Here is a 72,089-nt window from a genome sequence, read left to right as displayed (position 1 = left end):
GTTCTGCGTGGACAATAGGACTCACATCCCTCTCCTCCCTCTGTGTCTTCTCAAAGTCTGGAGGGGGGGACCTTCTGGTTCTGGAGCAGATATTTATGGGGCTGGGGGGTGCAAAAAGTTGCAGGGAGAAGAGTAGAATGTGAAGTTCCATGGTGGTCATTCACTTGTGCAACTTTGAATTCAGCCTTGTATTTCTGTGGGAAGAAGTCATGGGCAACACCAAAATGCCTGCATGTGGCACATCCCTGACATGTCACACTATTTAGGAGAACAAGACAGATAGAAGTGAACAGAGCATTTGTGTTGAATTGTGAAAGCATCAGAAAACCTTGGTTTAGTCTAAATAGGATCTCTGCATGTATTTAGGTGTACTTTTTAATCCTGAAACAGGTGCCTTTTGGTTATTGTAAACCTCTGTTTGTTTGTTTTGCAATTTCTTAAGAAGCGAAGATTTTCGTTTCACAAAGGAGGGAGCTGTTATCACTCATGTGGTTCATTCAGGTGGGGCCAGGGAGATGATGGCAGTGTATTTCTAATGAAGCAATTCCTGCCCTTGATAGACAAGAAGAGCCCTACTGAATCAGACAAAAGGCCTATCTAGTCCAGCATTCTGTTTTCCTGTATTGGATAAATAGTAAATTATATCTCTGTGCATGATGATGATGATGATAATAATAAAAATAATAAATGTATTATTTATACCCCGCCCAGCTGACTAGGTTTCCCCAGCCACTCTGGGCAGCTCCCAACAGAATATTAAAAACACGATCAAACATTAAAAACTCCCCTAAACAGGGCTGCCTTTAGATGTCTTCTAAAAGTCAGATAGTTATTTATTTCCTTGACATCTGATGGGAGGGTGTTCCACAGGGTGGGCACCACCACGGAGAAGGCCCTTTGCCTGGTAAAGCCCTTCACACTGGTCACTGAAGGTAGAAAGGACTACCGGTACTTCATCTTATACTGCATTCCTTTCTTAGTTGTGCTAATATTAGACATTGACTCTTTCAGTTGTTTTTTTACCATTGTATTGTTCCATGTTTCTAAAGTGTCAAGACTCTAATAATAAAGTATACACACTATACTTAAATATTTCTATGTGAGCTTGCTTTTAAAAGGCAAGTGTTGCCTTGCAATGGATAGATGTGTCTACAGAGACACTCCTTTTTCTTTATTCTCCTTCCTTAATACGTTCCCTCTTCCATTTCTCTTTCTGGTACTATCATTTTCTTCTTCTCCTCTGGCATATTTCTGCTTTCATGCCAGGCTCCTCCTCTTCTGCCTTAGGTGTTATTGGCCATTTATAATAAGATAGAATGCTTCACATAGCCTTGACAGAGTCATGTCAATCCTTACTCCTCATCAAACCTTTTATTGGCATCACATACAAGCATCCAAAACAAATCAATACAAAATAACCACTTCCCCAGTGGCACAAAACATTTGCTAAAAGAAAGGAGGCAGAGATCCAGTAATTAATCTGGCGGGTGTGCGACTCACTAAGCTGACCACCACCAGGGCCCTGATTTGGCTCAACGGGCGAACCGATTGGGAAGGCTCTGGGAATCCTTACTGATGCTTGGCTCCTGGGGCCAAAGGGAATCTGTTTGACTGGTCCTTCTACACTGTTTCCCCCTTGCAACAAAAGAAAGTAGGGCACAGGGACTGAGGACCACCACTGTTCCCAGGAGAACACAAGAAGGACCCTGCAGGATGAGGCCAAAGTCCCATCGAGTCCTGTGTGGCTGATCAGATGCCCACAGGAAGCCCGCAAGCCAGAACCTGAGCACAACACACTCTTGAAACTTGTGATAACCCGCAACTGGTACTCAGATGCATACCGACAGGGGAGGCAGTATGAACCTTGGAGCAGCACCTCCTTGCTCTATGGGAAGCAGTGAGAATGAGAATGAAAAGGGGGGAGAGGGAGATGGAGGAGGAGGAGGGAATCAATAGGGGGCCATCTCTTCTGTAACTAATTTTAGTTCTGTGCTAAGATCCTTAAACGCTATCTAAGCTTTATTTTCTGCTTTACAGCTGCAACCGTTGTTAATGAGCATTTATCAAAGCTACTTTGCTTTCTGGGTTGCTGCATTAGCTGTCTTGGAGCTCATTAATGTAGATGAGTAATCTCCATGGTTCTTCCTAAATTTCCTTACTTTGCTTTTTTGGCGATGCCTCATTTCATCAGCCTGATTTATCAGCTGCAGGAACCCATGGAAGATGGCTTCAAGGGCATAAAATCTCTCAGATTGACTTGTTTCCTTGTGGAGTGTTGCGCTAAGCTTTTAAGTCCTGGAACTCTGTATGCACATGGTGCATTTGTATGTGTATATATTCCACCCCCTCTCTCATTGCCATGACAGGAGGCAATCATCTTGATGGTTTCAGGGTGTGTGTATACACCCACAAGTGTGTGCATGCAGGAGCAAGGCACTTTGTGGGTGCCATTAAATGTAGCAGAATAGAATGGGGAGAGACATGATCTATTGAGCACAACCCACCAGGAGGTTCTCTGTGCAATGCTCCTTGTAATGGGCAGGAGCAGCAGAAGAGCTCAGTTTACACTGAGCTAAGGCCATAAACTCATTAAGCATTCCTGTTTATTTCAATGTGGCTTGAGCAGGGGCACTTTCCACTGGAACGTTCCACTGCCACACTGCTTGGTGAGGAGACTGCCATTTTAGATGTGCCACCTCAAGCGCCATTATGTCTCTGGCCCATCCTGTGTGGGGTGGTGGTGGTGGTAGAAAAGCATCTTGGGATATAATCTGAAGTTCAGGAGCCAGTGCTGAAGGTGTGCTTCCACAGGTATGAGCTGTGCCATCTGACAGCCTGTTGTTGTTTATAAATGGTTGCTGATGTATATAAGATTTTGCTGTAAATCTGCAAAGGATTTTGCCACAATGTGGCAGGTTTGTCATCCGGGTCTTTCATGTTATAGATTTAGTACAGTATTATTATTATTTTTAAAAGAGAGAAATTTGTCTTCTAATTTGTAGAAGCCATCAGAGGACTCCGTGGATGACCTATGAGGTGCACTTTGTTGCCAGATTTATTTGAGGTATAAGGAGTAAGGGAACACGTAAAACAATTTGCTGAATCATCAATTTCTACTAGAAACCTGTTGTTATGATCACTTCACCCACCACCATTAGTTGCAAATGCAATTTTCCAACAGCTTTCCTGGCCTGTCAGTTCTCTGACTAAACATTTGCCTGGAGCTCTCAAATTTAAATTGATGTCATGCAGAGACTCACTATGGTGAGAATTGAAGATGCTACTGGTGGTTTAATGATACCTTTTGCTTGAGGCAGGTAGAGAATGTGGATTCTGCCTTTTGTTTATTATTTTTTTAAAGATACAGTTTGATGCTGTGTCTATTGCCTTCCAAAATCCCTCTGGCAAAAGACAAAATTATGTACCTCTACACTGAGTAACTGACCCAGAAATAGTACCTCGGGTTAAGAACTTTGCTTCAGGATGAGAACAGAAATCGCGCGGCGGGAGGCCCCATTAGCTAAAGTGGTACCTCAGGTTAAGAACAGTTTCAGGTTAAGAACGGACCTCCAGAACGAATTAAGTTCTTAACTCGAGGTACCACTGTACAATGGCGCCTCTTTCCCCTGCCTGCAATATAGAACACTTTAGGGAAATTTTCCCTTAGGATTGTAAGTACAGTTTCCATAAAAGTCTCTTCAAGTGGATCTTTTTCTTTTTCTTGTTAAATGATAAATATCTCATAAGCACAGATAGAGATGGGAAGACCTGGGGGAAAAACCGGAATTTTTTTCCTGGGTCCCCCCCCCCCCAAGGCCTTCCCATCTCTAAGCACAGAATAGCCATCATTGATGGCCCATCTTTTTTTAAAAAAAAATAAAATCATTCAAGGATTGGGCAGTCCTCCCACACTTGTTGCAAAGGGATCCAGGCATTTGAAGTCTCTCTGGCTGGTGTACCCATTTCTTATGTTTATGTTCATGCTAATAAAAGCATCAGCTGCTGATTTCTGAATATCAGATCGTTGTTAAGGAGCCAGAAAGGGTGAGGGATCCACTCCCTTTTCCTGGTCAGGTCATATTTTGATTATGTATTCTGTGTTTTGATATCGTGATTCTATTTTGTGAACCACCCTGAGACCTGCGGGTATAGGGTGGTATACAAATTTAAGAAATAAATGAAGTGCTGATCTAGCCCTTAGGGGATCAAAGGACTATATTGATGCCATTGCCAGATCATGGATCTGTTCTGTTGTTAACAGTTTCTTAAGGATGTTAAAAGCTTCATAAGGATGTACAGTGGTACCTCAGGTTACATACACTTCAGATTACAGACTCCGCTAACCCAGAAATAGTACCTCGGGTTAAGAACTTTGCTTCAGGATGAAAACAGAAATTGTGCTCTGGCGGTGCAGCGGCAGCAGGAGGCCCCATTAGCTACAGTGGTGCTTCAGGTTAAGAAAAGTTTCAGGTTAAGAATGGACCTCCAGAACGAATTAAGTTCTTAACCCGAGGTACCACTGCACCCTTCACTGCAGTGACTGCAAGTATCAGGGGTTGCGTGAAGGGACTGGAGCAACATTTGACCTCAAGCTCAAAGGGGGAGTCAAATTCAGACACTTGTTATGAGGAGGGCATTTGAAGTGGTTGTGTGAGCCAGGAACTTGGCTCCTTCTCCTGCTGTTGTGGAGGGGAAGCAGCCTCCAGCCCATGGCAGCAGCAGGAGGAGGCGAAGGAACCCCGGCCATGGAAGCTGAGCTGCCTGGCCGTCTCGCCAGGCACTGTGCCCAATGTCGCAATTTTGCAATCCATGATGTTGTGCGCGACGTAAGCCCCCACAATATATTTCCGGAGTCTGAGACCCGTTAGCTAGTCGTTCATCTCTTATTAAAGAATACTATGTTAGCACTTCAGTTGGTAGCACACACTATTTCTGAAAGCTGACAAGCTTAAATAAGAGCAGGGAGCATGAGAGGGAAAGTGGTGGGGCAGGGAGGAGGAAAAAAAATCATTAAATGTGAATGATTAACAAAAATGATCTCCCTCCCCCTTGCCCCAGTTTCCCGGCATCACTCAGGTGTACAGGACAGAATGTTGGGTTTGATCCCACGAAGTGCATTGATTGGGTATGCCAGCAATCCTACGTTTTGTCTGCTTTGTGAAGTTGGCATGATAAATGTGGTAAATGCTAAAAATGGGTGTATGTTGACTAATGCTTTCAGTGCAGTGAATAAATGTTTGTATGCACCCACTGAGCAGACAACTGGAAAACGACATCATGCCCCAGAGTTGTTTGTTATGAGACATGAGGTGATGATTAGATGCTGAGAGTCAGTTGGAAAGTGGCTATACTTAAAAGTGAAAGGGCCCTGGCAAGAAACTGAACGTGGAGCACATGCTTTCGTCTGAAGAACGGAAAGAAATGAATGGCTATCACATTTTCTTTTTTTTAATGCTAGCAGTTAGTTTTAGAATTAACAGATTACCTCCTGAGGCTGACTAGAGTGTACACTTTTTTCAAAACTGTGCAGAATTTATTACGAACTGCCTATCAAAATTAAGAGCCCAGCTATTTTTAAAACACTAAGCCTGCAGAGGGTTTTCAAAAATCCCTCTGTGACAGGTACGCTTGGATAGCGAGAGAATACCAAATAGCCTGTACTGCACCGAACAGTCTTAATATATGTGCACACATTTTTCAGATTTCTCTTTCCTCTAAAGTGGAAACGGTTGTGAGGCTTCAGCTTATTAATGTCCTTTAAACTACACTGAAGACGTCTGATTGTGGCATTGTGCTACACGTATAAGCCTACATTTGTAAACTATGCAAACGTAAAATGAGGGCTTGTAATAATTGCAAGCTGTCTCTGAATGGATGTTAGCACAGCATTATGTTTCTTTTATGTGTCTACAGCTGGTCCACAGCACCTCACTTTTAGCATAAAATCTATGAGCCCCCGAGAGTCCAGGTGGCGTAAAGGTTAGAGTTTTGGACTAGGGCCTGGGAAGGCAGAATTCAAATTCCCACTTAGCCATGAAGCTCACTGGGTGATCTTGTGTCTGTCTCTCAGTGTCACCTACATCACCGGAATGTTGTCAGGGAGAGAACCCTTGTATGCCAGCTTGAGCTCCATGGAGGAAAGGCTATATATAGCCTAACATCAGTCCTGGAATCACCTTGTGTTCAGCTGCTTCAATGCTGATTTTAGCCATCCATCAACAGACTGCAAAAGGTGGAGGTGAAGGCTGGCATTTGTAAGAGAAGAGAACTGCTGCTGATAGGAATGAGGAGTCGTGGGTAGAAAGCCGAGAGGTTTGGGGTGGGGGCTTGGTTCAGATGCTGTTTTTCTGCTAAAGCTTGTTGTCTTTGCATTTCTGTATTGATGCAGGTTGGAGATGGCTGGACCCAGATTTATTTCCAACAGAACATCCCACCACTCTTTACTATCAAATTCTGATTATACTTGGGAATATGAATATTATGAATACGGGCCAGTTTCCTTTGAAGGCCTCAAGGCTCATAAGTGTAAGTCTTAATCTGGAAGCTCTATGTTTTGGATGTTTCAATTACCAAAACTCTTCATTCTCAACTCAAATGTCAAGAAAATGCATTTTTGAAATTGCGTGTGTGTGTGTGCGTGCACACACACACACACACACACACACACACACACACACTCTTAATCAATTTGATAGCACCATTGACTTACCCCCTTGAAATTTTCTTAAATATTTGCACCCATAGTTTGAGAGCATGGGCTTTACTTCTGAGCCAGGATTTTCTTTTCTTTTATGAGCACCAGTCATTTCAGGATCACTCCATGCCTCAGGGGTACATGGGGAGCTTCTTTTTAGATTGTCTCTGCTCATCCTATGTTACATGGCCTTGGTAATAATCACATAGCCTTAATTTGTTCCTGTGATCTGAGCTGCTCTTTGCCAAGACTGTTGTGATGAGCACTACATAGTCCTTTATGAAAGGAGGCTTATTTTTCCAAATGGAATTTGCCAGAGTTGTATGCAGAACGTCAAATGTGAGCAGAGCATAAAGAAGCTGCAATCAGCCTTAATTATAAGCTGCTTTACTCTGCCACACTGTAATCGTTCCTTTTATTGTTTGAAAATTATATAGCTAAGAAAAAAATAGCTTTTAGTATCTTACTTTTGTGTTCTTGCTGTCATTTGAGTTCGCCTTCTTTGCTGGATTTAAATTCAACCGCCTGGACTATTGGGAAGGAAATGCCACAATGTGTGTGTTTGTGTGTATGCGCACAGACCTAGCTGGTTGTTTCCCATGCTATACATGTGCTAGAGGAATCTTTGCAAAGCAGCAGCAGTGGAGAAAGCTGTTCGGGCGCTTGGGGCGGAACGTGTGCCCTATGCCCAGGGCCGTGCCCTGCACTCATGGATGGGGCCAGCCACCTGCAGGGCGGGGCCATCGGGGGCAGGACGCTCCATGGGGCCTCTGTGGAGTCTGCCTGTCTCCTCCCACTCAGCTGCCCTACTGCTGAGGGGAGGCAACAGGCGGACTGTTTGGGGCAGCGCAGAACCTGTGGGCACTCAAGCCACTGCGTCACTCCCAGGAGAGACATGTGGCTTGGGTGCTCTGCAGGCCTCGCAGTGAGTGCTGCCTGGCATTTTGTCACCTCTCTCAGTTGTGACACCTGGGGCGGCCCACCCCCACTGCACCCCCTTCCTCCACCCCTGCAAAGCAGCACAGTTTTTCTTTGCCTGATTTCACTGACAGTGTATATTAACAATACAAGACTCTGGCCCCAATCCAGAGTTCTTTACATAACTGGCAGTGCAAGTTCTAACATCACTGATCACCTGCTGCAAGTTAGAGAGGAAGGTAGGGAGGGGCATTTAGGTACCCCAGCCTGCTCACAAGTGACCCACACTGTGAACAGCTGACACAGACAGTGATATATGTGGATTGTACATATAGCTGGGGGCAGAAGCACGCACAAATACATTTCTGTGCAGAGGTGAACCTCACCAAATCAGGGCTTGACAAAATGTACACGAAACATTATCAGCCAAGGACTGGGCAACAGCTGGTTCATTTTTCATTTTTGTATTAATGGAAATCTAATGCACCCACGCCAATTAATCTCCCTCCTTCTCTGCTTCTCTTACAGATTCGATTGTGATTGGGTTTTGGGTTGGCCTTGTTGTCTTCGTCATTTTTATGTTCTTTGTACTGACCTTGTTGACCAAGGCGGGAGCACCACACCAAGAGTAAGTACCACCAAACAGACGTCTAAGGCCCAGGACCCAGGTGGCGGCAGCACCTCTGTTGCCATAGCTCTTTGGAATTCGCTCAGAAATAGAGTAGACCCAACACAGCTTATGTTTTAGCCACTGTACAATTCTGTGTAACTTGTCCGTTCTGAAAAGACGATGTCCCCTTGATCTTGTCAATGAAGGCATGCTAGTTACTTCAATGAAGAAAAGGACACAAGATGCTGGTTTATGGCAAGGCTTGGAAGCTGGGGGAAAAGATGGAAAGGGCAAAGCCCCATCAGCCTTCTTTCTCCCGCACCCCCAAACCAGGATGTCTGGAAATAAATCAGATAGCCTAATGAATATTTGAGATGAGGAATAGAGAACTGGCCCTGTGGATGGAGCTGGACTCCAATTCCCATCAGCCTCAGCTGGCATTGCCAATGGTTGGGAGTAATGTGAAGTGTAAACCATCGACATCTGGTGAGCCACAGGTTCCCCATCCCAGTTCCATAACCATTGGGAATACAGAATGTCTAGCTGTAGAGTTTAGCTGGTTTGCAGGAGGCAGAGCCCATCTATCACAAACCTTTTCTGGCAGATGGATTCCAACACAATTTTATCCATTCTCTGAGTGGAAGGGTGCTCCCCTGAAAAGAAGTTTAGTGATTTTATTTAAATTGGTATGGCTTAGGTTTTGTTTATAACTGGGTTTTTTAAATGAAAATTACAATTATGTGGAAAACATTCAAAATTCCTGGGGATTCTTTTTAACCGTTGAAAACACAAAATTGCATGCCAAGCTTCTCCTTTTAAGAAGAATATCTGGAGAGGACAAGTATTTCCATTCAGTTGCTATGTTAAGTTTGTGTTTTCACAGGTGTTTTGCTTTATTGTTATCAGAAATGTATGGTTTGTCGTGGGGCAGGGAGGACAGTCCTTCCAATGAACTCTACAGAATTTGCAGCTCTTAGGGTTGGTTCAAATAGGCATGTAATCAGTTGATTAGTGTAGGATAAGGGCAAGCCATTGACTTAAGAATGGGGAGGACATATTTTTTGCCATCCTGTCTCAGCCCAGTCTGTTTCCAGAGAGTTTTTTGGCACCTGATCTTTTATGCCGTGTTCCTAAATGAAATTGTGCCCAATTTTTCATCCACTGCTCTTTTCTCCTTGCTTCCTAGCACTGCGGACTCTTCTGAGAAAAGGCTCTGCATGAATAACTTTGTGGCAGACTTTGGAAGGCCTCTTGATTCTGATAGGATCATTTCTCAGCAGGCTGCTGAGGAATCCAGGCTGCTTTTTCACTGCTACATCAATGAGTATGAGAACATGGACAGGGCAAAGCAATGCCAGAGAGTGCCAGTTATGGACAGTAACATCCATTTTCAGGAAGTAATTCAAAGCAGCGAGGGACTGGAGGAGGAGCTGAATAGCCATGCAAAATTCAACATCCCCAACTTTGTGAACACTGACCAGAATTCTTCCCTGGGTGAAGACGACCTGCTGATTTCAGAGCCGCCTATCATTTTAGAGAGCAAACACTGAGTCCAGCCTCCCACCAGATTATTGATTGAAGAATATTGAGCAAGGTATTTCTTACATTAAAACAGAACACATTTCTCCTTTACTTTCTATCCTATCTTTCATTGGCGAGTACAGGACTACAGTTGAATACGCTCTGGTAAGCAGCATGGGATAGTTCTATGTGGTCTTTTTAAGTGTTTGATGAAGCCAGAGCTTTTTACACTGCTTATTGTTTTATTTCATTTTACTTCTAGAAGTACAGCACAACTGTTTAATAAGAAAGTTATCCATGCTGGAATATGATGGGATGTGAGAGTTGTTGGATTGTGTACATGTGAAGCCCCTGAGTGTGTTTGAAAGTCACAGAACTCTTAAGCCTTGCATTTAAGCAAGCTAAGAACACAACCCTCCAAAAACTCAATTCAGAGGAAGTCAGTTGTACCTAAGTGTTGAAATAAATGGGATTGCCACAATTTATCTAAGTCCTGTTGAGATCAAAGGACTTAAGCACTAGTAGCCAACTCTGCACTGAGGTCAATGGCTTTACAGTGAGACATAGTTCTATGTCATTTAGAAGTAGTTGGAGATTCTGTGGCGAAAGCCTTATGCAATATGCTGTGTTGCAGGAATGAGTGGGTATACATCTATGCTGTATGTGTGCTTTATAATCCTCATAATGTGCAAGAACTATTCTTGTGTGTTCAATCATATGTATACCATATATACTTACTGGGACCAATTGTCTAGCATGCGTCTTGCATGTGTACAAAAAGCCCTGTAGGTATAAATCATGCTCAGACAAGTACCTTCTGTTCCCTTATGTTCCCATAGTTGTGTTTTTCCTATAGAAAAAGTAAACGGAGATGCTCTTAATTGGTTTCAGTGTGAATAGCATGTTTTGTTTTGCTTTTCTTCATGCTTGATCCAGGAGTGTAACTTCTTGATATACATTATTTCTCCAGTACTATTGCTTGAAATAAACTGGGTTGTTAATTTTTATATTAAAAAATAAAGCTTGCCACCTTCTGTGAACTGCCATACCTTTATTGTGCCATGCAATATCTAGTCTTAAGTGAGCTTCTGAATTGCATTGCACATAGCACTATGGAAACAAACTTACAAACAAAGCCATGGATGGAAGCCAGTGTTAGTTTTCTGTTGCAGCAGTGCTTCCCCTTTTGAATGTAGGCAGATGGATGGGCCACTGGTGGGATCCTTGTTGACATCAATCAGCAGAAAGCCCCCAAATGGCCCCATTGCTGTCATTGGACCAAATTGATATGCCTGCCCCACCTTCTGCCACTGCAGGGCTGCATGTGGCAGTGGCCCCACCTCTCTGGGGTGTGGGGGAGGGGACTTTGGCTTGCTCATGAAGAGACTGATCTACTAAAGAAGATACCACACCAAGACATTATGAAAAAGGAATGTGCCTCCATCAGAAGGAAGATGGTGACATCTAGCTGACAGCATCATAAGGACTCTAACCATTACAAGTCCTTACTGTTGAAACCAAATGCCCTGACCACTTTGCAAATACCATCACATCGGCATACAGCGTGCCTGGGAAACGTTTCCAGCTGTGGCAATGTAAGTCCCTTTTTGCTTTTTATTTTCTTTATTTTACAAGGGTTCTCTGATGGTGGGAAGGAATATTGTTGACCTTTCCTGTGGTTTTTTGTTTGCTTGTTTGTTACTGCATTTTCTGAGGATTTATATAACATAATTGTTCCAGCAAAGCAAATTAACATAGTATCTCCTTAAATGCTCCTATTGGTTTGTTTAAATAATTTGAAATTCAAATTTGCCCATTTTTGTTTTGAACATCCTTCACTCAATGAGCAGCTTTCTACATCTCAAAAGCTTGCTTCTAGTGTTAAGTCTGAATGAGTCCAAGGAGGATACATATATATCTGCTACTAAAGGAGTTGTAGTAGAGAGTAGTAGTTGCATAAGGGAGCAGGTGGCGCTGTGGTCTAAACCACTGAGCCTCTTGGGCTTGCCATTTGGAAGGTCAGTGGTTCGAATCCCCACAATAGGGTGAGCTCCCGTTGTCCTGTCCCAGCTCCTGCCAACCTAGCAGTTCGAAAGCATGCGAGTGCAAGTAGATAAATAAGTACCGCTGTGGCGGGAAGGTAAATGGCGTTTCCGGGTGGTCTGGTTTCCTTCATGGTGTTCCGTTGTGCCAGACGCGGTTTAGTCATGCTGGCTGCATGACCCAGAAAGCTGTCTGTGGACAAACACCGGCTTTCTCGGCCTGAAAGTGAGATAAGTGCCACAACCCCAGAGTCACCTTTGACTGGACTTAACTGTTCAGGGGTCCTTTACCCTTTAACCTTTGTATTAAAAGAACAAGAAGCTTGAACACAACACCATGTTTGTAATGGCAGGTTTATAGCCAGAAATGATTTTATTACTTTGCTAGGTGTTATTTCCTTTTTAAAAAATGGAAGGTGGGAGAACAGGTATCTAAACTGTGTAGGGACACAGTTTTTTTTTAAAACATGGACCTCATCTGGAGGTTAAAGTAGTTGCACCTTTGTGAGATGCCTTGCTCTGCCCCCTTCCCTCACTTTCTATGACCTCATTTAATCTCTAGGGAAGTTGGAGATCATGTGATGTAATGTGGCACCATACTGATATCACAAAGGCCTTTTTAAACGGTGCATGCTATTTGATCCCTTGCAAAGTTAGGGCTCCACCAGTCTATGGATAGTGAAAAGCTTAGGCATTGCTAATTGTGATGGATCAGGCCTCAGGAGTATCATTAAATGGTCTGGTGCTGGTGCATATAAATTAGTAATTTACATGACTAAATATTGTAGCATTTTGGTGTCACTGTATCAATACTAGAGTGGATAGTATTTCCATGGCCAAATAGAGTGGCACATCATTTATGGGAAAGGATACCATTAGTGTTCTCACTTTGGGGAATTTCAAAGCAGAGTAGAAGCAAATCAGCCCCTTTGTTTCAGAGGAAACAGACTCTAGGGCAGATGGTGCGACTTTCACACTGACTTGAGGCCCAGTGCTTTTCATGTAGCTGACTAATTTTTAGCTGGCTTTGATGTCTGAAAGTGGCCTTAATGGCCAACGGTCCTGTTTTTGCTCAAGATCACCAATTATGATTGGCGGCCTTGCCAATGAAATCTTTCCATCCTAGGATATCTAAACTAGCATTTTTCCAGCATTAACTGACATGGAAAAGGATGAGAATGGATGCCATTTGCAAATGTTCATTCTGTCCCTTCCAAGGAATTAAAAAGCTGTTAACCTGATAACGGTTTAACAGTTGCCTCTAATGCCTAAAAACCACCTGTATGCCTTTATTTTGTCATGTTGCAACAGCTGTAAGAGACTGAAATCTGCTGCCATTTTATTGATGCACCTATGTCACCTTGTCAATGCTACAGTCACAATTTATGTGGTATTAGAGCATTCATTTTATAAATACTTTATAAAATTATATATAGACTGCACTAGCAGGGCAGGTGCAGCAATAAAACATAAAATATCATTTGGAATGATGTGCATTTCCCTAATTTGATTCTTAGAAAAGTACCTGTAAATTTGTATTACCTGGGGTTTTTTTTAGCAGAGATATATAATTATATTTACACCTTACCTTTCAAGAGCCTTTATTCATACCTTTTCAAGAGATAGAAATCTATACTTTAAAGCTTTGCTGAAGTAGTTTCTTCCAGAGTGGAAAGAAGCTCCTTTCTTTATACAGGTTTAGGAGGAGAAATGAAAATGGAAGTTTGCTGGCACCCCAAAGGAAAGCTGACATCATACACTGCTTATGGATATTGCTGCTTGGTCATCAATTGCTTTTGGTCTGGTCTTATAACCCAAGGAGTAGGAAGAGGAGCATAGTTTACTTTGGTAGACAAATCTTCTAACGCATCCAATAAAGTGAGGAGATTTTTTTTTTGTGAAGGGGAAAAAAAGTTCAGCACGTCAAATTTGCAAGTAGTATTATTTAATATGCAGAATAAAAACAAGTCAGCAAGGATCAGGATAAATGTATACACAACTATAAAGTTAAAAACTAATCACCTTTTTTGGCAAGGTTTCATCTTCTCTCTCTATTGAAGCTGTTTCACTGATTAAATGAGGAGCTTTCTAGTCTTCCAGTCATTTTCCGGCATGCTTGGGCCACCTGGTGGAATGATAACACCCTGTTTCTGCAGCTGCTGTAGAACGTCCAAAATCGAATCCAGTTCAATACGAAATTTCTCAAGCTCTTGGTTCTTCAACAGTGCCAGCTTCCGCCATTTCTCAGTTTCCTGGATTTGTTCAACTTCTGCAATATGCTGTGTTTGCTGTATTACCTGGGTAGTAAGCAAGTTCACTGATGAGAGATGGCAGCATAATTTCTAAACCTGACTGTTTCATTATCAGAGCATTTAGAAAACCTTTCATTTATACTTGTTTTAAAAATTCTTTGGAAGGGGCTCTACAAATCAACATCTAAATACTGACTAAATCAGGTTGCAGGTCTATCAGACTTTAGATGTGGCTTGAGATTCCATAATTTAAGTACTTGTTACATTAAGTATTTTGAAGGGCATTTGCACTCAAACATTTGAAACATTGACATTTTAAAGAGAAGAATTCCCTGTTTTATTTACCTGCTGAAGTTCTTGTTCTCTTTGTTCATATCTGGCCTCCAAGTGTTTGATCTTCCTTTCTAGACACACAAATCGTTTCATCTCTGGGGTTTGGCTCTCTCTAGCCTCTCCAAGTTCTTCTAACAGTTTTGCCATCTAAAATTTGAGAACATGAAATTACCTGTTTTGTTTTTCTGTGTATGCTCAACCGCATTAGCAGCAACAGATGCTCCTACACCCACTCAAAACATTTCTGGGGATAGGAGTTTCCCCAAAAGGAATTCAGTAAGCACACTGGAATCTAATCAGTGTACTTGTTTATATAATAAATATTAGGGATATTTTGCTAGAGAGAGCTCCTGCAGCCAATCGGAAGCTGCAGAAGCCCTGCTGGATGTTCGGCTTCCAAAAGAACGTTCAAAAACTGGAACAGCCACTTACGGGTTTCTATTCGGGAGCCAAAACGTTTGAGAACTAGGCTGTTCGAAAACCAAGTATATCTATCTATCTATCTATCTATCTATCTATCTATCTATCTATCTATGTGTGTGCGCACACACTCGCACGTGTGCACACACATTCAGTCACATGTAAAAATTAGCTTTAATTTTTGGTTTTATATCTCAGTCTGCAGTACATGACTACACCCCCGTTTCCCATTTAAAATGCAATGGAAAACTCTGGCTTAAAGTCTCAATGAACGAAGCAGCAAAGCCAATACATAAATTGCAGAAAGGGGGAAGAGGGTAGAGTCTGGGCACCACATTGTTGTTCCTGCTCAAACTGTCATTTTAAAGAATCAGATTTCTAATACTCTGAATTACCTCTTTTTGAAGAATTTCCTCTCGCTTTTGTGAAACCGCAAGTGCTTCTTGATCTCTTTGCAACTCACGAACTTTTTGCTGAAGATGTTTAATAAAGACCTATGGAAAGATTCTCAATTATTAGAAATTTTCAACAAAGTATCTCTTGAATCCTATTATTACAAGTAGGTAAGTGGAGCTTTGGTTTAACAACTTGAACTTTTGTTGAGTAAAGCTGTATTAAGATCACTTGAATTTAACTCTGACTAAGCATGTAAGATCAGCTATGACTAGGAACAAAAAGACACTGGAATGGAGGAGAATTGTGAACTTCATCTTAAATGAATACGAAACTATAACCATAGTATATTTCAGAGGCAAGATTACAGTACAAAACACTGAGAAACAGGAAACGCTGGCAGTTTTTTGAAGCAGTGAGACAGACGACTGGTCTTCCTCACCTCCTGTGCTGAAATTTTGCTATTTAACTCGGCTGCCTTGGAAGTTGAATGCTCCATAGCATACTGACAAAGAATCTTCTCCAGCTCCTTTTGATGTGATGCTTTAAGTGCTGTAATGTATTCTTCCAAATCTTCCTTTGCCCTGTTAATGTTGCAAAATAAAATAGTATGTAGAAGTTTGTTGAAAACATCAGAAAATAACATAGCATTTTCATGAAAAACAACACATTTTAGATTTGTATGTGCATTTATGCCTGTGATGTTCCTGTAGCAGTATCCTTTTCTGCCTAGAATCCTTCCTGTACAATATATCTTGGCTCATGTACAAAAAGAGGGCAAGGGATAAGAATGCTAAAGAAATGTTGGGTTTGCCCCCAAATGAACCTGGCATTAACCTTGGTCTGCATGCCCTTTAAAAACACAAATATTTGGCATGTGGTCTTCCCAACTGGATAGGTACTGTGACATGGGAAAGGGACTTGAAGCCTTTGTCCCCCAACCATGGTCCCAACTGGAAATGCCATCCCCACCACCCAGTGCTAACCATGGGAGAAAATGGTGCCAACTGAAGATTTTATCCAATTGCAAATAACAGGCATAAGTGGAAAGAGAATCAGGTATGCAGTTGGAGAAAGGAGTTTAAAGCTCCTCTTGTCATGGCCCCAATCCAACGCATATCCTCCTGCGCCTACTACATTTTGAAAATACAAGCACAAGGTTAAAGATGTGAAGAAGGTCATGCCTAGCTTGGCCCTTAGTCCCTGATGGGGACAGCTGCCTTAGAACCAAACTGCACATTAAATGTAGGGTGTGTGCTTGTGTGTGTGGTTTTTTCCCTAGAAAATAGCTATGCGGGGGCTTGATTTTTAAAGCTCCTCTTGTATACTGGAGTATCAGTGAAATTATTTGGGGTGACATTTACACGTCCAGATTTACAGCTAGGCTGAGCTCCCATGAAGACGGAATACATAAATAAAAATGTACATGTCACAAAGATGTTAAAACACATTCTTTCTCCTCCTGCTGCTCCAAGCCACCACTGCCCCAAGTGGAATGGCAGCCTTTTGCAGCTGCATTACAATTAAAATAGGAATGGTGGGGAGAGGAAGTCACTGTTTTCCAGCATGATCAGGTTTCCATTGTTCAGTGAACAAGGCCATGCATAACTCATTGACTCTTCCCATGTTGGAAGCACAATACACTACAAAAAATCTCTATGTTGGCTTAATTTACACAATTTACAGAAATGGCAGGGTGTGGCTTTCCTGTGCCCAGAGTTGGTGGTGGGGTTATTAGAACAGCGTACCTACAAGCAGGAGTAGGAAACCTGTAGCCATGCAGATGCTGGTGGATTCCAACTCCATCAGCCCCATTAATGGCTGTGGAAGACATGAGTTGTAGTCAAAAACATCTGGATGCTGCCAGGTTCCCCACTCCTGCCCCAAGCCCAAGGACCGACCTTGAACATCACATTTTAAAAACTGCTCAGTGATAAGTGAATTACCTTCTTACAAGACTTTCAGAATTTGCCATGGCTGCTTGAGCTTTTATCCTTTCCTGGCTTAGTTCTAGAGTCAACTTTTCTACATCATCTTTCAGACGGCTGTTTTCCTGCAGGACTTCTGAAATGTGACAATCGGCAAAAGCGTGGGGCTGATATATTTTCTCATCGAGAGTGCCGGGGAAGAACTCTTCATTTCTGGGGTTCAGCTGACTAGGTTTGACAATATCCTTTTTCAGGATTCCTGAAGGCTTTTCTTTAGCATCTGCTTTGCCAGATGAGAGCATAATCCTCCTCTCTTTCTGAAGCCTTTCTACAGTTTTTGTGAGGTCCTGTATCTCTCTGTTTTTGGCAATCATTTCCTGATTTAGTCTTACCAGCTTCGCTTTAGAGTGAGCCTGCTCCACCTGGTATTCTAGCGACTGGAGGTCCGCATCATCTTTTGCTTTCTTCTGCAGCTCTAGCTGAGCTAACTGGTTTCTGAGAGAGTTTATTTCAGTCTGAAGGTTTTGCACTGTGATCTGGTGGGCTTCATTTACACTACAAAGTTCTCTTTCATGAGCTGCAAGGGTGGCGGCTTTGTCTGGAAGCTTCTGCGGCTCGTTCAGCAGCTTATATTCCAGCAGCTGCTCAAGCTCCCCAATCCTCTTCTCATACTGAATCTGCAAAGACAAGACTCCATGAAGTGATGCTTCTTAGGTAAATTTGATTTGCATCATACATACAGCTGGGATAGCCCAGTTGGTTAGAGCATAGTGTTGATAACGCTAAGGTTGCAGGTTCGATCCCAAGATGGAACAGCTGTATATTCCTGCATTGCAGGGGTTTGGACCAGATAATCTGCAGGGTCCTTTTGCAATGGGCTGTATTGAGACTAACTGTGAATGCAGCTCTGCTCATGGGATGCTTCCATGGGTGTAAAGGGAAGAGGCAGGTTTTGTGACTCGCTCACACTTAAACCCCTGTGCAGCTTAAGGAGAGGATAAAAGGGCTCAGATAAAGGAGCACCCTAATTCAGCAAGTTCTGCATATGGAAGCAGCCTTCCACACACATTGCTAATATGGAAGCATCTTTTGTTATGACTATGCAGCTGAATGCACAGGAATGAGCATACTTATTGTCCATGAATATGCCTGCATTGGAGCACTTCTATAATATTAAAGGTTTTGAAATTTCTGGTGCTAGAATACGAAGAGTTTTTAAAGAATATATAAAAGGTAACTATGATCTAATTCAGTGTTTCCCAACCTTGGGCCTCCAGCTGTTTTTGAACTACAATTCCCATCATCCCTGACCACTGGTCTTGCTAGCTAGGGATGATGGGAGTTGTAGGCCAAAAACATCTGGAGGCCCAAGGTTGGGAAACACTGATCTAATTCCCACTTCTTGGTTCATTACTGTAGGATTCAGTCAACACTTGGGAGTGCCTAGGAGCAGCTCAAGCTACTCGTCGGGAGAAACAAAAACTACGCAACCACACCAAAACAATACTGCTGCTTAAAAACACAGTGGAGTCTAAATCACCTTTATCTTTTGAAACTGCTGCTCCATGGCACGGAGACTTTTCTTCGCTTCATCATCTTTACCCTCAAGTTCGGCTTCCAGCTTCTTAACTCTTCTCTCAAGAAAATCCACTGTATTCGTTTTTGCTGATGGATTGCCTTCCCCTTCAGAAGCAGTGGCCGTGGCAGCGGCATATATCAAAGCCGGCAAAGAATTTGGGTGCCTTCGTTTCAATATCCCTTCCATTTCTTTAACCTTTCAAAAATTAGCACAACAACTATTAGTTACTGTGTTTTAACTAGGCTGAAATCACATGAGCTGCATTTTCCCAATGACAGAGAATATACTGCCAGTAATTAAGATCATGGATGTAACTTTGCACTGCAAATGTTTAGAAATAGTGCTTCCAAATTTAAAATTCTATCATTAATGAGACATGGCTGGGATTTTAAAAAAAGTCACAAAGCAAGTTCTGCCTAAGAGTTTGGGCACACAGATGATAACAGCATCAATCCCAGGCATTACCACTTAAAATAAATTACCGTATTTTTCGCCCTATAGGACGCACTTTTCCCGCTCCCAAAATGAAGTGGAAATCTGGGTGCGTCCTATGGGGCGAATGCAGGCTTTCGCTAAAGCTTGAAGAGCGAGAGGGTCGGTGCGCACCGACCCCTCTCACTCTCCAGGCTTCAGGAACACATCCGCAGCCTAGGCAGCCCTGCGGGAGGTCCCGCAGGGCTGTCTATGCTGCAGATAGCAGCCTGCTTCCCGGAGCGTCGGGCGCCCTGAAAGCCGCGTGCCAGGCAGACATCTGCAGCCTGGGGAGCCCTGCGGGAGTTCCCGCAGGGCTCCCCAAGCTGCCGATAGCAGCCTGCCGCCTGGCGCGAGGGGCGCCCTGAAGCAGAGCGCTCTGCCCACGGGACAGACATTGGCCAGCCCCACAAGCTCCCCACAGCGCCGCCATCCCGCTGTTCCTTGACCTGGTTCGGTTTCCCCGACCTGGTTTTTTGGGGGAAATAAAGGGAAAAAAATTTCCTTTATCCCCCCCCCCAAAAAAAACTAGGTGCGTCCTATGGGACGGAGTGTCCTATGGGACAAAAAATACGGTAGGTAGCAGGTGAGGAAATAGACCCTTGGCAGAGACCCTGGAGAATCACTGCCTGTTACTGTGTATGATCCTAGGATGATAACACCCAAAGTTCCCTTGAGGATCTGAAACTAGTTGTATGATTCTTTCCCATATGCCATAAACATATACATACAGGAAATGAGAGTATAAGGAAGTAATAGCTTTAAAAGCCATCACCAAATTACATGAATCAACTATTAAAACCACAAAATTATTTCTGACATCAATAGCTATGAATAGACCATATAATTTAAAAAAATCTTTTTTTCATAAACACATGTAGCAAAAACTTCATTACATATTACTTATCCCATATCTGAAGCCTGGATTGCAGTTTCTTCTCTGACACTTAATGTTCCTCAACTACCTGGATTTTGGTGCCCTACCCTTTGGCTACAATGCTATTTGAAACATTGCAATATATAGTTAAGATATATGGGAAGCAACGTTTCGTTGTGCTGACGATTTGCCATTATTCTTCTCTCTTAAAGCATAAATGGGGAAAGCGGTAGCCCTCCAGATGTTGCTGGGACAACGACTCCATTCTTGACCACTAGTCATGCTGGCCAAGGCCAAGCAAAGGCAGCCGGAGTCCACTCTGAAAGGCCACAGTGTCCCCATCTGTGTCCTACAGCACTCCCATTTACCTAATTTGAGCAGCCGAATCAACTCTGGTGATCGGTGGGGTGACAGATGTCACACCGAAATCACCCTTTTCTAGTTGTGCACCATTATAACTGGTACAATCTAAACAAATTAAGATCAGCACTACAAGTGCCTAAACACGTCTCCGATGCTACCATACACCTCGAAACTGGATTCGTAAGAATAGAGGCCAGAGTATGGCTCGCCACACCAAATTTCCAGCGGAGACTATCCTTCCTCCCTTGCTCCCTTGACTGTTAAGGGGAATTGTTGTACTACGTGCCTGTCGCTCAAGGTCTTGTATTCGTTTGGCATCTGCCGCTCTGTCCTTCAACCGTTTCTTTTGTTGTGCAGACCGATTCCCAGCTTCACTTCTAAGCTGATCCACCTACACAGTACACAGAAAGGCACACAGAAGAGTGATGTAAGCAATCCATTCATTTTATCATTAGCACGACCTCTTCTTTAAAACCGTTAAATACTTGCATGTGTACGAACAAGAACGATAAACACAGAAATTGGTAACCACGGTGCATAGAAAACGATCCCCTCAATCTTATTTACAAAACTTGTAATTTAAGCAGCAGGGGAAAATCAGTACCAGCATGGTAAATGAATGGGTCGTTTTATCCCAGTTTAGTTAGTGCCAAACCTCATGCACAGAATGTTTTAACTACATATTCTGGAGTGGAAACTGAATTACAGCCTAGATTCAGACAAACCCTGACCTACCGTGAAACCAAAGAGAGGGAGACCGTAGGCTGAGATGGGGAAGCTTGTTTGGCAGCCTGTGACTGAAAGTCATGCCTTTGGGAACTTTATGACAGATAAATTCATAATCATAAATGTGGAAGCAGAACTGCTTGAGCCCCTGACAGCTGGAAACCTGAAGGACATTAGATGGGATTCAGCCCAAGTGTGACTACTCAGCTCTGGCCAAAAGGGAATTGCAGCAACAATTCCCAAAGTAAAATTCCTGAAGTTCAGGCTGCATGGTACCCTAGCCTTTTCTCTTATCTCTATGTGAAAATGTAAGATTTTGCTGGCTGGTCTCAGACGGCCTTTGCCTTGCTACTGCCTTGAATGGTACTGGAGGGAAGTCTGACAATGCAATCACCTCATGCTGCAGTTTATCAATTTCTTCTTTAGCTCCTCGAAGGCGAGCTGCATCTCTATCCAAGAGTTCCTGATTTTCTGCATACCACTGGAGTCTTTTCTGCAGGCGACCAATTTCGTCTTTGTATGATTCTTCTACAATCTTCATCTCATATGATTTTTCAGCTAGAAAATGTTCCAATTAAAAATGTGTGACAAAGCATATCTGACTCAGGACTAAGCTTATCTTGGGCATGGGGGGGGGGGAGAATAGAGGCAAATTAATTTTAAATATATTAAGGCTTTCTACAAAAGCCGTAAGTTATTTAGATTTCCTCTTTGTGGTGAAAACGACATTTGTAAAGAACAGCTATAAATCATTGTTTTAAAGTCTGACGATTTGTGGTGAGAGCTTTTTTGAGAGCTGCTATTCCTTCCTTTCCATCCTAATAACACACATAGGAAGACCAGACTACTACTGATATGCAAAGAACCAGTGGCCTGGTACCAACACCCCCCCCCCATAATTCCATCCCACGTTGCCATCAAAAGGAATTTAGGAAAATTTCTCCCACTGCCCCCAGTCTTTGATGCATACTTTCTCTCTCGGAACTGCTCTTGATGCCTGTCCCCAATTCATATGAGAGCAGTTTCCTTTGCATGCAAAGGATCCTAGGTTCAATATCTAGCATCTCCAGAAAGGAGCAAGATCAGGGTGATGGAGAAGACCTGACACTTTGAAGAGGACCTTGCATTAGGCAGCTTCCTATGCTTGTATAATGATAAATTGTTTCGTTTGTGAGATTTCCATCACAGGCCCACCCCCTGGTAGACAACTCACAGAAGCAAGTGTTGTGCAGTACCCTGCTCACGTGTTTCTGGAGGGGTAGCTGCCAGTGTACATATAATCCAGCTACTGTCCCTCCATCTCTCTTGATTACCTCACTCTTCCCTGGTGTGTTAATGCAAGACACAGTATCACAAAAGCTTAATACAGTATTAATGGAAACACAGATTTTATATTCAGTGAAGTAAAAGATCTTACTATTAAACGGAGGATTAACCTGTTCAAAAGCAGTGCTTTACCTGAAGTGGAAGTGATTTGGGCTCTTGCTAAGTCTCGTTCCTTCTTCACTTGCACCAAATCTACTTCAAGGGCTTGCTTGTCTTGCTTTAGACGCTTTCTCTCTTCGAGCAAATTGCTTTCGACAGTCTTCATTCCCCACCACCCCAGGAAAACAAGAGAGAGATACAGAAAACATGCCATGAGGATAACACCTCTTGTAACCATTGAAGTGAACTGAACTGATCATCATCACAGATGCCTGGATAAAGTGAGAGATTTCCAGGCATAGATCTGCTGTACTGGGGCCACAGCATGGGAAAACAGAGACAGCAGAGGGGAGCAGATTTGCTATTTCCCCTTGTGCCAGCAGAGTCAATGTAATGCAAATTATAGTGTCTTGTTTAGAGGTCTCCATGCAGCTTGGCCACAGCAATTTATCGTAAATGGCCCATTTGTTTCATTATTTGAAATAAAAATAAATAATAGTAATAGCAACTTGTTGGCAAAATGTATAATGTTTTAAGTGATGACTATTTCAGCAAACTAGTCTAAAGAAAAAGCATAAGTACTTGCCTTGGCAGCCCGAAGTTCTAAAATCAGGTCAGTGAAACTCTGATTCCCAGCTGATTCAGCATTCTGCACTCCACATGATAAAAGGTTATTTTTATCCTGTTGTTCTCTAGTTTAATTTTGAAAAAAGAGAGGATTATTAATTTTATACAGCTCATGGTTTGTTGAAGTAATTCTATCTAAACACTATTCCTGCAATTAAATCAGAGTAATTTTTAAAATATCCAGTCCTTGTTAACTCATGCTGGCCTGATTCACATGTCATGTCAAGGTATAGTTTGGTGCTGATTGTTGGAATACTGTTTTACTCTCTCTGGTGAGAAATATTGGTGAATGTTTATTTTAACTAGTACTGTCAGAGTGAGAGGCTGCAAATCTAGTGGGAGTCAGCACCTATAGGTAAGACGTAAGGGTGGGTGAATGTTAAAGTACCCCAGGTGAGCTTTGGGATAGGCCGCTTGAGACTTTCTCTCTCCCTTTCTCTTGCGATTTATTGTGTCTTCTGCCTCCCCTTCCCCCTTCCTTCCCTGCTGCATGGGTATTCTCTCTTTATGTGATAGTGAGTTGCTTGGATGGGCATTGTATTGTTGACTGCGATGATGCATTGGGGGTTGATGTGAAAAGGTAATCTGCACGCAGCATGTATCTGCAGGGAGTTGCACAGAGCCAGGGCACAGGGGGCCATGCAACTTGGTGACAGAAGGAAAAAATAGGCACAGCTAGTAGTGGCAATGGAGACCTGCTTAAAGTCATCTACATTTTTCATTAGATCCTCAAATAAACTCACCGTAAAGACACCAACTCAGCCATCAAACGCTGGTTCTCTTTAAACATGTTTTCTTCGTTTTTCTTGTTATTTAGCTGCAGCTCTTTCACTTGCTTATACAATCTTTCATTTTCCTTCATTGAAATATCAAGGATTAATTCACTTAGTTATTATGTATTCATGTGAAAGACACTTCTTAGAAATTACTCTTTACAAATTCCAGAAGGGTAGCCTTTTCTTCCGTCTCCATATAAATAAGTACCTCATTGAACTAATCAATGCACATTGTCCCTTGCTTATGAATGGACTAACATTTTCATGCATGTCCCAGCAATTATCAGTCTTTTATCTACCAATTTCAGATACCAATGTCTTTTCATATACGATATCTTTATTGTCATTGTCCCATACAGAACAATGAAATTGGAAATCTACATAAAATATTCAAAAACCCCTAAAAACTCTGAAACCCCATTTTAAAATACAATATACTAAAGAGACTCCTTATGCTACGTTTAGAACCAGAATTGCATTTGCGTAGAAACTGTTTCTCAGGCGGCTAGTCCTGGTCTTTATAATCCTATACCTTCTTCCAGAAGGCAGAAGCTGAAAGAGATAATTTCCAGGGTGTGTACTATCCTGCGCTATCTCTGCAGCTTTCTTATGGCACCTGACAGCATAGATTTGATCTAAGGTGGGAAGACTGCACCCAATTATTCTCTCTGCAGTCTTTACAACCCTGGACAGCATTGTTTTTCCCTGGCCGTGCAGCTCCCAAACCACACACAGAGACCATAAGTTAATACACTCTCCACAGTACAATGGTAAAATGCCATCAACAGGTCCTTTGAGAGATTGTTTTTCTGGAGGATTCTCAGAAAATATAACCTCTGCTGTGCTCTCTTCATCAGGTCTTTGTTGTTTTCTCCCCAAGTTAGGTCATCTCTCAACTCCATTCCCAGAAATCGAAACACTGAGACCTGTTCCACGCACTTCCCCTCAATAATAAATGGTGTGAGGGCCATTGCCTTTGACCTTCAACAATCTGGTCAATTCACTATCAAGCTCCCCACCTCTCCTTTTATTTTAATACAATGCACCATAGTTCTTAACCTGGATACAGCTTTAAAAACTGACTGTGTAAATACTTTGTAAGTTTTACTCAGTGAAGCCACAGTATTAAGTATATCTACCTGTTGATACCCTTGAAGGAGAGTCTCCTGATTTTGGACTTCTTTTTGGATTTCTTTCAGCATTTCTCCATCATCAGGAATTCTTTTCAAAGCATTTGACAACTTTGTTCCTTTGTTCGGGTCTTCTCTGTTATTAAGCTGAGAAAACATGAACTATGAATAACGTATACTTCATAAAATCACTAGGAAGAAAAAGCCCTTATTAACAGATTCCTGTACATTTAACAGACTGCTCTCTTATTTGTATCTTATGCCTGTCTCCTTGCAATATAGCAAAACATATTAATGGGGTGGGGAGAAGCTTGCTTGGCTACCAGCTGAAATAGCCTTCTAAACGCAAAAGGTCACTTCCTGCAAGGTGTTTTAGCTAGCTATGAGAGACAACATTTTATCCATGGCTTGCCATGATTCCCAATTTGATTTTATCAGAACTAAAATGAAATATATAGTAAATGCTGTTTTTAGTGAACTGCATTAAAAGTGGTTTTTTTAAAAAAAATTGAACAGGGAAAGGATATAACTAGGTACAGTACCTGTGTTTGAAGAATGTAATTTTCTTGGTTTAGCTGAAAAAGGTCTTTATCTTGTTGCATTTTCATTTCTAGGATCTTAGTCTCCATTTCCTTCTCCTTTTGCAAAGATGCAGCTTTTAGAGTCTGAATCAAATCATGGGCTTCGGCCAATTTTTCCTCTGCTTCCTGAACTCTTTGCAGTAAATAAAGCTCCCTCCCACTATTTTGGGATGGAGAATATGAGGCAACCTGCTGTGGGGGAAAAGTATACTATTCTGACAGCTCATCACACAACCAAGATTTATGGATCATTTTCTTTCACTTCTGTAGTACAAATTGCAAGTTTCAAAATTTTCAAAGACTGAATTTTATGAGAACCATTTAGCATTTTAAATTGAGAGAGGGGAAAAACAACAATGCAAGTAAGTTTTCCATGAAACAAGATGTCAGCTTCAAGGTCATCTTCGAGTGTGAGGTAGCTTTGGCACTGCAGAAAAAACTTCATGCATTAAAAATGCAGTCAGTTGTTTGGGAGCACCCTGTACTGTGGCATAGATATGGATGTTATCAAATTAATAGATGGAGAACCATTGGAGATGAAGTGAAATAAATATCATTTACTATGGTTTGGGTCTAATTTAGTATTTCCACAAATGGAAAATCAAAAGGTCTCCTTATGCCAGGTGTAGGTAAACTTGGCCCTCCAGATGTTTTTAGGACTACAATTCCCATCATCCCTGACCCCTGGTCCTGTTAGCTAGGGATGATGGGAGTTGTAGTCCCCAAACATCTGGAGGGCTGAGTTTGCCTATGCCTGCCTTATGCTTACAGAAGAGGCTATGATTCAGTGAAGGCTTACATGAATGAGCAGGGGTAGAAGTTGCCTCTTCCTACACTCTCATTTATGGACCTCTGCATCCAACCCTATGCAATTTTTAATGACAGCTGTCCTGCCTCCAGTGGACATTTACTCTATTAAATTCAAAGAGAAGGCAACACACTTTTGTAACCCGAACGGGATCTCTAATGCTGCACACACTTTTTGTGCAATGATTTGGAGTTACATTATAAGTGCAGTGTAAATCAGGCCACAGATCAGAACAGATAGAGTGCATCAAATTACATATGTATTCTCTTCTCACATTTGTGAGGGTAGACAACCTGGGTGATACTGAGACACTCCAGGACAGCAGGGATTCCTAGGACTCTACAAAAAGTTTATATCTGCTGCAATACTGTTATTCCCTTGCAAGTCCCCTTAAAAAAATCAATTTAGGAGCAATGACTTACATTGTGTGTCTGTAGGCAAGAGTCACTTTCTTTAGTTGGCTGTTGAAGACTGCTTGCAGATGATTGTCCAGGTGTAGCACAGTAATTTCTCTTTGTAGAAACTGGATTGTTTGCTGTCTGTATTGTCATAGTTCCAGAAAATGTTTCTTTGATGAGAAAAAAAATATAGTGGGTGCTGTAATCTTAATAGCCCTAGCTATTTATATGGAGACATAATATTTCTTTGAGCAGATCATGCAATGTACAAGAGGAAAAGCTAATACCACTACTACTGGGCGAAATTCCACGGTGCCTGTTCACTAGTAGAATAGACTTCTGCTTCCATAAAATAACATCCCCTTCCTTTCCTCCTCTCGGCTGTGTTGGGGGAACTTCCAGAGGAGGTGGAGGGCACTCATATGACATTAAATGTTGCCCACTGCTGTTGTCTTCTTGCTTTAAAATTACAGAACCAAATACTGCTGCCATACTTCCAAACCACTTTCCACAGTTCACTATTCTTCTTTATATATCCCATTACCCCCTAAGTATTTAAAATGACATATAATCTTGTCTTACAATTCTCGGGGGGGGGGGGGAGATCCACTTTAAACAAGGATCAAACCTGTAGGGAACATGCATGTTAAAACAAGGCACTTGTGTCTGACAAGTCATTTTACAACTTCACCCCCTCACCTTATTTTTGTGCTTTTATATTGTAAACATATCACCATCTAAAATATTTCCTTCCTGCTTTAGCAACCTTACCTACTCAAAGGTCTCCTGTTCTAAACAAATCCCACTGCTACTTTTTATATCTAGAATTCTTTCCCAGGACACTGACATGGTGGGTATAACATCAAATCCTTCTCTAAAACACATCCTTTGCACAATTTCTTTCACTTAATGTTGTGCAGCCAAATCCTATACAAATCCTCCTCCTCATCTAGATTTGGATTGTAAACCAATTAGGGGAGAGTTCTTTATTTTTCAGAGTATCCTAAACAGAGAACCATGTTCACCAAACCGAAGGACACTAACAAATAGATCCTCAATTTTTTGTTTTGAATTCTGACTTGCTTCCCTGAATCATCAAACTTGATAATCTATCCCATCTTCAAAAAGCAGTTTAGAGAAGATGCACAGGAGCTCTTTGTAATGAGAAGCTGAGGGAAACGCGCATGCACAGGATGATCTTTTCCCTTTGGGACTCCTTTTTCTGCTGCCCTACAAATAGTCTCAGGCCACAGTGGCTTTGCCTCGGGAACTCGAGGTCAAAGATACTCTGCAGTCTCAAACAGTTTGCTGAATATAGTTGACAAACTGGAAGTGCAGTTAACTAACTACACCTTGCTTTAAAGAAGTTGAAATGCCTTGGGCAAATCACATTGCTATGTTGAGCACTGGTAAATCTACCAACAAAAACATTTAGGTTAAAACGTATATTTGAATGTATCTAAAAGTTCCACGTTTTTAAACAGTATTATCATCTTGCAAGAAGCAGTATGCAGTAATATTTAACCTTGAGGAATCCTACACTTGACATTTTCCCTACATTAAACCAAACACATCTGCATTAAAGACACACTAAAAATCCATTACCTTTTTGTCTGGGAGGAGATTTTGTTTTTAAAACTGGCTTTTTGATGTTTTCCTTTAATGTCTTCTTCTCATTAATTGTGGAAAAGTGCTTTAATGGAGAACTGGATCTTCCATATCCAGAACTCCTAACAGAGCTATGGGGTCCACTTAGAGATTTCTTTCTATGTACAGCAGCTGTATTTTTGGTATTTCTGAATGTTACTTGTTTGTTCATCACCGAATTTAGACCTTCTTTAGTCCAAGTGTTGGACAGACGAGTCTGGAGACAACATTATATATTATTAAATCAACCAGCTTGGCTTTGGATGTAAAATAAAGTGTTTACAATGAGGTTAACACAACAAGTTTTATACAGAGTTCTCACCTGTCAATCACCAGGCATCAGGTGACACAACTTCAAAGGAAAGAATCTGCTTGAATTCAAGCCAGAATGCAAAGGAAGAATTGGGAGAACACTTCCTGTTAGCTAGTTAGAACTTTCCCTGGTCATCAGGCCAGGCAAAGTAGGGCATAGTGTGCCCAAAACAACCTGGTGAGCAAACCTCTGAGGCTGGCAGGTCTAATGAGACTCGAGGGAATAGAGGTTCCACACCAATGATATATACCAGATTACATTTCAATGTGTTGTGCTATTCAGCTCATGTGGAAAATTTCCTCTTAGCTCCTAAAGTCTGGAAAATGAGAATAACCAGGAAACAAATTTGTGTGCCCATGCAGAGGTACCAGCTTCTGTGGCAGGGAGAAGCAGCCTTCCTGGCACTGCCATCACTGCAGCTTACCTGGATGGGGCTGGGGTCAGAGCTCTGTTGGCCAATCCAGCACTACTGCTGGTGCACCTAAGCAGCCTTGACCTTCCATTGCCCTGCTCTATCCAGGTAGTGCAGCGACACAGCTGTCAGAAGAGTGGCTCTGCCTCACCGCTACTGATGGGCAAACAGAGAGGTGAAGGCTGCATTCTTAAAACAATTTGCCTGGAAGTAAGTCCCACTGAAATTGATCTCGCTTACCCGAGTAAACATGGGTAAGAGTGGGATGGAAAGAAGGAATTTAACAGGAATTGTTCACAATTGTTGATAATATTATAAAGGCCTACTAAGACTTCTTTGATATTCAGCTGCCTAGCCCTCAGCTGCTTCAGACACAGAAGACAAGGCACCTTCTGTCTTCAAAGCTGCATAATCAGAGAAGATTAGCCAAGAGTGTCAAGACAGGTGAGGCAGGAAGAGGTCAAGAAGGAAACTGCAACAGCGAAAAAGTTAGAGCAGGGGTCAGCAACCTTTTTCAGCCGTGGACAGGTCCACTGTCCCTCAGACCATGTGGTGGGCCGGACTATATTTTGAAAAAAAATAATGAACGAATTCCTATGCCCCACAAATAACCCAGAGATGCTTTTTAAATAAAAGCACACATTCTACTCATGTAAAAACACACTGATTCCCGGACCATCCGTGGGCCGGATTGAGAAGGTGACTGGGCTGCATCCGGCCCACAGGCCTTAAGTTACCTACCCCTGGGTTAGAGGAAAACAATGGGGAACAATAGTAGGGATTCAACAACAGAGATCTTTATTGGCTGAGCCCAGTGTCTTGGACTTCTTTCTAGGGAGGCTAATTTAGTTAACCATCTTTGGTGCTTGGTGAAGGTAAGTGAGATAAAAATATTAAGGAAGAAATAATCAATCAATTAATCCTTGGAGCACCCAAGGGCCTAACTAGTGAATATTATGTACAATCTGCTTATTAAACAAACAAACAAACAAACAACATGATATGTGCATAGCTTATCTTTATACTTGCATAAATCTCTTTAAGATACTGAGATGCCGTTTACCTGGTTAGTCTTTTTGTCTTGATGCAATACTGAAGAACCTGGGAGACTATTTTGCCTCGACACATCATGCTTAAATTTATCAATCTGTTTGTCCTTGCCAGTCCTTTGATGAGGAATCAGTTCACTATCTTCCTTTGCAACAACTTGAACAAAAACATTCTCTTGTCCACTATGCTGCTCCAATGAACAGCTAATGTTTTGCTTTTCCTGAGCAGTATCATTCTGCTGCTCTTCCAGTATTAAATGGCTCATTAATTCATCAGTGCCGCTGTGTGTTGCTTTCACAGGGCTACAGAAAAAGAGTGAAGAAAGCACAATCCAAAGATTATATGCATTAGGTTTTAGTTTACACATTAACGTTACATGCCTGTTAATGGGATACATTAAGACATATGGCCTGATCCTGTAGGACGGGCTTTAAGCAGTCATGGAAGAAACCGTGGGTGCTGCAGGAGCTAAAAAGCAGCCCCTTATATGAGGATGAGTGGAAAAGACACAGCTTGATATTCCCAGTTTTCTTTAACAGCATTTGCAGGTAGGGTTGGGAATGACCCTGCCTGAAACCCTTGACAGACACAGCCAATGAATGTAGACAATACTGAGGTAGATGGACCAATGGCCTGACTTAACATAAAACAGCTTTCTATGTTACAAAAGACTAGGGTTGGCTCCTACAGCTGGTGCAAAGAGAAGAGCTGTTCACTTATGCTGGAAACTGTGCCCAGTCACAGCACCTGTTCTTAGTTTAGCATTCTGCAGGACTGGACCATTAGAATCTATTTCAGGTGCACAACAGCATGCCAACTTCAAAGTTAAGCCAATAACTGTATTAAGTGAGCACTGGCAGTAGGGGACTTAATCTCAGGATTAGGTTTTAAGGACTGATCTGTCTCAACTGCAAAGCACAAACCGCAAGCTAAGCCGAACTCCCAAATCCTTTGGACAGAGGTTGAAGAAGGGGGAGGGGGCAAAGAACAAGACAGAAAGAAAAGACATTAATTGGCATAAACTGTGTATTTTCTAGAATGAATACCTTGCAGGATCCCTGGTAAAATCTGAATCTGCTCTGATAGGTTTCATCAGTTCTTCTATGGTGGGGAGATCTAATTGGATGAAACGACAACATTCTAGATCAAAAACAGTAATGAAATACTTTCAAATGAAACTCATCCACTGATTCTGTGTCCATGTACATGCATGTGCACATCCTGTATGTTTTTGGCTATAGGTAGTTTCCTGTTATATGTAGTCTGATCTCTCCTGTCTATGTCATAACATTCCTTTTGTAACAGCAGCAATCCTTTTGAGATTAATTCATAACCTCCCCAGACAAACCAATTAATCTTCACTTTTCTGTATGTGTTTAGTAACTGTCTTACATTTTGGTCAGGTCTCCTGTATATGCAATCTTTTTTAGTGAGTGAACAGTTTGTGTGACTCCTGGGTCAACTTTCACATTACTAAATGAACACACTCAAATGGTATCTGATTAAGGACCTACCACTCTAAAAATGAGCAACTAAATCGTCAGTGCTTCAGAATTTACTTTCATGCTGTGCTAGTATCTGAGCAGGTAGCAAAGACACAGATGAATAATAATTCACTGGGTGGCAGCTTCCACAGCAAGCTGTTGAGGGTCAATGGGGCTAATAGTCATTTATGAAGACTGTATGTGGAAGATGCTCCTCTTTATCTTGGCCTTTGAGACCATTAAGATATTGTTTTATGTTGTGCACTTCTTTTGCTGAATTTGTTCCATTTGGAACATTTTTATGTGCTTTTATGACTGTAATGGATTTACTTGTTTTTATAACTGCATATTATCTTGCTACAACCTGCTCTGGGACCTTATGTTGAAGGGTAGGTAATAAATATTATCAATAAACAAAGGGAAAGAAGCTATTGTGAACAAAAGAATGAGCCATCTCCTTGGAAACCAAAACACTATCCTCAAAGCTGAGGAAGACCTCATAAACATCTAGGCAAGTGCGGGTTCTGATGCTGCAGACGGCAGGATGAGTCATCATGGAATTAAAAGGGAGATTTTAAAAAAAAGGACTTTGCCCCTCAGTCTGGCTCAGAGAGTGCTCTTGAAGCCATGTGTACACTAGAAGACAGACTGCATTAACAATTACGCTTGCCTTTGCAACAGTGTGCAGCCAACCTTTTAACTACCGTATTTTTCGCACCATAGGACGCACCGGACAATAGGACGCACCTTGTTTTAGAGGGGGGAGAACAAGAAAAAAAAATTCTCTCCCGCTCTGCCCAGCGCCCCTTCAGCGAAGCGGCAGGAGGCGCTGCGCAGAGAGGGGGAGAATTTCCCCCCTCTTGTTTTCCCCCTCTAAAACAAGGTGCCGTTTAAGGTGCGTTTAGATGCCTTCAGGCGGCTACCTTGGAAGCCTGGAGAGCGAGAGGTGCGCCTCTCACTCTCCAGGCTTCAGGTTCCTTTTGACCTGCTCTTTGGGGCTGGCGGGGGGAAGCCCACCACCAGCCCCAAAGAGCAGGTCGGGGAGCAGCGCAAAGGCGCACAGCTATAGAGGTTCCTGCCATGTCACCTCTCCAGCCGGGAGAGGGTCGGGGGGGGGGGGCTTCTTTAGCCCCGCGTGCTCTGTCCCAGCTGGAGAGATGGCGTGCGGCTAAAGAGGCTGCTGCCATAGCTGCGTGTCACCTCTCCAGCCGGGAGAGAGTCGCGGGGGGCTTCTTTAGCCTCGTGCGCGCTCTCCCGGCTGGAGAGATGGCGCGCGGCTAAAGAGGCTGTTGCAATAGCTGCGTGTCACCTCTCCAGCTGGGAGAGGGTAAGCGGGGCTTCTTTATCCCTGCGCGCACTCTCCCAGCTGGAGAGGTGGCGCGCGGCTATAGAGGCTCCTGCCATAGCCGCGGGTCACCTCTTCAGCCGGCAGAGGGTCGCGGGGCTATGCTGTCTTCGCTTCATAGGATGCACACACATTCCCCCTTCATTTTTGAAGGGGAAAAGGTGCGTCCTATGGTGCGAAAAATACGGTAAACTGTGGTTTGGTGCTAGTGCAACTGCAGCCTACTAAACAGAAGGATTGAGTGCTGGAGATGAGAAAATAGTGTCTCGAGAGGAAAGGTAAAATAACATGATTCCAAGAGAATTAAGGAGTCCATCCCCAAGCCACCAGTGTTGGTATAAGCTTGTGCTGGAAGCAATAATAAATCAGGAATCTTTTATGTGCATATGCCAAAATAAAGTTGTATTGGGAATTTTCAATATTTACCAGAATCAGTAGTGGAGGTATTTTTGGGACAGCCTTCTGTGTTCGGTGAAACATCTTTAGCCAAGTTCTCTTCTATTTTGCCACCATGAATTCTTTGCTCATCAGAATCTCCTAAAGACTGCTCAATATGGCAGTAGGCCTGATGCAAAGCTTCAATATCACTATTCGTTTGTGCACCAGAAATACCTGAGGAGGGACAGGTGAAAAAGTCAATCAAGATGAAGTGAGCTGAAATGTCAATAAAGCAACACCAACAATTACCTAAGATACTAACAGTAGAATCGTGAACTGAGAAACACGTTCTACTGAGTTCAGTGAGGCTTACTCCCTAGTAATGGATAAGGGATTGCAGCATTAGGCTACAATCCTATGCACATTTCCCCAAGAGTTAAGTAGGATCGACTTCCAAGGAAACAAGTTCAGGATTGCAGTGTTAGGCTGAAGTTCACATGATTAAATATTGGTTGCCACTAGTCCAGTGACAAAAAAATAAATTACATCCTTAGCCATTAAGCTCAGTAACTAGTAAGAAAAAAACAAAGCAAATCACTCCTAAATGTTTATTTCTCTTTCTCTTCTTCAATTCAGAACTAGATTTTCAAAACTTAGGAATTGCCTATATAATCTTTTACCTTGAGAAAACATTAAGCAATGAAGACATAGCTATAGTTATGCACTTCTAAGTCTCTTCAATTTGAAATGCTTGATTCTTTCCTGTTGAAATCAATATGACTTCAAAGAGCTTAGCTTTGGCTGAAAAAGGCTCTAAATGTTTACATGATCAAAGGGTAATTGTGAAGCAGAGAGAGCTAGAACTGACCAAGACAGACTGCTCTTGCCTTACTTCTGTTTTCAGCATGGCTAACAGATGTGGAAAGAAGTAGTCAATAATAAAGAGGGTTTACCTGTCCCATTCATTTCATCGGCAGCGGTTTCTTGAGGTAGAGGGTGTTCTGTCACAGCTGCATCCTGCTGCTCACCGATCTTTTGCATCTCCAGGGTCGAGTCTTGGGAATCGAGAAGGACAACTAAAGAGAAAACAGACAGAAAAAAGTTAGAGAACACTGACGTGCAACACAATTGTATCTCCCATAACAGACAATATGAGGGTTACAAACTCTAACCTTTGCTCTTCTGCCATTTCATTACAACTTTTTTAAGTAGCCACCCCAGCAATCTCAGATGTCCCTAGCAGCTTCTAAAAAGCACATGAGTAAGATATATAAGGCGGCAACCCAAACCTCTGGCTGGGAGCAACAGGGCTTGCCAGAGTGGCTTGGCCACATCCACAGCTCTGTCCCTTGTGCTAGCCCAGGCAAAAGATGGGTGGGGGAGCCTCTTTGTTGTGCCACCCCCAAGACTAGGCCTGCTGCTATCCTGTGGTGGCAGCAAGGCTGGCTCAAGACCCAGCATATCCCCTCCATCCATTCCTTATCCCTGAAACACCTCATTTTGGTGGATTTCTGAGGGCTGCTACCAATGGTAGCTTCTGCCCACCTGCTATTTGGGTGGGTGCATTGGGGTGCTGGTGGGGCTCCCCTGCCAGTGGAGGCTTGGCAGCCGGGCTAGGTGGAGGGACACCTCCGTCCCCTCCCACATGGTGCACTGGGGGCTTGGATCGTTTTGCTTGATTAATAATTTAGGCTAGGGCCATAGGCCAGAAGATGTTTCAAAAGTGGAGAAGGCATTCATGATAAACAGGGTGGAAGGGGGAAATTGATAACACGTTTTTTATAGTAAACAATTCACTAGAAAGGATTTTTGAAGTACAAACTCCAACTATGGCTCTTAACTACTGGGCAATTGCTTCAAGCCCTTACCAGATTTAGCTTGTTTTCCCCAAAGCATGGTATAAATTTCATAGCTAAAGGTGCAATTAGGCACCCTTTTTTGGAAGAAAGTCACAATGAACTCAGTGGGAATTACTTCTGGGTAAAAATAGTAAGACAGGTCGGAAAGATAGCAGTGCAAGGAAGTTTACCTAACCATGAACTGCAATAAAATATAAATATATTGAACTTAATACAAATATATATTAATTATTTTACTGGGATTGTTTGGCTTATAAAATTATTGTTAAAGCCAACTTGGCACCCTCCTGTTTTTCTGGATCACTCCTGACCACTGACCATGCTAGCTGAAGCTGACAGGAGCTAAGGTGCAATAAACAGTACAGGAGGCATCACATTGCAGAAGGCTGGTTTAGATTATCCAGCATAAACACAATTTACACATCTGAACTACTTCTCAAAATGATTCTCAAAACTCAAGAACAACACTCTGTGCTGGTTTCTGTTACTAATAATTTGATTCCAGACCTTGCTCATGTCCTCCCAGATAAAAATGGGGGTTAATAGCGATAAATACTAATGACTACACTATTACTACATTAAGGGAGGAGATGATTTTTGTTTATTCCTCCTTGCCTGTGTGTTTATTTTATCTAACAATAAATGACTGTAAGAAAAACTCTAAGCGGCAGAAGCCTATATTCCCTTAAAAGGTCCTCCAGAGATTTGGAAGAGCCTCTAGGATAATGGGAGAGGGAGATTGGTGAACATTTGACTTCTCCCTCCTCCTACTGGATCTGTCTCTTTTACAAATGGAAGGAGATATTCAGTTCTACAGCTAATCCTCTGATTCCAAAAGGAAGCCAATAGTAGGCATCAATTTGGAATAAAAGGAATACCATTTACTTCTACAGATATCTGCAAAGCATCTCTAAAGCAAATGTCGCCAGCACAATTGGAGCTAGGACCGAGGTCCATTTAAAAATTATGGATAATTTCTGACTCTTTTCACCCAAAATTGGGCACAGCACAGCCAATCAAACATTCAAGCCCTGTGCCATATTTTTAACACGTTTCCACATCTTGTGAATTTTTTGTACCTTCAGCCAGCATGCCAGTCTTTTCTTCCTAAAAAGTTAGAGAATACATATGAATATGCATGATGTGAAATATACATATTTTGATTATCTTGAATGCTTTAGATGGTGAGCATATCACTGCTATACAACTACAGTGCAGGAACATTCATCCTGCCTTTATCAAAATAATAAGGCACATATGTACAAATGTACATCTCTCTTCCTATCACATCCATATCCTGCAATTCACAAACCTTTTTCTATTCTATTTTGTGACTGAGAGTGATGCCTGGGCACTGTTAATGTCTTTTTGGTAACATGCCTTTTATCTCCTAATCTTTTTCTGCATCAGTACTGCTACTGATCCAGCCCCCCCCCCCCGGGTCTGCTGCAGTTTTCAGATTACATTGATCTTTGTCACATTTATTATTGTCCTTTGTTTTATTCCTGGATTGTAAAACCACCCTGAGAGTTACAAATGGGATTGACTGGCTAGATATTAAATATTACAGAGTCAACCCCTACCCTAAATAGCAAACCTATCAACTAAATAGCATCCATTACGTCTGGACTGGATGCATCATCATCAGCATCAACATCAGCAGCATCATCTGCTACCCTACTACCAAAGAACCTAATGGGCCTTTAGTGTGTCTGATTAGGATTGCACTGTAGATGTCTGGTAAGTTCTTCGTTGGGTATAAGCGACACTAAAATCACAGGGCTGACTTATAAGTAATGTTCAAAACATGAAATGGTTCTGCTTTTCCAAAATGCTTACTTTAGCTTCTGTCACAAGTACTTGCTCAGCTTTATTTTCTTCATTAGATTCTGAACCTTCTTCAAAATCTTCACTATAATCACCTGGAATGTGTGTGACACAAGGCATACAGTTAATTCCTTGTAAGAAAATAGGACCAGCCATCTCCCTGCATCTCTATATAGCTCTTCCTCGGATCAGATCAAACAGCCAGGAAGGGATGGATACAAGAAACAGACTGGAACCCTTTTATTTGCAGATTTATTCATGAGTAAGCAGCTCAGCCCCCTTCTTCAGCAGACTGTGAACTGCACAAATTCAAGTATTAGACAAAGGTTCTGGGGGTAGGGATAATCTCTTGACCCTCCTTGTAGCAGAAATAACCTAGATGGCATGAAAAAACCTAATACTTAAACCCTCGTTCATTTGGAACGCAGTCCCTTCCAAAGTGCACACTGTGCTCTGCCAAAAAACTGATATTCTGCACTAAGCTCTGAAAAATGTTCTTCAGCATCCACAAGTTCTGTAATATTTCCCACATGTCCTGCTAGATCGTAAGAACAACCTTTTTTGATCAGACTAAAACTTTCATCTTGGCTTGGAAGACATCAGGCCTGAGAGAGGCCTTCCAGGTCCTTCTGGCTAGACCTTGGAATTTTCCCCCTAGGCCACACCCCTCTCCAGGCCACACCCTGTTCTTCCCAGACCCCACCCCTCACCAGTTCTGCTCCATCCTCTCCTTGAGTGCTTTTGCATGACTGGAGTGTATCCCTGGACTGTGATAATGCCTTTTGCTTATCTGGATTAAGAGAGGTAGGGGTGTGTGTGTGTGTGTGTGTGTGTGTGTGTGTGTAGAACTTCTGAGTTGCAGGAATGTATCCTATGGCTCAAGGGTAAGAGTCACTCACTTTTGTCTCTGGCTCCACCTATGAGGCCCCAAGAAAGTTGTTCATGAGACAATGCGGCCCTCAGGCTGAGAAAGTCCCCCCCCCCCCCGATATATCTGTTTCAGCACTCTGTTACCCATGGCGGACAGCAATATGCTTTCATTTGTCTCTGGTAACTACAGCTTTATTGGCTCTGAATATAGGCGCTCGTCTTTAGGCTATCGTGACCTGACCTGCATGGATTTATTAGATTTAATCAGTTTTAAACAACATGGATCATTCGCTTCATTAGTGAAATTATTATCCATAAAATGCTGTCTTTAAAGCAAATGATAATAAAACACTGAAGTACAGTTACCAGATTTTTCATGGTTCCTTGGTTCATCTTCAATGCCTTCTTCAGAGTGTTTGGCTTCAGAGTGATTTCTGCAAAATATGACAGTACTACTTCTAGGAAAAGGTCTCTCACTCAGCAGTATTAGACAGAACAAATTTGTTTTCATGCTCATAGTTCAGACTGCTCTGCTGTTCTGGTAGTTAACAATTCTAAAAATTAAAAAACAAATCTAAACTATGCAAAATAGACAACTTTGCAAGTAGTACAGAACTCTCGACACTAAGCCATGGTCTGTTTTAAACATTGGCTTCATAGCAAATGTGCTTCCTAGCCCTCCTGCTTCCATGTGCAGCACAAACAGGCTATAGTATAATTATTAGTACAGTATTATAATTATTATTGACTTACTGCTTGTTTGAAACAAACAAACAAAAAAAACATTATCTGGGTCCACGTGACATGACAAGCCACACTGTGGCTAATCTGCTGTGTGCAGAATGCGCAGGGGGGAGTCATAAGAGAGGGCAAGGAGCACACTCACAATTAAGTCATGTTTTAAAACAGGGAGGAGAAACCTGTGGTCCTTCAGATGTTGTTGTACTACAACTCCCATCAACCCCAAGTACTGGCCACATTGACTGGGGCAGATGGGAGTTGGAGTCCAGCAACAGCTGGAGGCCTACAGGTTAGCCACAAATTCAATCAGAATCCTGAATACAGTGAGCCATAAGATGAAGATTTAATTTGCACAGTTCAAAGCAGAGAATTGAGGTTTCATCATTAGAAAAACTGGATAGTATTATGCCCTGCTTAAGAAACTATTACTGAAAAATATCACAGGAATGTTTAGAGTTCTGAATATTACTACAACTATTTTTATTTTAACTTTACCGTAGAAATGCTCTTAATCCTTCAGAATCATTGGAATCCAGCTCCTTATTCAATCTAGAATAGTCTATTGTAGATGATGCTCCTTTCTCAAGATCAGCAAAAAACTTCTCCTTTTCCTCTTGTTCTTCTAAAGTATCCAATCCGGCTCCCAAAAAGATCTCATGAGGCCCTGAAGCCACAACTGAATCTAAATTTAAATGCACCAGAATATAAATAAGTACAGCAAATTAATATCAATTTTTGCAAGAAGGTAATTGCAGGGGGAAATTGTCTAGTGTCCAGGCAAGTGAGAAATCAAGAAAATGCAGAGATAATGCCCAAAAATGTATGACTTGATCTTAAACAAACCTATTCTAAAAATAGCAGAGTTTCATGAGCATTATACATTTATTGAGTGTTTATGAAACTGGCACCGAGTGCTAGTTATAACTTGTATAACTTCATGGAAACCAATAGAGAAGATGTTCCGAGTAGGAGAGCTGCATGTGTGCACCAGAGCTCCTATGGCTGGAACAGACTGAGGGACTGAAGTAATTTGTAATGAGAGCAATTCAGAGAACACTAAAGGACTGAACAGCACTATATAACATCATTTGACTGCAGCATCTCCCAAGTTTTAGTGCCGGTGTAAAAATAAGTATCATATTATTTTAAGGGGGTCAGTTCATATTCAACATATAATTTAACAGTTATTTAATCTGCCAAATAAAGCTCAGTAGGGCTGGGGGAGAGGGAAGTTTGAGGTCTGAAGCAGTTTTACCGTTAGTTTCCAGGCTATCTTTGCTTAAAGAAACCGAAACCCCACTAGGTTGCTGGAGCTGAATGCTTCCCGCATGATCTTCGTCTACTTCCAGGATAGCATGAGAAAGCCTTCGCGACTTCAGGAAACTACTACTTGTGCTGCGTATTCCTTAAAACAAAAGGAGGAGGGGGAAGGAAAGTCTGACATAAAAATCCATGCTGGAACACAGTTTTATTTTTGGAATTTATATAGGTTGCCCCACAAGACTGATCTTTGGATGCCTTGCAAACATAAAATAGATGCCATAAAAAACAAATCGTAGCTTTAAAAACAACACGTCAGCAGGGATAGAGATAAAACTGGTTTCACTGTAAGGCCAAACAATGCACAACATGTAAACAGTGGTTTACAATTATGAAAAATCACACATTTTTTTCAGGCCTGAGGAAAATCAAAAAGGTATTATCAGGCACCAAAATAATAAAAAACAAAGTGCCAGGCGAGTCTCACCAGGGAGGTGGTCACATAGCTGCAGCTCAACTACTGAAAAGTCCCCTCCCTAGTAAGCAGCGTCTCTGAAGAGGATCTCAAGATTTGGGGAGGTGCATGTGGGAGAAAGCAATCTTTATTTTGGAGGAGAAATAAAAGTGCACTGCACTACTAAGTTGTCAAAAATCCCTTCATTGGTCCGTATAGTTTACGGACTGTCTAAAAGCTTCTTGAGGGCTGCAACTGGAAGAGATAATCAGTACATCCCCAAGGCCCACATGGAAGCCAGTGCACAGGGCTCTCTCGATTCCAACGATGGATCTTTGCTTTCACAACTCTATTTCACAAAGCGCACTATCCTGGCAACTTCATTTTCTAGATTATTTCTAAAAATAATAGACATTCACTCACGTTAACTCCTGCACCACTGGCTCCTACATTATAGCTGATAACTAGGTTGGAAGTTCTATTAATAAATCATTGAAAGATTTTTTATGAAAAACCTAGGATATTTCATAAGTTGCAAAATGAATAACTAGATTCAAACATAGGCCAGGAAACAGAGCCCTGCTTACTTAATGAAGCCCATTCAGCAGTATATTGATTGATAAAAAATATTTCTATTCTGCTGTACTATAGAAAGAAAAACATCAAAGCAGTTTACATCAATAATATATAAAATATGCAATAAAAGTCATATTAAAAAAGTTAAAAACAGACAACAATTTATAGCTGTAAAAAAGAACAGACTACATTCAGTGGTACTTTTTAACGAAAAGGCTATATGTGTGGATAGTTCTTTTAAATAATAATTTTAAAAATCATACTGAAAAACCAGTTTAGGCTTGTTACCCTTAGTATGGTCATGGTTGCTGTTAGCAGAGATTTCTTCTTTGTTAGAACACACACTTTTCTTTGCCTTAAGGGATTTTTCCAGTGTTTTGTACTTAGCCAGTGCCTTGCTGTGGGATGCACTTGAAAAGGGTTTAGGAGCAACTACTTTAACTACACACAGTCACAAGTGTACAGGTAATGGGTTAGGGACCAAAAAAAGAAGGGTAAATTTTGTTACCAAGCTGAAAAAAATGACTCAATATCTAGCTATTTTCACACTGTAGCTAGAAGTGCACCACAATTAGACAACTCCTCTAAAACAACACCACACAGTTCTTTGGCTAAATTACGCTTCAGTGAAGTACACACCAAACTATTTCTTTAATGCTTTACAAGAAATATTGCACATGTTCATGGAGTCAGGATGCTCAGTGTAAAAAAACAAAACAAAACTGGTTTGCTCAAGCACTGTTTGCAATGAAACTTAATAGTAAAAATGAATAAAGGATGTGATTATAATAACTGGTTTAATATTTAGATTGAATTTGTGCAATCCTAATTCCTGGCTGAGAACTGCACCATGCATAATCTCTACACATAGCTCACGATTACACAATTAATTCATATCATATTTACATGCTTTTGTATGTTGCCTAAAAAAGCATGAGGTTTTTTACCCAAGTCAAAGTTGCGTTCACCAAATACTGTTGGTGATAGCACACATAATTAAAGCCAGTATCTGTTTGATCAGAACTGGTATCAAACAAAGGAAAACCATTATTTCTGGGAAATAATTGATTTTGGCTTGCAACATAGCACAACTATTGCAAAGCTGATCTCTAAAAAGGGGTAACTAAATCTAGTACCAGACTGGTTATTTGAAAGTGGTGATTCGTTTTCACTATCTTCAATCATTTCATCTTTTGCCCCAATGAGTTTCTTCTCATTTTCTTGTTTGATAAATCTGTTTGTTTTAGAAGCTTGGGAAATGAAAGAAAAACAACATGTGCAGAAAGCCAAGGAAGACATCATGTCAATTTTTTTTGGGAGAGGTTACCAAAAAGCAAACAAACAAGCTAAGTCCGAAAAAGGATTTAATAAATGGCAGGGGCAAGCACCTCTGAGACAGCATCAATGTCTTAGCATGCCAAGTATAGAAGTCCATGACTGGAAACAGCCACCGCTGGCCAATGCAACCTTGGCTGAAGACCAAAGGAATCAAAGTACACTATCTCAATCAGGTGCCATACATTCCTGACTGCGCTCTCCATGCAACACTTTTGTCCTCGGGTAACCTTACAGATCCTTCACCAAATATGAGGCCCAAAATAATGTGAATTCACTCCTTAGGCACTACTGCACTTGACTAGGGATAAGAGAGAAACTGATTCACAACTAAATATGAGCCTACCTAATTTGTGCTTCTGGAACCAGTATGTGACCTGGAAAGAAGCGCTCAATATGCAGAACAGTCATCTTCTTAAAACAAGATGTTTGTACAAGAACTTTGCATAAGTAAAATCAAACAGTATTCAGAGAAAATGTTTTTGCATGCAGAGGCTGCATCGCTCACCTACTTTGACACAGGTTCCACAATGGCTTGCTTGAGTAGTCTGTATTTTAAGAACAGCATCTTTAAAACTGAAAATTACTTTATCTAACACAGGAACGTCAATAATTCTATTTGTAAAAATAATAATCATAAAAACTATGAACACAAAAAGCCTTGATTGCCATCTTGTGGTCACAAGTAGTAAAAACATTACACAGAATCCAAACAGAATTCACTACCGTTATCGGAATCGTCCTCGGATATCCACCACGGCACAGGATTCTTCTTCGGTTCTTTATTTGTGGCCTGCCCAACAGTGTCAGGAATGCTGGATTTTTTCTTTGGCTCATTTCCAAGTGAATCATCTGAAAGGGACTGAACCAGAAGCAAGAATCACTTGTGCTGTTACGATTTTCTTGGGTCTCCATAAAATAGGACATGAGACCTGTTCAAAGTTAAGCTTTTTTAAGACCCATTGATCTCAAAGAGAGTTGAGCATATGGCAGCAATTCAATGGGTCTTAACTAATATTGATGATCAATTCCATGGTAATTTACCGGAGGACCAGAGTACTGATATTCTATGGCAAAGTGTGATATTTGTGTGCGGTTTCTAGCCTCTCTTCTTCTGTTTTAGCTGACAAATTAATCTCTGACTACTCCCCAGTATTTATCATCACTGTCATTCCTGAGAAGGGAAAGAAAGACGCTTATGTACTTGTAGCAGAACCTGCAGACATATGCCAAGGGCTTTCTGTACAACCATGTGCAGAACACAACAATTACCCAAAGGATTGCTTGCAGACTTCTAAGATCACTTAGATGATATGGGGAAATTTTTACTTGTGGCACTGCACACTACAGAATATCATAGGGTGGTGAAAAAATATCATCATTTTCCAAGGTTTTCCCTACACTTTAGAATGTCTTTTCTTCTGCTGTATGTGACACAACATTAATTATTTGCTTCAGAAGTCTTGTAAAGGTGCATCAGGTTTTCCCTGATCCATAAGATTGAAGACTGAACTACAGGTCTTCTGTTTTATCTTTTATTTATTGTGAGATTGTTTCACGGCTTTTATGTTGATCTGTACTGCTTGTGAGCTGCTTAGAATTTTTTTTAAGTATCATGTAGTTTAGAAATGATTTTAATTAAATACATTTTAAAGGTGTGTTTTTTAAAAAAAGTCTAAACACAAACCATTGTTTGGTCTTACATCTGAATCAACCCACAGTAATGTACATAGTATAGACATTTTCAAGTATTGAAACATAGCATACGAAGCAGCCCTTAAGTAAGTGGTAAAGACAAAATAACAGCATTTATTTCTACTTTTCCAAGCTATTGAACTATCCAGAGAAAGCAGATTTATGTTTTTAATATAATTTTAATGCATAGCATATAAATAACAAAGTCAAAGTTAAGTTCTGTTTTTAAGGCAGAGCACAAGTTCAAATGCAACACTGAAGCCACAAAACAACTGCACTGGGAGCTACTGACAGGTGCTTGATGCAAGTTCTGTTATCACTTGCTATTTCTTTTGCGACTAACTGCATCCTCTGCTCAGCAAGTGGAACTAGGATGATGCCGACACTCCTCAGAGCATTGTAACTGAAGAAACTGAAATGTCCCCAGATGTTACAACAGAGATCTGGAAACCTTCTATGTCTAGCCATCTTGTCAACTTCAAAAACAGTAGAGTAACAGCTGGGAAAGAAAACACTTACAGAAAAAAAATGGCATTATGGGTCCCTGATATATAAATTGCATGAACATGACCATAATGAGAAAGACTGAAAAAAGAAAGGAATTATCCAGGCCTTTTTAGCTGTACCGTCCAAGCCCCGGTTTGACAGACAAAAAAACCCTCTGTATGTCCGTGCAAAATCATGGACTATACAAAGCAGTTAGATAGAGTTAGCGGTGAGATTTGGATCTAAATAACAATGGTTCTTATTGGAAAGCCAAATGTAGCATGATAGTAGCATTGAAAAACTAGCATACAGTGTAATTAAACCAGGTTGCCTCATTAATGGCATGCACCATGAAGCATTTTACAAAAGATGAGAGTTGCATCCAACTAAGTAATAGAGTAGACACACTGAAATTAATGGACGTGACTAACTTAACTTTGTTTATTTCAGTGGGTCTGTTGCGAGCTGGATACAACCCTGAGTGTCCACACAATGTGTGGGTTACAAGTGTGTGGTTACACTTACACAGGCACACAAAATGTGCTTGTAGACATGCCATATAGGACTATGCTTAATATCAGCATGGGAGGCAGTACTAGAATACAGATAAACACATTCCTCAAGATTCCAGAGAATGTACAAAATGCAGTTGAGATATGCACAGTGTTCAAGGCCTGTTGTAGGCAACCAAGTCCTACTTAGAGCAGACCCACTAAAAATTAATGAACTTAAGTTAGTCATGTTCATTAACTTCAACAGGTCTACTCTGAGTAGGACTAGCATGAACTACTGCCCTACGTATAAAAGGAGGAGTTCAACATCATGCTGTTATAAACATTCCAACTGTGGAAGCATTTCTGCCTGTCTGATGAAACAATCTCTCCTCTCCTCCTGCTGTGCACTGTTCTGGAGTTCTCTGCAGAGCTGATTTGGGGGCTGGGCGGGGAAGGGTGGGGGGAAGTTCCATTACACTAGCGGAAGTCCTTTATAAGGCTTTCACTAGCAGGACCAGTTAGTTGAATCAATTCCATTGTTGAATCCAGAGTGCAAAACACTGGACAGATTATGTGCACATTCTCAATGAGGCCTGGTGAATGTGCAGAATGGCTGGCTGCTATGTGCATTAACAGCTGAACTTACATCACCCTAACATATATATGGCAATGGTTATGATGTGCACACTGTAGTTGCTTCTCCTCTCATTAGAAAGGAAGCAACAGGATCCCTGCTATGGTATCCAATAAAGAATGATAACCAGGAGTCTCACTGATGGATCACCCACTGTCACAGATCTAACAGTGACTAGCTACAGAACCTTTCATTTACAGGAAATACTTAACAGTCAAACGCACTAATAAAGAACATGATCTGTTTGTTTACACCAAGCTCTGTAAAAATTAGGAACAAACTAAAGAGAGGTGTATATTTTGCCATTTCTCACAAAAGAAAATGAAAGCTCTGTCTTCCAAAAGTTAATTCCATAAATCGGAATTCATCTCTTGTAAGCCAATCATAGATGTTAACAAGTTTAGCCAAACTGCAGGTATGTCTCTGAAAGAATACAGTAAAGAAAAAAAAAGTATAACAATACCTCTTTCAAAAACTGTTCAAACTGTTCATCTAGGTCTTCTTTTGAAAACCGGTGAGCCATAATCAGCAACTGCGTTTAAACTCGCAAATCCCTGAAATTACCAAGTAGATAATAAAAGAAACGGCATGAACAACAAAAACAGAATAAAGCACAAATTAAATTACTGCCGCCAAGTATTTGAATTTTTAATGTACAACCTTCCAATCTGCTCTTAGCATACTTGTTTGACAAACTTTAACAAACCATTCATGCTGGAGTAGACAGGCCCTTGGTCTGACCCAACAGAACTCTAATGCTCTTTAAAGTCATGCTCCGAAAGTCACGTACTTCTGCACTCTTATGTAAATACCAGAGTCTTAAAATGAAAGCTCTTCTTACATAAGGTTCTATCCGTGGAAGATAGTAAGCTTGCTGGAATTTTGTTATTTCACACAAGAGAGACTGAAAGCCATGTCTTCCATGAGTTAATTCCGGATCCTCCAAGTGTCCCTATTTTCCAGGGACATCCCTGACTTAGAGAAGTCGTCCCAGATTTTGATTTGATCCTGGAATGTCCCGCTTTTTCTTAGGATGTCTCTATTTTCACTGGAGAAATGGTGGAGGGTATGGAATTATCTGACACCCTCCCCTCCCCGAGCCATCAGAAGGCAATTCTGTATAGGGAAGTTTTTTTAAAAAATGCTTACTGTTTTATTACGTTTTTATATATGTTGGAAGCTGCCCAGAGTGGCTGAGGCAACCCAGTAAGATGTGTGTGGTATAAATAGTAAAATTATTGTTATCTCTCTGCGGTAGCTTATCTTAAAGTTTTAAGTGTCTATACTATACACTTATTGCATTTATAAATTTTAAATTTATTGTTGTACATTGTTTTAAATGTTTGTCTTCCTTCTGGGATTGTACCCCCAAGTGTGTTTTATAAGCTGGTCTCCAACCGTAATAAATTATCTATCTAGTAAAATTATCATTATGGAATGGGTCGTCCCTATTTTCATAGGAGAAATGTTGGAGGGTATGTAATTCTATTAAAATGAATTCTTATCTTGTAAGTCAAAACCCGTCTTTTGTTACATTACTCTATAAAACACATTGAATGCTGATGGCTCCATATAAATAAACAACAAGCAAACAAAACAATTATTTCCTATAAGCCACCCACTCCATTCAACTAACACAAGAGAAATGATCCTGAGATTGAAATAGTTAGATGTACCATGTTTTGCTATGTTGTGCAACTTGGATATCTCCTTAGCTATGTTCTAGTCAAAGATCTCAAATATTTTTGTTCAGATAACTAAATAATAGAAACACTTCCCAAAATGTAAATAAAGCAATTGTCACTATGAATACAAGCAAACTTACCTCTCAAAGAAAATCCCTTCCTGAGCCAATATGGGTGAACAACAGGCCTTTAAACCTTCTTCAAGTAATTCATGATCCAGGAATATATACTATATATATAAAAAGTAAATGAGAAGTGTCTTGATTGGTCTCTAATAGGACATTTTAAAGCTCTCTAGATGTGTCAAGTGCCGACACAAAATATCAAAAACAAATCCCAATTTGGGAAGTTTATCACAAAGCATATTTTCCATATCTTGCTCATTGTTCTTCTGAAACCTACATGGCACTACAATATAAAACAACAGGGATGACTGCAGAGAATTCAATTAAATAAGGTATTGTTATGTAAGCACATGGAAAAAGTCTCAGAAAACACGGTAAGAAGATTACAAATGCCACCTCTCATGACACATAATCTAATCTGCTTTTTTTAAATAAAAAAGGCGCAAAAAATAATATTGTATTGCTTTACAACTAAGTACAGAAAGAAAAAAGAAAGAAAATATTTCGGCCTTTTGTAAAAACTAAAAATCCTATTCCTTCATCTGTAGTGCCTCAATTTATCTGCATTTATCATCAAAGAAATTTAACAAAGTGTCTAAGGAAAGCTTACATTATAATCCTATACCTGTTTTAACTCAGCCCTTTGAGTGCAATGGTGCTTACTCCCAGGAAAGCATGCATAGGACTGCCACCTTATGGATTTCCTGAGCTGCCAGCCTGAGCCCACCTGTCCTACTAAACGTAATTAGCCGTACTGAAAATCAGAGAGATCAGTTTCAACTGCGTGGCAGACTTGCATATAGATACAGGTGGATATGAGCAGCTTGAGGTATGAGCCATATGGATTTGCGTTGCTTGATGAGGAAGAGATCAATTTCAAGTGCCCAGCATTCTGTTTCCAACGCTGGCAAGCGAGGGAGGGCGCTTAGAAGTAGGAAATGCGGCGGGGGGAGGGGGGGCTTTACACCTGATTCACAGGGAGACAAAGGCTCCTCGCATCTGCCGCACCTGTTTCTAGCCTTTTTGCATCTGCTTATTCCCTCTTCAAGTTCCCAGGGACCAGCCCCCCCCGCTCCGGCAGGGCTGAGAGGCCTCGTCATAGTTGGCCCGTTTCTTTCTCACCCCCCTCACCACCCCGAGAAGGCGACGGCTCGCTTCTATATCCCCTGGCGGGACTTCACCTGCCGAGGCGGAACTCTTCATGGGACGACGAGAGTCCGCGGAGCGACTCGGCCCCATCCGCGCCAGGCGTCAGCCGCCGTTTCCTAGGAAACGAGCGGAACTCGCCGGGCCACCGTAGGGTTACGGGCTACGTGATGGTCACGTGAGGCAGCGCCGATTGGGGAGGGAAATCCACAAGGGGGGAAGGGAAAGAGACCGGCCTCTCGCCGTCACGTGGTACAAACGGTTCCTCGCCTCTCGCAGTCCGCGCGCGAATTAAAAATAACAACTCCGAACCCGTTTTATCTCAGCGCGTGATCCCACTTGCTGGAGAGGATAAAGGAGGGCAGAGCAAAGCGCTGCATTTTAAATGTTTAAAACCTAAATAAATAAATACCGTTTTGCACACCCAGGTAGTAAGGCTTGATTTCTGCTGCCGCCTTCTGCTCGAGGCAGGGCGCGCTGGTGCTCAGACGCAGCCATCATGGTAACAAATCGGAATTTCTGCATTGATTTCTATGGGTAGCTCTTCTGCTCTGGGGAGAGGGGAAAAGGAAGTCGTCGCCTGAAGCCAGGAACCGGCCCTGTGTCTTAAATCGAGCAATAATCCAGGAAAGAAACACAGCGCTTCGGAGGGACGGGGGCTGGGGGCTGAATGGAAGCATCGCCCAATGCAGCGCTTAGGGAAGCCAGGAGCCGCCTAATGGAGGGAAGGAGAAAAATGCAGGGGGAGAACTGGGTGTGGGGCGGCGGCTGGAGATGGACGTAGGTGAGCAAAAGGAAATTTTGAGAGTTTGGTTGGCTTTCAACTTCTTAAGATAGCTTGCTACTGGCCGTGTCGATAACATCAGCACCGTAAAAGCATTCTGCAGGCATCATTGACTCTCCTTGTGTCACATTTTCTTGAGAATTCTGTTTTTGCTTTTGCTATCATAGAAGCGTTTAGCATTGAAGATGATCGTGCCTAGCAAACATAGCCAGTGGCCAAGGATGTTGGGAGATGCAGCTCAGCAACATCTGGAGGGCGAAAGGCTCCCCCCACGACACATACCAGGAATGCATCCCCCTCAGGCTTCCAGAGGGGGTTCAGTGAAAATCACACCGCTGCAAAGGAAGTACTGGAAGGCTAAATAAAAATAGTTGTGGTGATTGTAACATAGACAATATGGTGGCAGCCTGTTTCTGAAATGCCAGATCCAGTATTAAATTTGGGAGCAATTTTCCTTTGAACTAAGTGGGGCTTCCTTTTAAGGAAGTGTGCATAGGCTTTGGTGTAAATCTTATGATAAAATCTTATGATTAAAAAGACCTTCCAGTTTAACATCAGAGTACAGAGTTAATGCTATCTAGTGTTGGCTCAATCTTCACAAAGCTGGGAAACTAAGGACAATGCCATAACAAATCCGTCTTGTAATCAACATGCATGTTGTGCAACTCTCAAACTGCTTGCTTCTAACTTGCCATTCATGCACCCACACTTTGCATTAGATTTCCATGTGGGGCAGGGTGTGGGGTGTTCAGTGGGGGGAAGATACGGGGGGGCGGTCTTCAGTGTGAGGTGTGTGCATGGAAAGTTTCTGTGTGGAGCATTTCAGTGTGAGATGGCGTATATGTACAGCATTTCAGTGTTGAAGTCCATTAGAGAGGTTGTGTGTACATCAATAGATAACAAACTGAATGTGTGTAGATTAGAGGGGGGCCTGTCATGATCCTGCCCCCTGTTTGCATGTTCACTCACCTCTACACTGCTCTGCATGAAGATAGATTTGCTTTCTAGCAATCACACTCTGAAACTGGAGGCAAACTGTTAATGGAAAGAAAGTAAAAGTCAGAGGAAGATACAGAGATGTTTTCCTCAAGCAGCAAAGCAGCAAGTGGGGATAGCCAGAAACCACACTACCCTATGTACTCATACAGGGAAGTAAGTCCTCTTATGTTCAATAGGACTTGTTTGCCAGTAGTCTTCAGGATCACAGCCCAGGCCTCTTGTGTACAGCTGCACACACTTTACAACAAGTGGGGAACCTGTGGCCCTCCAGATATTATTGAACTCCAAATCCCATCCTCCTTAATCAATGGCTGCACTGACCGGAGCTGATGGGAGTTGGAGTCCAACAACAGCAGCATGGCCATACGTTCCCTCTTCTCTGCTTTACAATCTAAGACACTCTATGGTGAAGCCAAGATGCTAGAGTGGTTTACCAAAACTGAAGTAATCTTAAATAAGTGTGTTACATTGGCAACAGCATGAAAAAAGTAGAGTTGGCAACATTTCAGAACTGTAAAACAATGTGTTGTTTTGGAATGGATTTTCAGTGTCACGGCTCAACATGGCCCCATCTGTCTCTGCTTTGTTCAGTAGAGACTGGGCTGGTGGTCCTCTGACAAATTTGTGGCTAGGTTACTTGAAGTCTAAGGCTACAATTGCCTAAGGCAGCAGGAGTGAAAATTCAAGGCTTGGGCTTTGTTGTTCAGTTCACAGCAGGCTGCACTTCCAAGTATAGAAAACAGAGGTCTTTCTATTTGCTCATCCCAATAAAGAATTATTCCAAACCTTGCTATACATGCCATAGATTCAGGTATCTGTAGCTAATGTTGCAACAAAGCCAGATAAATATGTGGAGAGGCTTTATTGAGAACTGATTTGACTCACCCTTTTCTTCTTATATGTGATAATTGCACATTGAAGTCTCAGTTGTCTCCCGGTTTCCACCTCTCCTCTGTATTCTAATTTTATTTTTCTACTTTTTGCATTCATTATTCTTACTGCATTTTCTATGTGCTTATGTCAATTAACGACCATTCTGTATGAGAAATGACCATCATAATAATAAAGTTTTTTTTAAGAAAAAAAGGGGGAAAGTACCCCAAAGTGAGATCACTCTTGGGTATTTTCTTCAGAATTTGTTAAACAATATGTTTTATGATAGAACACTGCAGCAGTAATGTAGTGTGTGTCCTTGTGTGTGTAAACACGCACATTGTATGTTTTATTTCCAAAACAGAAATATGCCCAAGTGGTGATGAAGCTTTAAAAAAGAGAAATTGGGGGAAGCTGCTGAGCTTGCCTGAGGCATCTGATTAGATAGTATTTCAGGACTGAACTTGAAAATATGTGAAATCAGATATTATGATAATAAATCATAGGCCATTTTCAAAGCCATGTGTTGGTTTTTTTTAAAAAAATAAAAGGTTAGAAGTTTCATACGAGATGAAAAGCAAACAAACAGCAGTGAATGGAGAATTTTCCTTAGACTGTGCTCTCTGTTTGTGGCCACTGCTGCTACTTCCTTACATGACTATGCAATAAAAATAACACACAGCATCTGCAACCAAAAATAACAAAAGGGCTTACCGCACACGTACAAGCCACATAGCACTCAGAATTACCATTAGCTTCCTGGGAGGCGTTCATTTTTAGAAAAATGAAAAATAACCTGTAAATTCAATAGATGTTATTCGCACATCATAACACTGGCTCTCATGGCACTCCCCGGGACATGTTTGTGTGAATTGATTCTCCCCTCCTCAATATATGAAGCAAGCAATAAAAGTAGTAGACTGCTTCACCCAGAATAAGTCCTATCAGGGCCAGTGTCTGCCTGATGTAATGGCTGCTTCTGGTTATATTTCCAAACTTGTTATTTTGAAACTATAAGGAAAGCAGCCAGAGAATAGCCATAAGCACTCGCATACAATAGTATGTGACTGAGATGTCTGGAGTGGAGTGAGGTTCTTGAGTTCGGAAAAAAGATTTCAACATCATTTGCTCATCATTCCAGAATTACAAATGATGTGTGGCTTTGACCATTTCTGATTTCTGGAAAACTGTGACTGCATTAAAAAAAAAAGTACAGGACAAAAAAAAATCTGATATTCAGATTGGAAGGCTATGAGCAAGACCACCTGTTTATATTTATTTTTGAGCAAAGCTTAGTTGTAGCTGCTAAACAATATTTATTATTATTATTAATGATTGCTTCCAAATATGCTTCAAAAAGGGTTTCAGTCTACGGGCAGTAAATTATACAATAGTCTCTCGTGTTGGAACCCAGACACCCTCATGTGCAAGTGGAAAATGCTTCCATAGGCATATGATGGGAACGGGTGAGATCAGAGGTGGAGTTAGGGGAGCATGACCAATTCACCTTCACTGGGCACCAAGCTGAGAGGGCATTACAGGGGCCGCCACAACAGTGACAAACAACAGAAGGCAAGGGGATGCCACTGAAATGTTAAAGCCCAAAGAATGTAACTGGTGAGATTTCCTTCTGACAGTAGCTGCCCCATACCTCATGGGGCACCCCTACCTTGTGAAACTTAAGGAATGCAAAGGGAGCTGAAGCCCTACGGCATGTGCAGATCACTTCAGATCCCAGTCCGTAAAACCCAATCCATCTATTTCAAGACAGTTTCCAGCTGATTGCACTGCTCCTGCCAACCTAGCAGTTCGAAAGCACGTCAAAGTGCAAGTAGATAAATGGGTACCACTCCGGCAGGAAGGTAAACAGCTTTTTCGTGTGCTGCTCTGGTTCACCAGAAGCGGCTTAGTCATGCTAGCCACATGACCTAGAAGCTGTACGCGGCTCCCTCAGCCAATAAAGCGAAATGAGCACCGCAACCCCAGAGTCGGCCACGACTGGACCTAATGGTCAGGGGTCCCTTTACCTTTACCTTTTACAGAAGCATGGTATAGCTTCATTTTCTCTCTCTCTCACACACACTGCAGAACATCAAAGGCTTACGTTTTTGTTTTGTTTTTTACATCTCCAAGTAGGCATGGACAGATCTGTCAATTTCTGTTCTCTGTTTCTAATTTTTACAATCTTGAGTTCTCCATATTTCTGCAGCAGTTTGTGAACTGTATGCAGCTGTGACTGAAGTACATATTTTTCCAACCATCATCCCTAATATAATGCATTTCTTAAATGTTATTTTCACTAATATATTAATTTTACGCACATCTCTCTCTAATATATGTATTTTGGTAAAAATTGGCTGGTTGAAGAACTGTATACAAAATTCAGAGAAGTTTGTTTCGGTTCTCATATTGTTTCAGAAACTGAATTAACTAGTTTCACCTTTAAATGCAAAGTGAGTTGATTCCCTTCTCTCCCTGTCTCCAGGTAGGCTGGAAGTATATCCTGTTTGAAATGCTCTGCCAGTCCGGGTAGACTGAGCTGGATGGGCCAATGATCTGATTCAGTACAAGATCGTTTCCTATGGCCCAGTGCAACTCCCTACCATGGTCTTATCCAATATGTCAATACAGAAACTAAGCTTTGGGCCTTGTCTGTTGTAGGCAATTGTTTCTGAATTCTAAGTAGGTCGCTTCAAAATGCTGGCAGAGATTTCAGCCTTCCATTTCGGATTCTTCTTTAGTTATTTTTAGTCCTTCTGAAGCCTGGGAAATCAGAAATATAACCACTTTGAACAGCCTAGAGAGCCAACTATAGCAGAAGCTCTGAATTTGATTAGATAAAACAACAAAGAGGTTCTGTTAGGGCAGAGGCAGGAAGAACTGAGGTGGGTGGCAATATCTGTCATAACTCAGGGGAAATGTAGCCTCAAAGCACTCAAAAGTGGGTGTAAAAATAACATAAGCAATAGACAACTTTCCCACATCTTGAGGTCACTCTTCAGCCTGAATAATAAAAAAAGAATTCTTCACATTCACTTTTTTTTACTTTTAAAGTATAATAAACAGTACATGAATGGGTGTTTCTTCTGAGAATCCTAGGGAGGGGATCTTCATCAGTCTCCCACCCCCCCAAAAAAAGAGTGCTTCAGCAAGAAGTCTTCAAAACAAAAGAATCCCATAGCAATTGCATTTGTTATGGGATGAGAACTGAAGAATCAAGATTATGTGTAAATCACCTCAGATTGCAAACTGTAAATTTATTCATTTTAGATTAAATCTATGCTGGATCAGTATTATTGCTATGTATTCTTATGTTTGAGAGTTAACCTTTAGTTAAAGAGAATTTTCATTACTAAAGAATATCATTGTTCTATATAGAACATATTGGATATTTCTTACCTCCGAATATCCATAGGGTTGTTGCTCAGTGGCAGAACATTTGATCTGAATGCTCAAAGTCACAGGTTGAACCCCTAGCATTTCCAGAGAGGGCTGGGAGAGAATCGTGTGTGAAACTGGGAGAGAACTCCTGGAAACTTCTGCTGGTCATTAAAAATAAATAAGCATGTTAAATACATAGTCACAATACAAACATTCTGCCCAAATCCCCCTGGGGAAACAAAAATATCTTTGCCTGACAAAGTTGACACCAGGTGGGCATCCCAGGGGATAGAATTCCATAGAAGGGAGGTGCTACAGAAAAGGCTTGTTCTCTCATCATCGCACTCCAGACCTTTTTTGGAGGTGGCACACAGAGAAGAGCCTCAGGTGATGATCTTAGGGTCTGGACAGATTCCTATGGCAAACGGCAGTCTCTTATGGCGTACAGGTCCTGAGTCATAAAAAGTTTTAAAGGTTAAAAACGGCACTTTGAATAGGGTCCTGTAACAAACTGACAGACAGTACAACACTTTCTTGTCCGAGTCTAGCTGCTATGGTGTTCACTAGCCGTAGTTTCTGAACTGTCTTCAAAGGTAGCAGGCATGCAGGGTATATGGGGCACAGGGCTGTCTTTAGCATATGCGCCGCCCGGGTGCAAAGATCCGCCCAGCACCCCCAAATTTAGTTTATCCCCCAAATTAACTTTTATTATGCCTTATGCCACATTTATCATTTGATAAATAGCGCTCACACCTGGACTCTAAAAGGAGTTTTTTGTGTGTGTTTTGTTTTAAACCAGCTTTTCTAAAGAAGAGAAAGAACACATTGGGAGTTGGTGTAAAGACTCCACGCATGCGCTTACGGTCGTAGAGAGGTTTCTGAAAGATGAGACCGGCGGGCATTGTGCGCATGCATGGGAGAACCATCTCAGGGAGCCTTTCATTGTAGGAGCAACCTCATTTCTAGAGGAGCTGGGAGGGCCTTTCTGAGTGTGCATATGCGAGTTCTTCTTCCAGAGCCTGTGCACACTCCTGTCGCTAGATAGGCGCATTTTCTTTCTGTCTGTCTGTCTCTCCATCTTTCCTGCTACTCCCCCTCCTCCTGGCTTTGGTGAGCAATACTTTCCAGAGAGCTCTCCCTGCAGCAGCATTAGCAGGCAGGCAATGCAAGATCAGTCGTGTCAAAGGTGTCGCTGACCCGCTGCCGTATAGCAGCTCAATCCAATACGCTTAGGCGTCTTCAGTGGTGGGCACCTGGCGCCCCCCAGAATTCAGCACCCAGGTGCCCTGCACCCCTTGCTCCCCTGGGTAAAGATGGCCCTGATGGGGCACAAGAGGCTGTACCAACCCCATATTGAGGGGGCTGGCGCCCCCCACTGATGCGAGGCGCCCTTCACGCACTGCAGCCACAGCCTACACCAGGCAGCCCTCGGAGCCCAGGAGCTTGGCGAGAGCTGTAAAGAGTGAGGGCGATCTTCGCTTTCACTCATCCCAGCATTCGCCTGGCAGCCCGGGAGCCTTGGAGCCAGGCAGGAGCTGCAATGAGCAAGCTCGAGGATTGCCCTTCCATGTGTTCTGCCTTTGCCCGGCACACACTGGGCAGCTGTCACGTGACACGTGATGCATCACATGGTTGCACCCCCTCAATGTGTGTGTGTGTGGGGCAAGTCAGCGCCCCTGAAAGGTAGCCACATGCACAGAACATTGCAGTCATCTAACCAGAATATAGACAACCAAAGCCACCCTATCCCTGTTCAGATTGGGTTGCAGCTGAGCTACCAGTCAAAGCTGGTAGAAGATATTTTGCAAACATGTAGCCAACTTAGGTGACACTGTTGGTTTCATGAGTAATGTCAGCTGACTGACAGGTAGGCCAGGATCTGCACCACTCCTATGCTTGATTCCCTGTCCCCTCCAGATAATGGAAAGCACACAGTCATTTATTTCCCAGATAAGTACGTTGTTGGGATTCTAGTTTTCCTGATTTCATGTCTGTTATAAATGATACCAAATGGTTTTTCTAGTTCCCTGGCACTTCAAAAAAAGATTTTTTAAACAAAACAGTCACAACACAGCAAAAATTATGGAAATATGCTGAACACAGAGTTCATTCCAATTCTCTTTTTTATCCAAACAATTTTTTTAACAAGAATTCTCTCTCGAACTATTACGCTCAGTATCCATTTTGCCTCTTAAACAGGGGCAGGGGTGCTCGTTTTGCATTTTTACAAGGACCACAGCTGTAATTTTCAGGAGCAAGTCCAAACAAACAATAAAAATGCAAAATTGTTAATGTAAACACAGCGAATAAATCTTTAATTCCCCTCCCCCACTTCTCCCGGAACAAATGATCAATTTATCAGGCTTCTAAAACTTGTTGAGCAAATGCCTTTCCTTGAGATATATACAAAAACATACACATTTTTGTACTTTAAAAAAAAAACATGCATTATACGGTTTGGAGGGGTTTTTCTGCACTTTGCTATTTGATTTGGCTTAGGTATAGGTTGCACAATATATGCCTTTGTAAATCGCAAATTCCTCAAAGTTAAGGAAAACACAGCCTCGAAGCTTTAGGGGCGTAGCTTTTGGCGCTGAGACTGTTGACTAATGAAAAATGCTCTGCAGCTTTGCATGAAAACGTGTACAACAATTATCGTGGCAATGACATGATGTCTGACTCATCCTTGGTGGTTTGGATTGCATGTGTGGGATTGTGTTTTGGACAGAGCACTCCAGAATAGCAACACTCCATCAAAAAACACAGCAGTACACCTGTATTCCAAATGGCTGAATAAGGCAAAACACATGTCACCCCAACGCTGCAAATGAAATTTAACGGGGAGAGCTGCAGGAGAAATAAAGGCAAGGACCGTAACACTGGCATGTTTGAGGATTTGTTTCTCTCTCCAGCTCTCTGGGATGATTTATTCATCACTAAACCTCTGTTCACAAGCCATGTTTGATTTCACTTAATGCCGACAAAGTCGCTGCAACCGGATCTTTGGAAAGCAATGCCAAAGAATGTTTGATCCAGATATATAGATTACAATAGCAGGCATAATTTACAATGAAAAGCCAACGCTGCTTCTGCCCCCAACGTGTGATGTGGTTTTAAAACACTTACAGGCCTGATTCTTATTTACACAAAGTTTTCTTTGCGCTGCTAAGAAAGGCCCTCAGATGTGAGGGTTAGCGACATTCATTCATTTTATTTTTTTAAATTACTTTTGTATGCCCCTTCCCCGCCAAGGAAATCAAGATGGCGTGCGTGTTCTCCCTCATATTTATCCTCAGAACAACCCTGTAGGTTAGGCTAAAAGGAAGTGACCCAGACCTAGTCTGCTACTCTAGCTTAGAACCAGGTATTTTTCTTTTGGTACATTTAGGGCATGCTTGCAGTATAAATATAAAACAGTTTTTTAAATCTTAAATGTACAAGTCAAAAAATAAAGCACACAAACATCTGAACAGTCAATAGTTAACAAAGGTATAATATTCTACTATGCCCTACAATGTTAGCTGGGGAATAAAAAGAAAATGGGGGGGGGGATATAACAAAAGGGGAAAAGGTCCATTATAATCCTGAGTTTAGAATTCCAACAGACTCTCAAATCCTTTTCATTCTTTGACTGTAAAACAGTTTAACTAGCACAATTTCCTGTATTCCTGTGAAAGGGATCACTAGGCATAGTGTTAGCTCTCTTCCAAACTACATTTTCCTGAGTGAAAGGAGGAATGTCAATTAAATCAGATTAAAATCTGTTTAAGGCCACAATCCAACCCCATGGAATTGGATGCAAAGAAGCCAAATTGCATACAGCCGCCCTTGGTCATGCCATACAAGAACAGTGACTACAGCAGAAGAAAATGGCAGTACATCTTGGTTGTAGGTGGCACTGTTGGGGTCAGTTCACCCTTGCCACGGTGAGGAACTTTTAGTGGACCTCTGGGCATATTGGCCAGTCCCTCTGTTACTGAGAAATCCGGTTCAGGTGGAACTCTGCACATGTCTTTGAATATGGGTTTGGTTTGGCTTTTGGCAAAAGCATAGAGAAAGCAAAACATTTTTGTGCAGTAGCATCTGTGCATGGATTGAGTCCCCAGAACCTTAGCCATTTTTAATGCAAACACACCCTTCTTCCATACAAGGGACATCTCAGCTTCTTGGCTGTGAGTTTCATATAAAGTTTTTAGCTGTGAGATTGACCAGAGACCCCTTATGACCAGAGACCTTGCCTACGCTGAGAAAAAAATGTGTGTTGATGTCTGGCAATAATTCAGTATTAAAATAGCATTGAATATCCCTTTTTCATATTTTGCATATTTCGGTGCACATACATGTTCTGTCCTCAGTGTTCACCACATTGTCTCTGCACAGTATTTCTAAAATGGACAGTGGTACCTCAGGTTACATACACTTCATGTTACATACGCTTCAGGTTACAGACTCTGCTAACCCAGAAATATTACCTCAGGTTAAGAACTTTGCTTCAGGATGAGAACAAAAATCGCACGGTGGTGGCGCGGTAGCAGCGGGAGGCCCCATTAGCTAAAGTGGCGCTTCAGGTTAAGAACAGTTTCAGGTTAAGGATGGACCTCTGGAACGAATTAAGTACATAACCAGAGGTACCACTGTATTTCTAAAATGGACAAAAAACAGAATCCATTTATCCCATTGGTGAGCCACACAAATGCATGCAGTATTCTTCCTGAAGATCTCCAGTTGCGGGATATTTAAATGCGTGTCACTACTCAAGTTTTAGTCAAGATTAATATTACCCATTTAGGCACCTTTTATCTTTTCTCATGTAAAAAAGTAAATAAAGAGATACCTTGAATATTTCAAATTTCACAGTGGATCACATCCACTTCTGGGACAACAACTGCAAATGTAGCCTTTCAGACACATGTCAGTGTGATGAGCCAAAATGCCAGCAGTGAAGGAGCACACATATGGTATTGTTTGTACTCCAAAGTACGGAGGAACGAAACAAGTTTAACAAATACAGATGGTTAAGATCAGTAAGGGTGTTTAATGAAAACAAACAAAGGACGGCTGCATATAAACCAGAACCTGTTTGCCTTTTGCTCCTTTTGACCAGTGACGAAGGACTGTTTTCTGAGTCTACAGCAAACCTTTCCTAGTGACAAATGTCCTGTGGTAGTTTTTGTTGTCTTCTTTTGGGGATTTTGGCCTCCACAGATGCTGACTGTTGCTGGTTCTTTCATGCTTACTCATCTGATGAATTAATAGTTGGGTATTTTTCTGTCTTTCTTTTTTAAATTAAATGTTTGTACAACCTGTGATTTAAAAGTACACTTGCAGCAAGACAACTGGAATATGGGAGGGAGCAGTTCCTATTTCATTACAGAGGACAGGTTATGATCCATATATATATATATATATATTATTATTTCATAAACAGATTCTAAGCAACTGAGGAAGCTTTAAAACATAAAAAGCACTAGATAAAAGCAAAGAAGGGGAAACCCCCACCCCAAAACAAAAAACGTACGGCACGAAACAAGAAAAAACACACACATTTCAATAAAAACTGTACAAAGACTCCTACAGCAAACAGAGAAACCAAAATTAACAGATCAGTCCATCTCTACACACAAACATGCATAAAGTGAAAAATACAAAAAGTTAGAGAAACCCACTTTAAAGGGCTGAAAACAAACAGGCACGCTTTCAACTTGTGTGTACATACAAAGACTTCCCAAAAAATGACATAGAAGGTGTGGCTTTTTGTATTTCATCCATGCAGTTATGGAGCAGACAAGTATCTACTTTGATGCAGAAATAACCCTTTTCAAGTCACTGTTTTTACTGGGTCTCTCAGGAAACACAGAGTCAAATAGAGAAAAAATAACACAGGAAACTGCCTGTATACAGAGTCCACCAAGCTCAGTATTATCTACACTGATGACCAGCAACTTTCTAGGATTTCAGTCGAGGAACCTTCCCTTTCTTATCTGCAGACGCCAGAGATCGGAACTGAGACTCTTCCTCCATGCAAAAATGGTGCTCTGCCACCGTGCTGAGACCTTTCCCCTTCTGGATCAGACCAAAGACCCATCTAGTTCACCATCCTATTCTCACACTGGCCAGATGCTGATGGGAAGTCTGCAAGCAGGAGTGCAATAGCACTCTCCCCACTTGTAAAAGGCAGCAGCAATGACATTATTTATTTATTTTTGAAGATACTGAAGTAGTGAAGACACAACTTATTATTTGCTACAAATGGGAACGAACAAGGCTATTGACTAGGTTTTGGGGTTTTTTTGTCCAGGCTACTGGACAAAACTGGATCTGAGTGAACTGAATATTATGGATTGGTTTTTTTTAAAATATGAATTTTTAATACACGTAGAGTGTAGTTGCACTATAGAACTTGTTCTCACAGGAGGCAGTGATGTCCACTATCTTGGATGGCTTTGAAAGAGGATTAGACAAATTCATAGACAATAAGGCTACCAATGGCTTACTCCATGCCTGTGTTCTGCCTGTATAGATGGAGGCAATAATGCCACTTTCTTGAAGCTATGTGAGAGGAGAGGGCTCTTGTGCTTGGGTCCTGCTTGTGGGTTTCCTGCAGGCATCTGCTTGGCCACTGTGAGAACAGGATGTTGGACTAGTCGGCCAGTGGCCTAATCCAGCAGCCTCTTCTTACATTCTTAATACACGGGAACCAGTATGGATATCGGTAAGTTTCTGAAGATTTTGTTCCCTCTTCTTAAATGTGACACTGGGAATATGTACATAATCTTCACAGAGTGGGAGGGGCACAGAGAGAAGAAACACTTTGGTACATCTGCCGTAGCACAACTGGATGCCTTCATTTGCCCAACTGCAACAAAACATGTCTCTCCTGTCTGGGTCTCTGCAGCCACAGCAGGCAATGCAACCTTCCAACAGTTTGACTTCACCCACAAAGGCGCACTCCTCCATTGTCTCTCAAGACAGACAGATGGCAGTAACATTTATAGAGTTGGAGCAAATCATGTGACCACCCAGAACTGGAGTATCCCCAACTACCTGGCCTTTGTTGGAAGACCTTCTTCTGTAGGTAATATATCCATACTTTGAGGGTATTTGCAGTCTTCTTAAAATTGAGGGGCTGCTCCTTTTAAATGCAGTACTAGCATATCAACCCAGCATCCAACTGAACCATAGATCGCTGGTTTGCTAATGCTGTTCATGTAGAGCAGTGGTTCTCAACCTGTGGGTCCCCAGATGTTGTTGGACAACTCCCATCATCCCTGAGCTCTGGCCTCGCTAGCTAGGGGTGATGGGAGTTGTAGTTCAACAACATCTGGGGACCCACAGGTTGAGAAAGGCTGATGTAGAGGATACTGGTCTGATTTAAAAGTTAGCCATATGGAATTCCACACAGGAAAGCTTTTCTGAAAACAACAGCATCACATATCCAGTGGATTTCTGGGAAAACATACTTACCTTTGTGTCCTTGCAGCATTGTTATCAAAAGTGTAGGATAAATCTCCACACCCAAATCCTAGGCAAGAGATGAGTCTATATGATTTACGAAATCTTATTTGGCTCTAGCCTCTGGGAATGGGGATGGGGGGGGGGGAGGAAGGAAACCAGTATCTGGTAGCAATGTCACACTCTTCAGTGAGGCTTAAAACAAAACTCAGAAATCAGTGTCAGGGGATTGTGTTGTTTTTGTTGTTGAATGAGGCATTTATCATATCACTTTGGGGTTAATCTCTTGAGCCAGCACTAGGGTGGATGAGGTAATATCTGCACATGCTGAGGATAAGATAGAATGGAAATGGATGGGTGGGAGAATGGGACGGTAACATGCCGTGAAGATTATGAGCCTGTTGGCTGAAATCAGTATGAGCTGTGACTGAGTAGTAATGTGTGGAAATGCCAGATTAGAATGGCTTTCATAGAGAATGCAATGCCCTCTGAAACATGAGTTTTCCGTAGCGTGTGCTGCAAAGATGGGGGCCTGCAGGAGTACTAAGATAAGTAATTGGGAGTTTGACATAATCCTGGAGGGAAGAAGTTCACAGAGCCAACACATTTCACGGATAAAACTTCAAGTCTCAGCCTTATTGATTTACTTAGGGGTGTCAGCAACTAACTTCTATGGGGTGTTGGAATTTTGAAGATAGAACCAAGTTAATGCTGTTCGTATGGCCCGGAAGGGAATGTGGCACTGGCTCATATGGTTACAGCATATCCTTAAACACACACATCCTAAAAGGATGATGGAAGAATTCCATTAGTTAGCTGTCTTTTAGCATGCCCTTAGTAAAAGCACAGCTCATCCAGTCATTTCAATTCTTCTTCTTCTTCGTCTTCTTCTTCTTCCTCTCCCATGTGTTGATTTTTACAAAAACAAAATCTAAAGGTGACTTAACAAGATAATGTGCAACAGATAAAAACAATGAAACCCATAAAATTTTAATACAATGTATAATAAAAACATCTAAAATACTCATACAATAGCATAACAACAAGGACAAGTTCTACCCAGTCCACTAAAAGTAACCACCACAGAGACCAGCTTAGTTACCAAAGGCCTAAGTGAATTAAAAGGTCTTAGCTTGGCACCTAAAAGCTGTTAATAATGGTGCCAGGAGCATTTCTCGGGGGTGATCATTCCACATAATTTGCTTTGGCCCAGGGTTGGTGCTTAATGAGCTTTTGAAAGTAATTCGTTTTGAGAAATATGATTTTAGATATGAAGGGGAGCATAATCCTCTTTCCTTCTTAATCTCAGCACCTCGCACCTGCATTCTAGACTAATCAGCTCATCTTTAGCATGCTCTCACTATGAAGGGAAATTTCTGCTGTCAAATTTACCTCATAACCAGAGCCCTCTCAAGTTCCAGCAGAATGGTAATCTCACACACAAGGGTCATGCATGGACTCCTAGATAATCTTTCAGAATGCACTTCACATTTCTTTAGGGTTATAAAGAAGAGACTGCAGAAACTTGGCAGGTCTCTTCTCTTTGTGTTTGACTGCTTTGAGGTGCAGGAAGAGGATGTGTGGTGAAAAGTGTTTTTGATATATGTACGCCTGCTTTGGTTGTAAGACCAGGATGTGTGACAACCCTGTTGTGGGTGAATACCCACATGGTAAGTGTTAGCCAATTGTGGAAATGTTATATAGGAGTCCTGCTTTCCTCACATTATAAATATGGCACCTGAAAGAATCTCAGTACAGTGGTACGTCGGGTTACATACGCTTCAGGTTACATACGCTTCAAGTTACACACTCCGCTAACCCAGAGATAGTGCTTCAGGTTAAGAACTTTGCTTCAGGATAAGAACAGAAATCGGGCTCCGGCGGTGCGGCGGCAGCAGGAGGCCCCATTAGTTAAAGTGGTGCTTCAGGTTAAGAACAGTTTCAGGTTAAGAATGGACCTCCAGAACAAATTAAGTACTTAACCCGAGGTACCACTGTACTGTTTTGGTTCTTATAGGGCACAGGGTGTCACTGAGGAAAACCTTTTCCATTCTGCATAAAAGGACAAATGAGTGTGAATTTGCCTCTTTTAAGTCTCCCTAGCAAGTGTATTCTAGATGGCCACAATCCAGGGAAATATGGGGGAAGAAAAGCCACAGACACAGGGAAAACTCATTTTGAGCAACAACACAGGTTGCAAAGACAGCTTTTGACATAGCATGGAAAAATGGCTACTCACTGAGGATATTAAAATAGCTCCCTGCACATGTGTGTGTGTGTAAATGACCCTCATAGATTGGGGCTTAAGACACAAATTTCCGGAAGGTAATGCCCAAGGTAGGCTACTAACACCAGCCCAATCTTTGGATACTCAAATTGAATCCATGGCATGAAGCAGCTTCCATCAGTTGATCCTACCCCTCCAGAACAGCTGTAACTTGGGCACAGTTATTCATCCTCTGGAATGTGATGTGGAGTTGTTTTTGAAGACTGGCCAGAAATTTTAGTTGGTTTAAAATGTAGCAGAAGAAGTGGGCACAAACAGACTGAGTTCCTTCTGGCAAGACAAGCCGGACAGGGCCAAGTCCAATCAATTCAGTAAGGCAATGCCAAGTCAGATGTAGAACGAATATTCTAGTCAAGTCATTAATCAGGACCCTGGACAGTTCCCAGTGGCCCTTCATGCAACAATGCTCCATCAACAGAGAGCTGAAGCATCTGCAGTCTTATAAAGGCAGACAAGGCCGGTTTTATATTAGACCCCACCTCCTTCAAGGTGGCAGCTGTGTTCTTAAAGGGCCCTTGCCTGATTCTGTATCTTTTAGCTTCTGTGAGGTCTAGGAGATGAAGGAGCTCCTTTGAGTCCACAGATGGTGGTAGGGCCACATACTTTGGCCAAGAAGGCACAGGAGAAGATTCTCCCCTCAGGGAAGTGGCCTGAACTTCAACCTCATCCAAATCTTCTTCTGAGCATGGTGGGACCCCAGGACCATGGGCATGATAGTGTTGGGACATAATTCTTCTTGGTTTCCCAAATCACGATTCCTTGGACTATGATTTTTACATCTGAACTGGGCCAAGTGGCATAGCAACACAGAGAGAGAATGAGAGAATACAAGAATGCAAAAGCAAAACACCTAACAGACCACTGCAATGTAGCATTGCCTCTGCAATGTGAAGGAATGTAAGAAACACCCATAGACTTCATTTCCGTAGAGGCTCCCATAGACTTCATTTTCTTCGTAGGCACACATCACACTTTTTTTTGAATAAGTGTGTGTGCTCTGTTCCATGGGTGAATTAAGAGATACTTCATCCAACAAAAAGTTTTACAAAAAGGCATCACTGGGCACCCAATTCCAGGAGTAGGTTAATATGACTGAAACAGCTGATAGCAGAGTTGTAGGGTGGGGCACCTGGATGGGTGGAGAGGGCTTCCCTCCACTATCCCCACTGGCTAGTAGCCTTTGTTACTTTCTTGAAGGTATATGGCAAGACCTTTCCTTGTTTAAATATTTCCATCTTGAGGTATGCTTCAGGTAATGGAAGGCTATTTCAAATTTGCATTAGGCACTTACCCAAAGTAGTTTAGCTTAACGTGCTGCTAGCTATAGAAAGTATTGCTTAATGTAATTTATTTGAGTCAGGATTTACTGAGCAGTGTCCTCATCTGTAAATAAACTGTTTTCCACAACAGTCAGATCATGCAAGGAAGAGGCATGCTGTAAGACAATTGTATGGGAATGGTTAAAAGCAGATGTGAGTTGATGCAAATAACAGGAAAATAACCCCCCACCCACCCCTGCCACCATCAAACAGCATGTAAATTATGGATAAAATGGTTTGAATATGCAATTCAAACAATATTTGATCTACCAAATGGAAGCTAGAAGCTTATTTCTTCTTCTTCAAATTTGCTTTGCTAGCTCTTATCAATAACTATATAAATTAGTAGATCTGTACTGGTATAAAGCTAGGTCGTACAACCAATGATATCAATCCCTTCAATAGTATTCACGCAGGGCACCCCCCACCCCCACAAGATGTGGAGGGTGCAGCCCCAGTGTTTTCATATCCAACCAGCTGCCACCAATATTGGCACAAAGGTTCTGTTATGGTTCACTATTTCCAGCAGTGAATTATTGTATGCACAATCCCTGCCACATACACCATATTAATGTAGTAGTGCCTGCTTTTGTTGTTCTTCTGGATTCAAAAAAATAATAATACTTTTTGTATGCTTTCCCCCCTTCTTTTACATGCACTAGTTGGGTATAGGTGTGAGACAAATAGACCAGGAGATAAGGGACTGAAAGCCAAAAGTAATATTTTTTGAAAGCATACTATAATAAAGAATATGTTGACTATGCAATAATACTTAGTTTGATAATTGCTTAGACATATTACGATTGTTTTAAAGATGATCCATTTCTTTTAATGGTGTTGCATTTAAAGAGGTTTATATACCGGTATGTACTTGTTCTACTTCCTATCCCTATATAAACACCACTAATCAACTACTCATTTAGCTCCATCTCCAGTTTAATCACAGACTGGGTAGAGAGATTTACCTGAAATATTACTGATAGCATGACTAATTAATTAAAATTCTGCTACTGTGAGTTTTGAGACAAATAACATACTTTTGGTTGGAGGCCAATCTGCAGTGGAATGGAAACAGTGCTGCATGTGACACAGGTCAGAACAGAAATCAATGCCTTCGTACATCTGGTACACCAACAGAAGCACCATATTCAAAATGGTGTTTCTTCCAGTGCATTCATGCAGTCCTGGCCTTTCTGTACCTTGCCCCACCATGAACCTTCCATGTAAACAGCAGTGACACTGATTTTGGGAGAGAAGCTCTGCCTCGCCACACGTGCTGCTACTGAGCAAACAGACTCACATAGTCTAACTCTCAGACGGATTTCAGTGGGACTCAAAAGGACTAAACTGGCTATATTGTTATTGTACTGAAAGATTATGAAGATACTCTAGACTTAGGTTTAATACCTAGGTAAAGGTAAAGGTTTGGACAGACGATGGCATGCTTGCATACAACTCTGTATTGCCAGGTATAGGATAGATTGAGCCTGAATGGCATTCAAACTATCAATGAACAAAGGAATTGCTGGCATATTGAATCACTAGTAGGTCAGCTGGAAGAGTCTGATATGATTTGATTTTCTCATTGAGCTAGGGCCATGTTTTCAATGTGCTGCTGGTAAGCTTGGTTATAATGCAACAACAAACTTTTTCCGACTTCTGATTCAGAAGTTTCCTAATATGCTAGCTGCATTATAAAATACTTTGTTAATCTCATATCCTTATTTTCAAAGAGCCACATCATCTAGTTATCTATTTTTCTGAAGTAAAATGTTGGCAGATGTGAGCTTTCTGTTGATATCACTGCACAGGGCAGAGCAGGGGTGGGAAGATAAGAATGAAAGAGGTTGAATGTGCAATCATTTAACTAGCAAAAGGGTGCCATTCTTATAAGCTATTACTGAACTGCTAAACAGGAGATGTAGAGTCACATGAGCATGGCTCTCTTAAATGCCTGACAGCTGCAAAAAGCATCACAGTTCCTGCAAAGTACATTTCCACAGATCAAGTTACTGCCGGGGAAGGCTTTAACAATCTTCTACTCTACTTTTAACCAACAACAATTAGTATTAGCAAATGGTCCAGGCCATTGCCTGGAATCACATATGATTTTTATTCAAGTAAGACAAAAATCTTATTCATACCAGATCTGTAAGCTCAGCACAAGTTACTCTGCTTAAAATAATGGCTCTGAAGTAGTCCTATCCTTCATTTTCTAAGCTGCACAAAAAACATGCTCACGTTTATTTGAAATCAAGTCTCCACCCCACTTTTTTTGTCAGCCATCTGGAAATGGGAGCTTACGTCTGGGCATACACTTCATTCTGAAAACCATTATTCATTGTGCCTTTATGACTCCATTGTCTCTCTGTTATAACCAATCATCATCTGAACTTTGAAAATAGAGGATAGTCTGGCTTTGGTAGTGATGGAGGAGGAGGAAGGAGAAGACACACAGAATGTTTTCTTCTAGCTGATTTATAATGTATTTCACAGAGAAAACTGTGTCTTCTTGTGGGGAGGAAGATGTGGAAGGCGGGTGGTGGAAATCACAGACCAATTTTAGGTCATTCAAGTTCATTCTCCAAATCAAGACAGGCACAAAGAGATTACTTTTCAAAAATGATGCATTTATGGAATATAAAATATCTGTTTTGATTTCCAGTGCCTGGGCAAGTTCAGGATGTAGTTCCTTTACCACATACTTCATGATCTAAAGGGGTAAAAAATGCACGGAGGTTTTGATGCCGAAGAAAAATATTGGCACTTCTAAGCTCCCCCTCCCCATCTCTCACATGAAAGGACTTGAAAATCTATCCTCTTGCTGGCTGCTGTAAGTAGTTAAAGGGTTTAAGCATAAACCTTATTCTCTATGGATACAAATCAGGAAGTACAAATACTTAGACACTTCATTGTAGAAAGTTCAACCTTCTTCACTTCTGCTCACAATGGGATATGTGAAAATAGCTCAAAAGTATCAAGAAAATGCTTTTGTTCAGGGATGGTAATATATGTGAATATACGCGAGTGGGGAGATGCCTGAATTCACTCGAATCCTGAACACACAAACATATATCACAGAGTTTCAAAAATTGGGAATCCAGCCACCCATAGCTTGCAGAAGCTAGCACACAGGGCTTTTTGCCACCACATGCTGTGAATGCAAATACAGCAAGTTCCTTTGGAAGCAACCATGCCCTTTCCCACCACTGCATAAGCAGCCACACCCTTCACACCAACTGGGGACTGGTGCCCGTTATCATAAATACTATTACCTCATGCCATTTCTATTGAGAATTCTTCTTTGCCACTTATCAGTTTGTGTCCTTGGCATAATAAGGCCTACCAGTTTGCCTTAAATCTGTCCTGCTACATATTACACCTATGCTGAAAGACGAGACCACCATTTTCTCTCAATTGCAAAACAAACAAACAAACAAACATCAACAACAATTCATGGCTGCATTGTGAACGAAAGTCCTGAAATTTCAGCTCAAAGAAACCCAGAGTACCATAAGCTCTTCCTCTTCCCCAGTATGTTAATGGGCAGGGCATAACAAATATTAGGGTTACTGAGTCCAGAGGCAATGCCATCTTTTGCAATAGTGGTTGTTTTAGTACCAATGCACCCCAAGTGTCCTCAGTGTCTTTAAAATACTTGCTAACACTGATGCTGCCAATTTATTGGGTCTGTTATGTTGGCTGCAAACCTTGTTACCTTCAAAGTTGCACGCATCTTTAGTTTTATATGAGCCTTTCAGTAGATGTGAAGGGTGTGTTTTGTGGAAACGGGTGCATAACACTTTCAAATATTTAGAACCGAGGGCCTGATACTTTCCATGCTGTCCCTTTCAAAGATTTTAAAGGTTCATGGGCCACATTTGACTGAGTGTGCCCTTCAGATTCCAGCAAGAGGCATGTGAGATTTTTTTAAAAAGAGTGTAAGTCATACTTCTCAGAACCATCTACTACGGCAAACCTATTATCCAGTGCTGGGCAGAAATTGGTGCGTGCTGAGTTGCTTCCTAGAGTGGCTAAGGCAGCATGGACACAGCACCTTAATACTATTAGCAAATGCAGAGAAGAACATCCAGCTACATCTATTTAGAGGTGAACCTCACTAAGAGGTAATTTTCTTAGTGATGGTACAGTCCTGTTGCAAATAGCAGCTTATGAAATGACACATATTTAAAGCACAGCTGTCCAGATCATTTCCTTAAGACCAGGGCTCAAGAGTCTCTTTAGAGTAACTGCTGGAAAATATAAGGCAGTGACATCTTCAGATTTGCTTTACATGGGTTTTTTAAGACTTTTGCTGTGATCCACCTTTTAGTCAGTAGGTGAATATTTTTTCCTGTTTGCGCACAGGTGTGATATATCTTCCACCAAAGCTATGGTGCTATCGGAAGAACACACACACACACACAGCATCAAACTGCAGTATTTTGTACCATGCTTTACTTCTGTTCCCCTGATTTCTCTGCAGAGGATGTCTGCGTGCTCACCTGATATTGTATGTGGCTAGTGAGTGGTGGCTAAGGATGGATGAATCTGGCATTTTCAGTTTCTCATTCTTTCCAGCCTGAAGTTGAATTCTTCCACATTTCCACATGTGATACATAGTTGTGCGTGCGCATGTGTATCATGAATATTTAGTTTCTGAATATTTGCAGTATCTCCAAATCTGGGAGAGTTGTGTATAGCTATTAACCAAAGGAAAAACAACAAAGCCAGCAAACCTGATGGGATACCTGCCAAAGTCTTCAAAGCGGGTGGAATTGAACTTATACAACAACTTCACAAGCTCATCAAAAAAATCTGGGAGAGAGAGGGGAGATCCCAGCAGATGCCAAAATTATCAACCTTTTTAAAAAAGGTGATAGAACGGATTGCGGAAACTATCAAGGCATCTCTTTATTAGCCGCGGCCGGCAAAATTCTTGCAAGGATCTTAGCAAACCGCCTCCTAACTACATACATCCAAGGCTACACTTCCTGAATCCCAAAATGGTTTCAACCTTCTGGGGGACAGTGGACATGATTTTTACTGCTCAACAGCATCAAGAAAAATGTGGAACAGAACCAACCCCTATAAATGGCGTTTATCGACCTGAGTAAGGCCTTTGACACTGTAAATCACAATACCCTGAAATCGGCTGCCTTCGGCTCCTCCATGATAATATGACAGAAACAACTGCAGGGCTCTCAAAGTGAACTATTCACAGTGGGATCAGGTGTTAAACAGAGTGGTGTTATCACCCCAACTCTATTCATTATTTTCATTGCCCTGATCCTACACATTGTCAGAGAAAAACTACCCACCACAGTAGAAATTATATATCGAACAGATGGAAAGCTCTTTAATCTGAGTCGGCTGAAAGCAAAGAGTAAGGTTACCATAACTTCTGTCATAGAGCTTCAGTATGTATGTAGTGTGTGCACACTCAGATGATCCTAAATATATTCACAGAAGCCTACAAAAAGCTTGGCCTATCGCTCAACATCCGTACCAACAAGCGCAAAACAACCCCTTTGCAGTGCCACAAATCCAACTTAATGGTGTAACACTGGAAAGTGTCAATCACTTCTCCTACCTGGATAGTTACCTTTCCACAAGGGTCAACATTGATGCTGAAATCCAGCTCGCATGAGCTCGGTGAGTGCAGCTTTCTCCCAATTGAACAGCAGAGTGTTTGAAGACTGCGACATTTGCAGGGAAACCAAAATACTTGTTACAATGCTATTGTACTACCAATCTGTCTGTATGCTTGTGAAACATGGACCACTTATAAACACCATCTCCAACTCCTCAGAAACTTCCATCAATGGTGCCTCTGAAAAGTTCTACATATCACTTGGGAAGACAGGCGAAGAAGCAAAGATCACCAATGTTGAAGCAATGATTCTTCAACATCAACTTTGTTGTACTGGTCATGTTGTGTGTATCTCGATTATCCAAAGCAACTACTCTTTTCCAAACTTAGAAATGGAAAGTGTAATGCTGGTGGTCAACAAAAGAGGTTTAAAGACTCCCTCAAGGCACCGATTCACATCTAAAAAAGTGTAGTATAAACACTGACAATTGGGAAACACTGGCCTGTGAGTGCTGCAACTGGAGAACAGTCTTTACCAAAGGTGTCATGGCCTTTGAAGAAGCTCAAACTCAGGACGAAAGGGAGAAACGAGTTAAAAAGAAGGCACGTTTAGCAAACCTTCACCATGATCAACTCCCACCCTGAAACTTGTGTCCCTACTGTAGAGGTACATGTGGATCCAGAATTAGCCTCCACAGTCACTTACGGACTCA

At 41.7% G+C, this 72,089-nt stretch overlaps 2 protein-coding genes across 2 annotated transcripts; one reads left to right on the top strand and one right to left on the bottom strand.

Moving 5' to 3' along the window:
- Positions 1 to 5,064: 5,064 nt before the first annotated feature.
- On the top strand, positions 5,065 to 10,783 carry MRAP2 (melanocortin 2 receptor accessory protein 2). Its single transcript, XM_081904942.1, is given in 5 exon segments — positions 5,065 to 5,125; positions 6,389 to 6,525; positions 8,141 to 8,240; positions 9,409 to 9,764; positions 9,767 to 10,783. Coding segments are annotated over 5 exon segments (663 nt in total). The 5' UTR covers positions 5,065 to 5,090; the 3' UTR covers positions 9,802 to 10,783.
- Positions 10,784 to 13,713: 2,930 nt separating this feature from the next.
- CEP162 (centrosomal protein 162) lies at positions 13,714 to 48,874 on the bottom strand. The gene is made up of 28 exons (XM_081905620.1): positions 48,724 to 48,874; positions 47,558 to 47,646; positions 46,196 to 46,286; positions 43,150 to 43,285; positions 40,054 to 40,203; positions 39,294 to 39,480; positions 38,424 to 38,491; positions 37,200 to 37,282; positions 36,440 to 36,467; positions 34,455 to 34,577; positions 33,550 to 33,735; positions 31,341 to 31,410; positions 30,308 to 30,596; positions 28,478 to 28,736; positions 26,897 to 27,042; positions 25,628 to 25,855; positions 25,095 to 25,232; positions 23,923 to 24,035; positions 23,139 to 23,244; positions 22,586 to 22,712; positions 21,522 to 21,685; positions 20,681 to 20,792; positions 18,652 to 18,878; positions 17,130 to 17,788; positions 15,626 to 15,767; positions 15,186 to 15,284; positions 14,383 to 14,517; positions 13,714 to 14,082 (listed from the first exon to the last, which is right to left on the bottom strand). The coding sequence occupies exons 3-28, from the start codon at positions 46,253 to 46,255 to the stop codon at positions 13,858 to 13,860; spliced, it is 4,260 nt and encodes a 1,419-aa protein (XP_081761746.1). The 5' UTR covers positions 46,256 to 46,286; positions 47,558 to 47,646; positions 48,724 to 48,874; the 3' UTR covers positions 13,714 to 13,857.
- Positions 48,875 to 72,089: the final 23,215 nt, after the last annotated feature.

The sequence above is a fragment of the Podarcis melisellensis genome, assembly GCF_964234715.1.
Source record: "Podarcis melisellensis genome assembly, chromosome: 3".
NCBI classification, from domain to species: Eukaryota; Metazoa; Chordata; class Lepidosauria; order Squamata; family Lacertidae; genus Podarcis; species Podarcis melisellensis.
Note: the sequence above shows the minus strand (reverse complement) of the source record. Positions and strands in the feature narration are given on the sequence as shown.

Excerpts from the sequence above, each read along its gene's own strand:
- CEP162 (XM_081905620.1), bottom strand. The coding sequence starts at position 46,255 with ATGGCTCACCGGTTTTCAAAAGAAGACCTAGATGAACAGTTTGAACAG. Across the intron at positions 18,879-20,680 it reads CCTTGAGCGACAGGCACGTA|AAATGGAAGGGATATTGAAA; the intron begins GTACAACAATTC and ends GAAAGGTTAAAG. Across the intron at positions 15,285-15,625 it reads GCAAAATTTCAGCACAGGAG|GTCTTTATTAAACATCTTCA; the intron begins GTGAGGAAGACC and ends ATCTTTCCATAG.